The following is a 70,417-nucleotide window of genomic DNA, read 5'->3' on the forward strand; positions in this document are numbered from 1 at the left end:
AGGATACTAAAAGCCATTGAATTGAGCACTTTTAAGTACTGGTTTCTTGGCAGCCCTAGTGGCTTGGTGGTTAAGTGCTTGACTGCTAACTGAAAGATCAGCAGTTCAAACTCACCAGTCGCTCCCAAGGAGAACGATGAGGCTTTCTACTTGCGTCATGATCACAGTCTCAGAAACCCACCGGGCAGTCCTCCTCTGCTCTATAGGGTTGTTATGAGTTGGTTTCATTGTTTCTTTGTTTTAGTGGTCGTATAGGGTAAGCATTGAGCTGCTATGGGCTGGTAATACAGCGAGAGCATTGCAGCCCTGCATTGGGCTACTGTGAGGTCAACAGTTCGAAACCACGAGCTGCTTGCTCTGAGGGAGAAAGAGTGGGCTCTCTAGTCCAGTAAAGAGTCACAGGCTCAGAAACCCACAGGGGCAGGTCTATCCTGCCCTATAGGGTCATCACAACTTGGAATTGACTCAATGACAGTGAATGTTGTGTTTGTTTAGTTTATTGGACTACTATCCCAAGGTTAGGGGTTCAAACCCACCAACTTCTCCGAGGGAGAAAGACGAGGGTATCTGCTCCCATAAAAGATTACAGAACAAACCAGTCTTGGGTCACTGTGAGTCCGAGGCCCCTCAGAGAAAGATGAGGCTCTCTCCTCCCGTAAAGTTTTCTCAAATTCCCTGCCGTCAAGCCAATTCTGGGCCAAAGTGACCCTATCGGACAGGGTAGAACTGCCCCCGTGCGTTTCTGAAGTGGTAAATCTTTACAAGCAGCAAGTCTCATCTTTCTCCCTCGGAGGGGCGGGTGGTTTCAAACTGCTGACCTTGCGGTTAGCAGCCCAATGCATGACCACTAGGCCACCAGGGCTCCTCGCCAGTAAACGTGCGCAGCCTCAGAAAGCCTAGATGGCAGTTCTTCTCTGTCCTATGAAATCTGTATGAGTGGATGGCCGTTGGTTGGTTAAGGTTTCTCAGTGGCCAAAACCCTGTGGAGTAGTTCTCTGTCATGGGCGGGTCACTGGGAGTCAAGAAAAATCAACGTAATGGCCACTAATGACCACAACTAACCCAAAGGCTGCTGGATCTAGCAGGCCACGGAAGCCCCAGTCTGGACAAATGGCACGTGACTCCAGGTTTTCCTTCTGTGCAGGTCTGAGGTGGGAGGGAGGCAGACACTGGTTAATGCACTGGACTGCTGCCAGAGAAGTTCGAAGTTCTCCCAGCGGCGCCTCTGAAGAAAGGCTTGGCGAACTACTTCAGGAAAACCAGCCACTGAAACCTGGCCGGGTGCCGCAGCGCCACCTGACAGCGCCATGACAGCCACTGGGTTTGGGAGGCACGGAGGTGAGCCCTGGGGCAGTGACCAGCCTCTCGGATTCACCGGAAAGAAGGCAAAAACCAACCAGCCTTGGGAGCCCTGAGCTACCAACAAGGAGGAAAGAAAGGTGGGCAGTGACCACAGGGCGCACGCCTTCTCAGCATCTGCTTCTTACCTGCAGGGCCAGGTCAGCTGGGGGCAGAGCCCAGGAGGCCAAGGAAAGCATGTGAGCAGGGTGAATGAAGGGTCTGAGTGGACAGGAGGGGGCCCTTCCTTCCCCAACCCCAGTCCCCCGATCCCTACCCAGGGGAGGGAAGGCTGGTGGAGAAAGGGAAGTGAGACCAACTGTCATCCAAGATGCTGTGTGGCCTTGGGCAGCTCGCTGTCCCTCTCTGAGCTTGTGTCCTTGTCTGCAAAATGGCCATTGTTTTCCAGGGGGTGTTGTCTACTTTAATCGCTGCAAAGCCCACAGCAAGGCTCGGCACCGGTTGTGGCAGCTCCCCACCCCCCTCACTGCCACTCTCTAAGAGTCACAGAGAACTGTAGCAGGGGAGTGACCAGCTTGGCAGTAGCACCTCCAGTGGAAACGAGTTAGCCCGCCTGCTGTCGTGCCCGTGCCAGTGCCCCGGGGAACTGGGCAGGACTAGGTGGAAGGACGCACCTGGCAAATGAAGACATGCAGACTCAGATGATGACACTGGGGAGCGGCCCAGAGGAGGCAGTGCCCAGGCCTCAGGGGGTGGGTGTTGGGGAGACACACCAGCTGAGGGAGAAGAATGTGGGGGGTCTAGATGGCTCACAGGGGAAGGAGAGGGTGCTCAGACAGACAGGGAAATGCACACTTGCCCAGCCAGAACAACACACACACACACACACACACACACACACACACACACACACACACACGAGGAACAGCCAGCCCCAGCGGCCCTCTGTTCCAGTCTGCCTCTCACCCTCCGGGTCAACTCTTGCTCCTCTTGGCTCATCCCTGCCCTTCCCAGGCAGATATGAAGCACACCCAAAGGGGACAGACTCTAGTCCAGGTAGGGGCCCCCAGTGGGGACAAAGCAGGCACCCAGGGGTGGGTATTGTTCAGGGGGTAGATGGTGCACAGGGTAAATATGAAATTTAGTCAACCCAGGTGGCGTAATGGGTGACTTGGGCTGTAAACCTCAAAGTTAGCAGTTCAAAACTACCAGCTGCTGGGTGGAAGAAAGATGAGGCTTTCTGCTCCTGAAATGAGTGACAGTCTCAGAAACGCACAGGGACGGTTCCACCCTGCCTTACAGGGTCACTGTGAGCCAGGGAGGGGAAGGGAGTGGGGAGGGGAGGGCTGGGGTCTTTGCCTAAAGCAGTAGTTCTCAACCATCCTAATGCCACGACCCTGTAATACAGTTCCTCAGGTTAATCCCTCCACCATAAAATTATTTTCATTGCTAATTCATCACTGTCATTTTGCTACTGCTATGAATCATCATGTAAATATCTGAGATGCAGGACATATTTTCTTTGTTACAAATTGAACCTAACCACAGCTGAATATTAAAAGACCGATCAGCATCCAGATTTAAGTTCCCATGGTGCAGATTTCTTTTTTCAGTAGTTGATGATTTTACATTTACCTAGTAATTATAATCCACGAAGTATTGTTTGACTTCCGATACTGCAGCTTTCTACATAGTCGTTGCTCTCTGCACACGTGTGGCTGGTCCGCATCAGTACATTATGGCACCAACCCTGTCACATTCACCTGTATCTGTGTGGGTAGCTGCATGTGGGCAGACCCGCCTGGAGACAGATAGACGAGCGGTGTCTCAATTCCTAAGACCATCAGCAATAATGTGTTTTCCGATGGTCTGAGGTGACCTCTGTGAAAGGGTCGTTCCACCCCCAAAGGGGTTGAGACTCTACTGGCCTAAAGGGTTGAAGGGTTGATGGAGGGAGCTCTGGGGGCCACAGAAAAGAGCCTTCCAGGCAGAGGGAACAGCCAATGCAAAGACCTTTGTCTCCCTTACCTCCATGCACCTTGTCTCCCCCTACGCCTCCCCCTCAGACCTTTCCTACAAGCCCTTCACCCACAGATGAAAACGCGAGGCTCTGAGGCGCTGTGGGAACTATTCAAGGGGGCACGGCATGGACCAAGGCCCGGATCTGTATCGTGCATCGCAGTCATGCCTCAGGAAAGAGGCGACTTTCTACTCCCTTAAAGAGGTGCAGCTTCGTAACTCCACAGGGGTTGCTCTGGGTCAGAATTGACTTGATGGCAATGAGTTTTGATGTTTATTATTATTTTTGTGATTTTGAGGGGGTTGAATTCAAGCAGGTCCTGGGTGGTGAAAACAATTCAAGTAGCTTGCTTAGCTGCTAGCTGAAAAGGCGGAGCTGAAGCCCACCAGAAGCACCGACGGGGAAAGCCTGGCAGCCTGCTTCCGAAATCCACCCTTGCAAGCCCAGCTCTTCTGGGCCGCACGCGGGAGGGCCTGAGGGGGCGGAGTCGATTCGCTGGCACTCGATTGGTCCTCCAGGAGAAGGGCTCGCCTCTCCACCCCCTCTCCCCCTGGCCTTTGAGGGCAGGAATCTGATTTCAAAGCTGGGGAGGCGGGTTTGGGGGCGGGGAGGGGGGGCCATGCTGTCAGCCAACTCTCTGGGAGAGTCAACACCTGTGGGCATGAGAGACCAGGGTTCCCTGCGGGATGGGAAGGAGGCATGACCGACAGACCACTGTCCTGAAACTGGAGACCCCTCCGAGGGGCCAATGCTCCTGAGGAAGGTGTGATGAGGGTGCAGGGTCGGTGGGTGGGACCTGGATGCGCCTCTGGGCACGGATCCAGGAGGGAGGGGACTGGAGGTGTGAGCGGGTCTGTGTGAGTTTCTGTGGCCACCTCGGTGAAGCCGAAGTCCACCGAGGCTGCGTTCCCACTGCAGCCTCCAGCGGGGGATCCGTTCCCGGCCGCTGCCCTTGTAAGGTAACCAGGAGCCGGCCCCGCCTCACAGCAAGCCCACATACCAGGCTGCTCGCTTCCTCCTGATAACACGTCCAAAGTACGTGTGAAGTCTCACTGTGCCTTCCTTCTCAGGCACCTTCCAGCTTCGTCCAAGACAAAGCAGTTGGTTCTTGTGGCCTGTCCTTGAGTATCTTGAAGTCGGCTGCTTGCGAACCAAGCACTGCACAGTCGTGCACGGGTCTCCTAACTGTTCTTTTGATGTTTGAGCCGATTGCTGCCGCCACCGTGTCAGTCCATCTCCTTGAACGCCTTCCTTCCCTCCGCTGCACCTCAACTTTACCAAGCACGATGTCCTTCTCCAGAGACCAGCCTCTCCGGATAACACGTGCGAAGTGCGTGAGATGAAGACTCACCATCCCTCCCAGACAGATGTGTTTGTTCATTTGGCGGTCCTTGGTGCTTTCAATATTCTGCACCAGGACCACACTTCAAATTTGCATTATGGTTCTTTCTGGCAGTCCGTCGTATAGTCGATGTTCTTAGCTCATACCGTAATTCCAAGGCACCAATTCTTTGGTCTCGCTTAATCGTGACTCAGCTTCTAGAAGCCACCGTGTTCCTTGACTCGCGGCCTCCTCCTCCATCTTCGGAGCATATCTCTCAACTCCCATTTCTAATCTTTCTCAGTTTCCTTAGCTGCATGTCTTGCTTTTAACTTGTGATCACCTTTGGCCCATCCACATAAGTCAGCACAGTCTCCTTACCACTAGGTTCTTAAATTCACCGCATCTGCTAAGTCTCTGAGGGTGCTCTGGTGGCTTAGTGGTTAAGTGCCGGGCTACAACCTGTAAGCCTGGCAGTTCAAATCCACCTGGGGATGCAAGGAAGAAAGATGGGACTTTCCTCACAGGGATAGTCTTACAGGATCACGATGAGTCCCCATGGATGAGATGGCAGTGAGTGTGGCTTTTGGAGCTAAGTCTCAGTGACTATGTCAAGTTACATTTTCACAGCCTTCGAGGACTAGGGCGTGAGCATCTTTGGGGCCTGTGAAGTAGTCTCTGGGTGGTGAAAAAAGGCTCCTTGGTTACACGTTGGGCTGCTAAAGGCAGGGCAGCAGCTCCAACACACCCATCGTTCCAAGGAAGAAAGGTGAGGCTCCCTGCTCCCTTCAAGATTTACCGCCTCGGAAGCCCTGCCAAGCTTTACTTGGCCATATATGGTGGGCAATGAGTCAGAATTGACTCTGCGGCAGTGGGTTTTTCATTGGATATGGTAAATAGGTAAGCACTTCCCCAGAAGGGCGGCACTACAAACCCACTCAGAGCTGCCTCCTAAGAAAGGCCTGGTGATCTGCTTCCCAAAGGCTGCCACTTTGGCATCTCTGTGGAGCACTTTACTCTGCATACCCAGGGCAGAATTCACTCGATGGTAAATGCACTTGTATTTGGCAGGGGGGTGGGTGTATGTGTGTGTCTACTTCAGGGCAAAGTGGAAGCAGAGAGTAGCTGGAAGGGAGCAGCTGGGACAAAGGGGTGCAGGACTTCAACAAAGAGCCCTGGTTGGCATCAAGGTTGAGTATTTCACTTAGGGCCCACAAGTCTATGATTCACACACCCCCCAGGGGCTATGTGAGAGAAAGGCCTGACTGTCTGCTCCCATAAAGATTAAAGTCTAGGAAACCCCAAGGGTTTCTAGATGATCAGGGTGTGTGTGTGTGTGTGTGTGTGTGTGTGTGTGTGTGTGTGTGTGTGTGTGTGTGTGTTGAAATCCAAGTGTGCTGCTCTGAGGGTCCCAGGTGGGATTCCAGGGTGTGTGTGTGTGTGTGTGTGTGTGTGTGTGTGTGTGTGTGTTGAAATCCAAGTGTGCTGCTCTGAGGGTCCCAGGTGGGATTCCAGGCAGGGTGTGTGTGTGTGTGTGTGTGTGTGTGTGTGTGTGTGTGTGTGTGTGTGTGTGTTTTGAAATCCAAGTGTGCTGCTCTGAGGGTCCCAGGCAGTGGTGGGATTCCAGTAACTTAACAACTGGTTTGTTGCCCAAAGGACCATTTATATGCATCAAAAGCCGATATATTGAAAGGTAGTTGTGTTTTGGGGTTATTTGATTTTTTAAAAATTTTCAACACGGTATCCAAACCCAGCGGCTGCACAGATGAAAATTGAAAAAGAGTAAGAAATGTGAATTTGGTGATTTCCATATTGGGCCGCTGCCCAACAACCTACCTAAGAGAAAACCCGATTACAAGGGCCAATTTAACAACTGGTTCGCTGCCCTCAACAAATGTGGTAACAGGTTCTGCGGAACAGGTTCGAACTGGTCTTGGGGTGTTTGGGTTGGGTCTGCTGCCCCCCACTACTGACCCTCCTTTAGTGTAGTTCCCACACTCATCCTCTCAGGAAAACTGTCGCCTCCTCCAGGAAGCCTTTCCTATCGCACACCCACTCTCAGGATTTGGGGATGTGGGGGAACCCTGGACTGGCAGCAGCTGTCCCCCCTTTTCTGCCAGCCTCCTTCCCCAGATAGGCAATCTCTCCCTGATCCTGCCCTGGCGGCGCCCATTCCCTGCTGGCTCCCTCCCCCTGTGTGGTGGCTGACGAGTCCATTTTGTCTCAGGACGACCCCGTACGGTCAAAAGCGAAACTGCACCCCATAACCCTTTCCTGTCTTGGCTTCGTGGAAGCAGGTGGTGGCCAGACCTTTTGTCTGCGTTGCTGCGGGTAGGTGTAAAGGAGTCCCAACTCTAGGTTAGCAGGCTAGCACAAAAGCCACCTGGGGCTCTTCTCCCTGTGTTAGTTTATTAATATTATTATTAATAATAACCACTGATTGTCGTGTTGGGCACACCCGGAGGTACACAACGTGATTCGTGATAGGAGGAAAGGTGAGTGGGGGAGGGGCGGCCGCACTGGGGGCGGGGCGCGAACCCTCCCCACCCTCCCCCGCCCTGCGGCGTGAAACACAGGTGGCGGCGCGGGTTTGGAAAGAGAAAGAATGCGTTCAGACCCGGGAAGGGCAAGTGCAAAGGCCAGGAAGCTGGAGTCGCCGTGGGACAGGTTCTTCTACACTTGTGACCCAGGTCATTTGTCTCCCTCCCCCCTGCTCTGGGAGGAAATCAAATCTCTGCGGGTTAGAGCGGTCTGCCGGGGGCCCCACAGCCCGGAAGGCACGGACTTCCCCCGCGGCTCCCTGAGTCAGCTCCGGGGACTGCCTGCCGTTCCGGGAGGGATCTGGTTTACCGCCCCCATTTTACAGAGGCTCATTGTCCAAAGGTGAAGGCGCTGGCTTACGCGGCACCCGTTGCACCGCTGCTATGAAGCTCCCTTCCCTACAACCGATGACTGTCTGGGCAGCGCAGAGACCCCCCCAGGGGTGGCCCTAGGGCGGGGCGGGTCTCCATACACCCCGCCAGGATACCGGCCCGGTGCACTAGCTGCGTTAGCTCGGTCACTTTCTGTACCACAGGGCAGGATTGGGCCCGGCTCCCTCCCCTGCTGCCCTGAGCCACGCGGGCACGCTGGCTGGCCCAGGGACTGCGCCACCACCCACGCCAACCTCTTCCCCCCACCTGCGTCCCCCCGCCTATCACCCGCTCTGCCGCCTGGCCCCGGCAGCCACCAAATCCTCGCCTTGGCCCGCCTCTCCGGGCTCCCGACCCCCAGGTCCGCGGACTAGGGCCCCGGGTGGTCGCCGAGGCCCGAGACGGTCTCCCAGCCTTCTCCGAAGCACCTTGCGGTGCACCCCGCGGCGCGGCCCCCGGGTGCTGGGGCCGACGCGCGGATCCCAGCCGGGTCCGAAAGGGGAAGGCTCGCAGGGACCCGGCCAGGTAGCGGACCGGGGCGACGCTGGGGCACTCGGGCGCGCAGCGGACCCGCCAGCGGTCAAAGGCTAAAGATTAGGCGTGGGCGAGCCCGGGCGGCGGGACGCGCGCCAGGAGGTGGGGCCTCGCGGCGCGGGGCCGGGGTCCGGGAGGCGGCCCCAGCGCGCGCTGCGAGGACCCCACGCCCGCAGGCCCCGCCCCTGCCCCGCCCCCGCCCCGCCCCGCGCCCCCCTCCAGCCTCTTCCCGGCCGGGTGCCGAGGCCGCGCCGGGAGCAGAGTCCGGCTGCCTGGCGCGGACAGCGCGTGTCTGAGCTCCGCCGAGTCCGCCGCCCGCGCCCCCAGGTAAGCGAGCGCCCCGGCGCGCCGCGACCGCAGCCCCGAGCACCACCCGAGTGCCGGGCTCCAGCTCCGCCCATGCGGACATGGCGGTCCCCGGACGCGGTTGGCCCGGGCCCGCATCACACTGCCCGGGGCTGCTTCCGGAGGCCTCCCGTCTGCTCTGGGCCCCCGAATGACTCCCGGAGGAACCTGGCAATCACCACCACCCCCCCCTTGAGGACCCTATTAGGTGTCCTGGGACACGGGACGGAACTGCCCGCGGGGACTAGGGGCGCAGCCGGCCGCGTGACGCTGGAGAGCCCGGCATGCGTGGGAACCGGAGGAGCGCGACAGCAGTGTCACCCCCTCGCTGGCGAACCCGGGCTGGGGCCACTGACATGCCAGGGCTCGGGATGGTCCGGCTGCTGGCCGTCCCAGTAGATGCCTAGTTAGTTGCTGCTTAAACTGAAAGCGGCTCGCTCCGGCTGGTGCGGGGTGGGGGTGGGGGTGGGGGTGGGTGAGCAGTGACATCAGAGAGGTAGGGTAAGCGTGGGAGTGCCGGGGAGAGGTCTGGGAAAGGACCCTTGGCATATAGTTACTGCCATCCCAGCCTGATGCGTACAGCCCGCGAGGGGCCAGTCGGCTCTGGAAACAGCGAGACCTTGGGCGGGGCCCCGCCCGGCGTGTTTGCGGAGAGGAAAAGAGGCCAGCGTGGCTGGAGCGCGCAGAGCGGGGATGAGGTGGGGTCAGCCTGCTGGGCACGGCCTCCAGGTGATGTGGGGGGCTGTTAAGCGAGGGAGGGGCGCGCTCCGATCGTCTTCTGCACTATCAGCAGCCGATGGAGGGCAGAGACCTGATGGAGGCCACAGACCCTGCAGGGGCCTGTGGATTGGGACCCCCAACTGGGAACAGGGTGGGAAAGTGGGCGTGTTGAGGGTTCATTCTGACAGGATGTCTGGGCTCGCGGTCCATTCAGAAAGGGGGCGCCGTGGGAGGGGGGGCATCCCGGCTTCTGATCTGGCTGGCTGGGAGACTGGAATGGGGTCTTTTGCTGTTGGGATACAGACGCAGAGGGCCTGCACAAAGGTCCTGTGAGATGCTGAGGATGAAGAAGGGCCCTCGACTGAACCTGGAGCTGGGCACCGGCTAAGCTGGTGCATCCTGGGACCCCTATGGGGCTGCTCCCTTAGGAAATCCCACATGGGGGCTGTTTTGAAGCTCTCAGAATCCCAGCCTCAGCTGGTGCCCCTTACAGGAGAGGCAGCAGCCTCACCCCACAAGTGGGCCCTATGGGGCCTACCCGCTTGCTCCCACAGGCCCTGTGGAGGGGCTGGTGGGAGCAGGTTGTATCTTGGGGGGCAGGGGAGGAGCTAGGAAGCTTGGTCATCCTCAAACAGGCCTGTGGGCCCTGGCAAAGCTTGCCCCTTGCCCTTCTGGGAATCGGGGTGGGTCGCTTGGGGAGTGATGCTTGGATCCGAGGAAGCGTGGCCCGGAAAGGGCTGGGTGGCTCCCACGTGAACGGGGTGACAGACACTTGGGAGATGGTTTCAGGCCGAGGCAGCTGGTGAGTTTCCATCCCCCCCCCCCGCTCTGAGGAGTGGGTACAATGCAGGCCCAACTCCCTTTAGTGAGCCAGGTGACATGGGAAGCTTTTGGCTGGCACTCCTGCTAGGATGACTGTGTAGTTAGCAGTGGGGAGCTGGGCCAGGTCCTCACCCCCCACTGCCATCCAGCCTGGGGCCACTGCAGGAAGGCTGGTGCCCAGGGAAACGTTCTCCAGAGTTTTCTGGATGCCGCAGGCGGCCCCCTTCCTGTTGGCTGCACCGAGGCTGCCTCCAGTCCTGTTAATCCAGTTTTGGGCTACCCTTGGCTGCAGGCCAGTGACTTCATCTCCTCATGCCTCAGTTTCCTGACATGTAAAAAGGGCACAATGGCAGTCATCACCTCAGAAAGAACCGAGTGCAGCAGGCCTCCTCCTGTAAAGAGCTAGAAGCTTCCTCTGACTGCCTGGGGTGGGTAGGGGTGAGGAGAGGGGCAGGGATGGATTCCTGGAGCAGGCGGTGAGTGGATGGATTGCTAAAGGTGAGTGGGTGTTAACAAGGTATAGAGACTAGTAAAGCATGGGTGCAAAGGGGAGCCCTTGGGGCTGTGGCAATGTCCAGACCAGGTCAGGGAGATTAGAAGGTGTGGATGAGGAAAGTAGGGGGACCCCTCCCAGCTTCCATTGGGGACCCTTGAAGAAGGAGCCGCCTGCAGACCTGCGGAGCAGGTTCAGGCTCTCGTTTGCAATGTTTCGGAAACTGAGACACTGCCAGACTCCCACGTGGAATCCGGGTAGGGATAAGGCTTTGGAGAAATAGATCTGGAGCTTGGGGAGGCGTCTCCACCCTGAGTGTAGTCATGGGAGGGGTGGGGAGTGGGACACATACCAGAGCCAAGAAACTGCAGAAGGAAATCAGAAGGTACCAGTTGAGGCCAGGGGAGCAAGAGATTCCTTGGTACGAAGGGGTCTACCATGCCTGAGTCCCTGCTGGGGCATCTCTGATGGGAGCAGGGCCTTACTTCAGCACCCCCTTCCCCCCCACCCCCAAAGCTCTTCAGAACAGTCTCTTTGGCACTCTTGTTTAAGCTACCTGGACCCAGCCTGACTCCTCAGGTTGTTAATAAAGGAAGCCTCTCTCCTCCTTCAGTCTAGACTCTATACCTTTGTTAATGTGATCCTGTCTCACCAGTTGCCCACAAGGAACCAGCTCTGCCTGTCTTCTCCAGCTCCTGGACTCCCAGTGACATTTTTTGGTCCAGAGTCTCAGGACTCTTTGTTTGAAGGAGGGCTGCAGTCCCCGGAGTCCTGGGCCTAGCCCCACCTTACCTCTCCCCCAGCCTCCCTGTCACTCATTTGTTCCTTCAACACACACCTTGGAGCACCTGCCCGAGGAGGGACTCCGGCACTGAACATAATAGAGGACACACATGCATGGGCACACAGCCGTCCATCGGGCCTCCCCCTCCCCCAGTTGTCAAGGGAGTGGGGTGGGCCCTGAAGGTTGAGAAAGAGCCAAGTGGGGAAGAATGGGGGAAGAATGGTCCAGGCAGAGGGATCAGAAAGTGCAAAGGCCCTGGGGCTGGGACATGGTGGTGTGCTGGGTGTTGGAACAGAAGGAGGCCCAAGTATCTGGAGAGGCTTCACATGAACAAAGCGGTGGGGGGTGGACCAGTGGTACCTGAGGGTCCTTGCTGGGGGGTGCTTGCATTCTTGGTTGTCTCATGTGCTGTGGTGTTTCCGCCTGGAAGTCCTGGGGCTCAACACAAGGAAATGGGGAGTGCCCCTGCCCCTCCCTGCTGACCCGGGAGAGCCTGGAGGGGTCCTGGCTTTGCCCTTGGAGAGGTTAGAGGGCAGGATGCAGGCTAGGGGAGGGACTTGAGTACCCAGGCAGAAGACAGCTAACAGCTAACAGGAAAGGAGCCAGCTGGGCCTCAACTCAACTATAAAAGCGGAAGTAGGTATGTTCTGTGGAAGGCCTGGTGGTCACGCCTCTGCCAGGCAGAGCAGAAAAGACTCACCCCCCCACTCCCACCTCCCCCTGGACATGGGGACGGTGGCATGTCCTCTCTGGACACTTCCACATGGGGAGTTGGGTGGGCCTCGGGTGGCTCCCCCTGGCCCCCCACTTGCTGCGGCAATGGTCCGGACCTGCACAGTGGGGCCACGGTGGGGGCAGGGCATGGGTGTTAGACGGCTGAAAGGAGGGAGCTCGGAACTCAGATAAGGTAGTAGTGGGAGGCAGGGCCAGAACAGTGGGCAGCGGCCTCTGGGACTCTATTTCCATCAGGCAGTGCTGGCTGATTGTCCGTTGTAATAGAATCAGCTCTGACTCACTGCTACACCACAGGCAACAGAATGAAGCGCTGCCTGGTCCCTGCCATGTCACAACCACTGCAGCCAACCCAGGGGCTCAGCTGCCCGCACTATTATCTGTTGTGATGCTAATTTGGGGAGATAGATCACCAGGCCTTTCTCTTAGTCTAGGAGCATGACCCAGCTGGCATTTGAAATAGGGGCATGATTTCCAGCATCAGGGCAACACACCAACTGCTGGCAGCCCCACCAACTGCCAAGACTGTGGCTGGAGGCCCCAGAGAGAGCAGGTCAGGTTGTTCTCCCACTCCCTGCCATTCACACCCACTGTGTTCCAGACACACAGGCCTTCTGTGCCTGGGTCCTCTCAGCATGGTCCAGCCTCAGGCCTTGTGCACCTGGATCCACTCAGCATGGTCCAGCCTCAAGCCTTGTATACTATACCCCAGGGGTATAGTGGTTACGACTTGGGCTGCTATCCACAAGGTCGGCAGTTTGAAACCACCAGCCGTTCCTGGGATGAAAGACGGGGCTTTCTGCTCCCATAAAGAATTACGGTCTTGGAAACCCACAGGGGCAGGTCTACTTCCAGTCGGCATCGACTCGATGGCAGGGAGAGAGTGGCCCCTCGGTCTGGAACGCCTTTTCCCCAGAGGACCTGCACGGTGCACAGGCCCTGCCCCTGTGCATCCCTGTGCTGCAGGTATAACCCACACCGGATTTTCCTCTCCACAGCGGGGTACCACCTCTGTTTCCCTAATCAAGCCAGTCAGAGAACAAGGTGCGCGCCCCATGTAGCAATGCAGTCGGGATGCAAAGACCAGGTCATCGGGCAACAACGGTGGGTGTGATCGCCACCAAAACGTGAGTGCCGCGGCCCCACTGCGTGGATGCATGCCGCCAACCGCCCCAGCAGGCATTGCCTTAACCTCGGCCCCCTTGACGCCCACTGCGCAGGGCGAACGGGCAGGAGAGTCAGGTGGGAGTTTTCACTGTGCTGTAAATGAGAGACGCCTCTAGGCGTCTCGGAAAAGTCCCGAGTGGGGGTGTGGTGTGTGCTGCCCCCTCCTCCGGGTCCCCGGGTCCAGAACGCCAGGCCCCTGAAGGAGGGGACAGCTCTTGTCTCGTTCATCCCACGCTGGGAGCCCCGGAGTCAGTCCAGCTCCTGTGACCCAGTAGGTGCTCAGTAAATGTGGGTGGGGGTGACAGGCGTTGGAAGTCTTTCTTAGGGGAGGGTGGAGGCTCTGGTGATTGCTCAGCTTGGGTTCAAGTCCCAGCTCTCTTACTTCCTCCTCTGGCTGGGCAGCTTGCGCCGGAGTTTCCCCAGCAGCAGAATGAGCACCCTGGAAACACCTGGCTGGAGGCTGGGAGGCATGTTTAGGTCCCTCACCGATGGCTACTGGGGCAGGACTGAACTGGAGTTTTCTAGGACTGTGATGACAGTGTGTGTGGTTAGAGCCTCTGAGATGGCTGAAGGCGGAGCCCAGTGTCCCCTCGATGACATTTCCCAGGGAGGTGACAGGGCAGAACAAGTGGGTGAGATAGTTCTGGAGGCAAGAGGAGGCCCCACAGCCGATCCGGGCATCTGGGAAGCAGCAGCAGGCAAGTGCTTACGCTGGAGGGTGAGCAGGGGTGATGCAGGGAGCAGAAGGGGTGACTGGAGCCAAGGGCACAGCTGGGCACATGTTGGAGCAGGTGCTGCTGCTTGCTCAGACCGTGGGGGCTGCAGTGGGGGAGGGTGGAGACCCTGTGGGTGCTGCAGAGCATTTCTAGCGGCTGCTTTCTCAGATCTCCAGGCCTTTCTTCCAGGGTGCCTCTGAGAGTACCTCCCACTTTTGTGCTCCCAGGGTGTCCTGGCCAGAACCACAGATGGGCCCGCGAATGTCTGGCATGGAGGGTCCTGCAAGCCATGGGGAGATGCTGAGGGTAAAATGGCCAGGCAGGGCCAAGGAGCGAAGAAAGAACATTGGTTCTGGGCCACTACCTGGTCACCTGTCAGCATTGCACCCCACTTTCTGCCATCCTCCCCAATTGGACCTGGACTCCTAGAAGGGGTCGCCTCACCCCACTGGCTCCTGGCCTATCCTGGCATGGGGGTACCAGAACTAGCACTACTGCTTGCCCAGCCCACCCAGCCCATCAGAGGACTCTAGTTCTGGTCTGCCAGCGCCACCCCCGTCCGGCCTGGAAGCTAACCAACCTAAAGGGGTGGCAGCAAGATCAAGGCTCACACAGCCTTGCCCACCCCCTGCCACTCAGACCTTCCATTTGCCCAACCAGGCCCTTCCTGCCCCGCCCACCCCTGTACCCTATACTCCTAAACCCCTCACCGAGCAGGCAGTCCTGAGGTCATGCCTGCCCACCCCTGACAGATTTCCTTCCCCTCGTATCCCAGCACTCCTCCCCCAGGCTCCTGTCTCTGCCACTTTCTCCACCATTAAAGTCCCTCCTTCAGGGGACCCTGGTGGCGCAGCACATTAAGTACTGGGCCACTCATGGGAAGGTGGGCAGTTCAAAGCCCCCAGCTGGTTCCGAGGGAGAAAGGGGAGGCAGTCGGTTTCCATAGAGATCGACAGCCATGGAGCCCATGTGGGAAGCTGTACTCTGTTCTGTGGGACCATCATGAGCTGACATCGCCTCGGTGGCCGTGGGTTTGTCCTTCTGTGCCGGAGCCAGCCCCTCCTCTCTGTCCCTTACAGAGGCCTGCCGGAGCTCTCCCGGGCAGCAATCACAGAAATCCCACAAGGGGGGTATTCAAACAAACAGAAATTTGTTTCCTCACAGTTTCTTGCTGGCAGTGCCTGTGTACAGCAGCACAAAGCACTGCCTCATCCTGTGTCCTCCTCCCAAGGGACCTCATGTTTCAGCCCATTGTTGGGGCCATCTCCTGGAGGGCCTTCCTCTCATTCACTGTCCCCTCAACCACCAAACATGATGTCCTTCTCCAGGGACTGCTCTCCCCCAATGTACTCAACTCTCTGCCATCGAGTCAGGGCTGACTCATAGCGACCCCCCTGGGGGTTTTCCGATACTGTAACTGTTTTTAAAGCCCAGTCTTTCTCCTCTGGAGCCGCTGCTGGTTTCAAACTGCCGACCAGGAGGACCACAGCCCAACACGTCCCCACTCCACCGGCAGGGCTCCTGATAACATGTCTAAAGTATGTAAGACAAAGTGTGCCTGTCCTCAGTTCTACGGATCTGTTTGTTCTTTTGGCAGTCTGTGGCACTTTGAGTCGTCTTCGACGGCCACCATAATTCAGACGCACCATTTCCTCTTCAGCCTTCTTCAGCCCGTGTCCACCTTTCACATGCTTATGTGTCAGGCGCATGGCTTGAGTCAGGCCACCTTGGTCCTCAAAGGGACATCTCTGCTCTTCAACACTTTAAAGAGGTCTTTTGCAGCAGATTTAGCCAATGCGATGCGATCTCTCGACTGCTGCTCCCGTGAACAGCGATTATGGATTCGAGCAAGACGAAATCCTTGCCTACGTCCACCTTTTCTCATGTTACCTGTTGGTCGTGTTGTGAGGGAAGTGGTTCCACTTTGGGCTAACGGCAAGGTCAGCAGTTCGAAACCACCAGCTTGTCCACAAGAGAGAGGAAACTTTCTGTTCCCGTACAGAATTACAGTCTCAGAAGCCCACGGGATGGAGGGGGGCAGTTCTGCTCTGCCTTACGGCGTCACTGTGACTTGGCATGGACGCGGTGGCAGGGAGTTTAGTTTCTGTTGGATACTGAAGATTGGGTTTCCGTGCTTGCTAAAGTGAGGGAGGACACCAAGCACTTGCTGACGAAGAGCAAGGATCGAGCCTTCAAGAAACTAAAACCCTCTCTTAGTTTAAAAGCGTCACTGCACCTCATAGCGACCCTACAGGACTGGGTCGAACTGTTAGATCTCTCTGGAGCTAGATCTATACCTCGGTCCTTGGCTCCGCGCGAGAAAGAATTCACGCCGAAGCCTGGTTTGTGGTCCAAGTGAGTTTTATGAGCGTTAACAGAAGTTTCCGGTTTACACGGCACCCATAGGACTCCTCCCGACCATGCAGCTTAGCTGGAAGCTGCCCGGTGTCACATAAAAAGGTGCCGCTCAACTCTGGGCCTTTTCAAGGATTCCACGGGGAGGCGTGGTGGACGACCCCTGATCGATCCCACTGGCTGAATTGAATTCACCTGGCCTAGGTGGGTCAATCCAGGTTTAGCACCCACCTATGCCTACCGGCGGGAAACCTGAACCTCTGAGCAGTGCAGTGCACCACTCCTTTGTTTCCATAGCTTGGCTCTCTGGGCATGCATTAATGGGCATTCCCCAGCCCTACGCTAGCCTACCTCGCAGAACTGGCCCTCTGGGTTTCCGAGACTGTCGTTCTTCATTGGCGCAGACAGCCTGGTTTTCTCACCAGGAGTGGGGCCCTCCCTGGCTCTAGAGCAGGGGCGCTCACACTTTTCCAGCATGCGAGTTACTTATAAAATGATCGAGTCAAAACGATCTCCCAACGACAAAAATGCAAAACATATTTATTTCTTACATTATTCATAAATGCATTGAGACTTCTTTATATGTACAATGTCGGTTTATGGACCTTGCATATTGCACAACACAATTAACTATGTCCTTTTTTGTCATCACCTGAGTTTACTCCGATGACTTGCACTGAATGGAGTGAGCCAGGGATGCCTAGTCCGGACAGTAGCTGCTGACAGCCAGCTGCAAGCACGCTTCCAAAGGATCATCAGTCTTGGTGGGACGGTACTTGGACTTCAGGATCTTTCTGTGGGAAAAGGCTGGCTCACATGAATTAGTAGAGCCGAATAATGCAGTCAGGGAGGTAGCACATTTTCTCATGTTTGGGGACTTTCCCTCAGCGAGTAAGTTCCAGAACTGTGCATGCGCTCTGGACTTCAGCTGAATGTCGGCTTGTAGGGTCAAAATCTCCCATTTCGTATGAAAGTGCTACGTTTTTGTCTTCTGACTTGGTCTAGCTCCCCCACTCATTTTAATACCCTTTTTTACGTTTAAGAGAGGGGGGAAAAGATCTAAATATGGCGATAACTTAGCTCATCGGTTTTTCTGCACTTAGTGCACTTGTTTGCACATGCGCCTAAGATTGCATCTGATTGGCTGCGCTATCAGTTAAGTGACGGGATTGATGAAAGGCTTACGTCTGTTGCTTTAATGCCATGCGATCTGCCCACACTACATTTGCGATCGACTAGTGGATCATGATCGATGTATTGCGCACCCCTGCTCTAGAGGAAGCTCTCTGTTCTCTCTAGGGAAATCCTTACCTCTGAGAACCTCTGGCCAAATCCCCAAGGTGGCTGATTTTCCCCATTCATCTGGGCTTCTAATCTGTGCGTATCTCAAGCGAGTATATGTAAGACGCACCCAATGCTGATAAACTATGCCCTGTCCCAGCAAGAAAGATAACCATCTCTAGATAACATCACAGCCACAGACAGGAGGTTCTCAAAACTCCTGGCCGCGGAGCAGACTCCTATGCACAGCCACCCGGCAGGACCCTGGAGAACTGCCCCTGTGGGTTTCCCAGATGGAGCCCTGGTGGCTAGGAGTTCCATTGGATTGCGATCTGCATGGTCAGAGTTCAAAACTACCAGGCGCTCCTGGGGAGAGGACGGGGCATTCTACTTCTGTGAACAGTTACACTCTCAGAAACTCACTGCGGTAGTACCGTCCTGTGCTCTCGGAGGGGGTCGCTGCGAGCCGGCTTCAACTCCAAGGCAGTCGACAGGGCTTCTAAGGACCCAGAGAGTCATGTCTTCCTCCTGTGGAGCAGCTGGTGGGCTCGAACCACTAACCTGACTAGCAGCTGAGTAGCTGAGTGCTTAACCGTTACATCACCAAGCTTAGGAATCGTGTGTGTGTGTGTGTGTGTGTGTGTGTGTGTGTGTGTGTGTTAGCGGCACGGTCACAATCACGGTGACCATCAGGCGGCGTTTCATTAGGGACATGGAGAAGGGCAGCAGACAGGGGGAAGGGTGAGAGAGGGGGGATAGGGGAGCGGCATATGCAAAGGCCCAAGGTCCTTTGGGGCAGGCCTTGGGGTAAAGCTGAGGGTCTGGTCACATCTTGGGAGGGTGGTCCAGATGCTGACGTGGCCAAGATGAGAGGTCAGGTGAGGGGTGGGGTAGGTGTGGGAGGGGGTCAGCAGGGGGGAGGACTACAGTCTCCGGCCATGAGGGTACAGGAAGGGTGGGGAGGCGTTTGGGGTGGCTCCCAAGACCTGGGGCGGGGTTGCAGGGGGAGGGCGGGTGTTGGTGAGCTGTATGGGAGAGAGGGGCTGGCCGGCGGGTGGCATCAGCCTGACAGACCTGTCTGGACTGGGGAAGAGCCAGGCGGTGTCGGATAAGCTGGGTTGGCGTCAGGTGGGGCAGGGTCTGGCACATCTCTGCAGGGACACGCTGGCTGAGACCTGGGGGTGTGGAGGAGGGTGCAAGGAGGGCCAGGATGGGTGGTTAGGCCAGAGTAGAGGAACGATGGCAAGAGTGGGAGAGGGGGGGACCCAGGAGGTACATGGAAAGTGCATCGTGGAAAGTGGGTGGTGGACAGGGAGCTGCCTACTGGCATTGTCCCACTGGTATGTCCAGTGAAGCCTGCTGCAGGGGTGGGCAAGGGAAGGTGACGTCAAGGTGGGGTGAAGGTGGGAGGTGCCTCTTCTATGAGCTGGGCAGGGACCTGGGTGAGTGAGGGCTGGGACCAGAGCCCAAGCCCAAGGGTCCGGCCGGCTGTGCCAATCGCCCCAAGCAGTGGCCTCAGCTCTTCAAGATCAGAGACCCTGTCCATCTGTCCATCCCGCTCTGGTTGCTGTGTGACCTCTGGCCCAGGAAAGCAGCCACGCCTTATTTTCTAACCCTTCCTGATCTGGCTGCGGACTCCCCGCGGGTCCCTGCACGATCGTGTCCACCCGCAAGGCCTGTGGCATCGGTCTGCACTCAGATTCTAGCCTGACCACTGCTTAGTCACATCACCCGGGGCGGGTGACCAGCGGGACATTGGCCAGCTAGCCTTGTGACCCCCGAGCTCAGTGTACTCCTCTGTGCAAGGAGGGTGGGAGGAGCATCTGCCTTGGCGCTCGGCTGACCTTCTGGTCCAGCAAGGCGGGGCCGCATGAGGTTCCTGGCATGGGGCCCGCCCCCGAGCTGTTACAAATGCAGCTGACCCCTATGTCCCAGTGTGAGTGTGGGGAAGGCTGGCTTTCCCAGGGAGCAGGCTGACTGGACAGCTCCGGCGCCTGCCCTTGAACTTGCTGCCCAGCAGGCTGTTCCCAGAGGGGAGGAGGTTAGAGCAGACCAGAGACACCAGGGACCCCTTAGCTCTCTCTGTACTGGAAGGACCGGCCTTGGCTGGGAATTGGCTTTGTTCGTGGTGCATGGGAGGTACCCCTAAGATCCTCTCAGACTGGGGAACCCCCAGCGATAAGACCCTGCCTGTCTGCCTGCCACCCTTTTTCTCCTCTACTGTCTAATGTCCTTTGCATTGTTGGTGTTTGGTGTTGCTGAATTTCATTCCAACTCACAGAGACCTGACAGCCAACAGAATGAAATGCCTCCCATCCCTGCACTGTCCCCACAGTTGTTGATGTGCCTGGACTCCTGGTTGCAGCCTCTGTGTCCATCCTTCTTGCCCAGAGCCTTCCTCTTTCTCGCTGCCCCTCCGCTTTACCAAGCATGGTGTCTTTTTTCAGGGCCTGGTCTCACCTGGCAACCTATCCCAAGTAGGTGAGACTTTGTCTCACATTTTTAAAAACATTTTATTAGGGGCTCATACAACTCTTATCACAGTCCATACATATACATACATCAATTGTATAAAGCACATCCATACATTTCCTGCCCCAATCATTCTCAAAGCATTTGCTCTCCACTTAAGCCTTTTGCATCAGGTCCTCTTTTTTTTTCCCCCTCCCTCCTGTCTCACATTTAAAAAAAAACATTTTATTAGGGGCTCATATAACTCTTATCACAATCCACACATATGCATACATCAATTGTATAAAGCGCATCTGTACATTCTTTGCCTTCATCATTTTCAAAACATTTGCTCTCCACTTAAGTCCTTTGCATCAGGTCCTCTTTTTTTCCCCCTCCCTCCCCGCTCCCCCCTCCCTCATGAGCCCTTGATAATTTATAGATTATTATTTTGTCATATCTTGCCCTATCAGGCGTCTCCCTTCACCCCCTTCTCTGTTGTCCATCCCCCAGGGAGGAGGTCACATGTAGATCCTTGTAATTAGTTCCCCCTGTCCAACCCACTCACCCTCTACCCTGCCAGTATCACCCCTCACCCCCTGGTTCTGAAGGTATCATCCACCCTGGCTTCCTTGTGCCTCCAGCTCCTATGTGCACCAGTGTACAACTTCTGCTCTATCCAGACTTCATACAACTCTTATACAATCCATACATCCATCAATTGTGTAAACATTTTCACTTGATCTTAGCCAAAAGGCCGAGAAGCGATAGTAAACATTTTCAAAGGAGCACGCTGGCTGCACTTCTTCCAAGACAGATTGGTTTGCTCTTTGGGCAGTCCCTGGTACTGATAATATTCTTCTCCGGCACCATAATTCAAATGCACCAATTCTTCGTCGGCCTTCCCTATTCAGGGTCCAATTTATGCATGCTTAGGAGGCAATGGAAAACGCCATGGCCTTGCTTGGGTCAGGCGCACCTTAGTCCCTGCTTTTCCACGCTCTCAAGAGGTCTGTGAAAGCTGGCTTACCCCATGCAGGGTGCTGGCTGCTGCTTCCCCGAGCATTGATTGTGGAGCCGAGCAAAATGAAATCCTTGCCCACCTCCACCTTCTCTCCTTGGATCACGGTGTCACCTCCCGGTCCCGTTGTGAGGATTCTGCTTCTCTTGACATGGAGTGGCGGCCCATACCGATGACCGCGGTCCTGGGTCCTCGTCAGCAAGTGCTTCAATCGCCTGTGGACCCTCAGCACTCTGTGAAAGTAAGTGATGTGCAAAAGCAAGTTGGCCAGCCTCGCCGCCCCGCCCAACCTCCCAGCTCAGCAGCTCTGGTGCCTGGATCTGCCTTGCCTTTCCCTGCGTGTTTCCACAAGCACATAGGCAAACGCATGCGTGTGTGCAGCCGTGGAAAACACAGGCCACCCCTGGGTGTTTTCTCTGTGGCTCTCCAAATGCTGCTGTGCCTCGTGCCCGTTAGACCGCTTGATACTGTCACAGAGGTGCCTGAGGCTCTGTCCAGTCATATCCTCTGCCGCCGCCGCGCCTCTTCTCCCCTTCGGATGGTTTTTGTTCCACAAAATCAGGAACTCTTCCGTGCCCGCTCGTCTGCTGTCGAGCCCGGACCGTGAGCCGTGTGCTCCAGGTAGCCTCCCTCTCCCGCTCCAAATGTCTCCTGGGCTCGTTGTGCAGTTTGTCTTTCTCCACTGAGGTTTCTTCATCATCTGTTTAGGCGTGCATCCATCCACTCACAGCATTCTTGACAAAGTAACTGCTTCCAAAGGCCTTATCTGCCCATTCGCCTCCAGGAGCCCCAGTGGCATAGTGGGTTACATGTTGGGCTGCTACCCTCCAGGCCAGCAGTTCGAAACCACCAGGAGCTCCAAGGCAGACAGATGAGACTAGAAATCTGTCTAGTCTCGGAAAGCCACAAGAGTCGTTCTGTCCTGTCCTGCAAGGTTGCTACAAGTGAGGATCTACTGGCTGGCTATAAGTGGTTCTCTGTGTTCGTTTGTTATTTGTTTGTTTGCAGTCACCTCCAGGGCGGTCTCCAGTAATTGTCTTCTTTCTTGAGCGCGGGTTATGTTTCCCCCTGTCTTCATTTCAGATTGAATCCTGGGCATTGTGAAAGGCAGAGACTCAGTTCAACTGGGCTCCTCTGGCGATCTCCCACTTTGTTAAAAAATGATGAGTTTGGTTTTTTTTTTAGTGAATGTTTACATAGCAAATTGAGTTCCTATTCCATAGAGATTGCCCTGTGGGTGAGATAGAGCAGAGCAGGAAGGTGTTTACTTGTGTTTGATGTGGATTATGCCATTCAACTGTGTGGGGGTCCTAACAAACTATGAACAACCTGAGAACGACGGGAATTCCAGAGCGCCTCATCGTGCTCCCGGGGAACTTGTATGTGGACCAAGAGGCAGGTGAGCGGACAGAACAAGGGACTACTGCGTGGTTTCCCATCAGGGAAGGCTTGTGGCCTCTCACCATGTCAGTCAGCCTGTATGCTGAGCAGATCATCAGAGAAGCCGGGTTGTATGAAGAAAGCTTCAGCACCAGGATGGGAGGGAGGTTTACTAACAACCTGTGGTAAGCAGATGACTCAACCTCGCTTGCTGAAAGAGAGAAGGACTTGAAGGACTTGCTGGTGAAGATCGAGCATCGCAGCCTTCGGTCTGGGATGTGATGCAACGTCAAGAAAAGCAGAACCCCCGCACGAACCCATCGGTGACGTCCTGAAGTGGTCACGGATTTTGTTTAGCTTTGGTCCCCAGTCAATGTTCTTGGAAGTAGCCTTCAAGAGATCCGACTTGACATCCCTTTGGGTAAATCCGCTGAACACTTTGGAGTGTTGAAAAGCCAGGACGCTACTTTGAGGACTAAGTCGTGCCCGACTGAAGCCATGATATTTTCCGTTGCCCCCGAGGCGTGTGAGAGACGGATGCTGAATAAGGAAGATCATAGAATAATCGATGCATTCAAATCGTGGTGCTGGAGACGAGTATGGAAAGCCCCATGGATGGCTGAGAGGACAAACATCTGTCTCAGAAGAAGTTGAGCCAGAGTGCTCCTTAGAGGCAAGGACGAAAAGACTTCATCTGACACACTGTGGGCGTGTTGTCAGGAGAGCCCAGTCCCCGGAGAAGGGCATCATGGTGGATAAAGTGGAGGGTGGCCAGAAAGAGGAAGGCCCCTTGGCATGACAGTGGGCGCCGGCAGGAACATTGTGAGGATGGCACAGACTGGACAGTGCTTCCTTGCATTGTGCATAGGGTCACGATGGGGCTGACCCGACTTTCCGTAGCACCTAACCAGCAACATCGATGTTACTCACTAGCATTGGCTACGTAGCACCTAACCAGCAACATCGATGTTACTCACTAGCATTGGTGACAGTCTCCACAATGTATCAACATTCTCATTATTTCCCTTCCGTTCTGGCGATGCCATTTTTTCCTTCATTAATCCACTGCCCTGTCCCTGCCTTGCCCTTTAGGATAAATCTTGGTCATCTGGAGTTATTTTTGTTTTTGTTTCTTTTACTAAAAATGCACTGAACTCATCGGGGGCTGGTTTTCGCGCCTTGCCTGTGCCCATCTGTTACTTAACAAGGAAACCGCCAGGGTTGGGATCAGGTCCAGGTTTAAAGGGTGTCTCAGGGCAGTCGTCTTGGGGGTTCACGTGGTCGCCACAGGTCCAGTTGCTGCTGCTGTTAGGTGCCATCGAGTCGGTTCCGACCCATAGCCACCTTAGGCACAGGCACAAGAAACACCTGGCGCCTGGTCCTGCACCGTCCCCACCCTTGTTCCCATGCTTGAGCCCCTTGTTGCAGCCACCATGTAAACCCATCTCCGCGAGGGCCTTCCTCCTTTCGGCTGCCCCTGCACTTGACCAAGCACGACGTCCTTCTCCAGGGGACTGGTCCCTCCTGACAATATGCCCAAAGTGCATCAGACAGAGTCTCCCCACCCTTTCCTCTGTAGAGGGCATTCTTCCAAGACAGGTTGTTTCGTTCTTTTGGCAGTGCAGGGTACTTTTCAATATTCTTCAGCAACACCATAGTTCAAGTGCACCGATTTTTCTTTTTAAGAAATTGGGGGTGGGGGGGTGGGGGAAGGGAGAGGAGTTGATTCCAAGGACTCAATAGAAAAGAATGATGGCAACATAGGTACAACTATGCTTGATACAATGATGTATGGATTGTTATAAGAGTTATAAGAGCCCCCATAAAAAAGATCTTTTATTTATTTATTTATTTAAATGGGTTTGGGTCCCTGTGTATTCCCCATTCTATCCAGGGCCTTCTGATGCTGGCCAGAGCCTTGAGTCCCGTGATGGTGGTAGCTGGCCACCGTCTAGTTCTTCTGGTCTTGAGATACATACATAAGGCCATGGTCAGAACATTGATTTTTTATTTAATCATTTTATTGGAGGCTCATACAGCTCTTATCACAATCCATGCATACATCCATTGTGTCAAGTACATTTGTATATTTGTTGCTGTCATTTTCAAAGCATTTTCTTTCTACTTGAGCCCTTGGTATCAGCTTCTCACTTTTGCCCCTCCCTCCCTCCTTCCCTCCATCATGAAACCTTGATAATTGATAAAGTATTATTTTTTCATGTCTTACACTGACCAATGTCTTCCATCACCTTCTTTCTGTTGTCTATCCCTCAGGGAGGGGGTTATAGGTAGATCATTGTGTTTTGGGGTTTTTTTTATTTAATCATTTTATTGGGGGGTTATACAACTCTTATCACAATCCATACATACATCAATTGTGTAAAGCACATCTGTACATTCATTGCCCTCATCATTCTCAAAAAATTTGCTCTCCACTTAAGCCCTTGGCATCAGCTCCTCATTTTTCCCCCTCCCTGCCCCCTCCCTCATGAGCCCTTGATAATTTATAAATTATTATTTTGTTATATCTCACACTGTCCGATGTCTCCCTTCATCCACTTTTCTGTTGTCCATCCCTCAGGGAGGGAGTTACAGGTAGATCATTGTGGTGGGGGGTGTTTGTTGTTGTTTCTATTATTTTGTATCAGGCAATTAACCTGGCTGGACTCTGCTTCCAAAGTCTATTTCCGTCGTGGTGGGTGAACGCTGAGCTTCATTATCATTGTCTCTGCTGGGCTGGCTACAGCCTGCCCTGCACATTAGCTGGTTTAGGGGCTAGGGAGAAAATCTGCTTGGTGTTTAGAGAGCACGTGGGGGTCCCCCTCACCAGCTCTCTCCTTCCTATGACATTGTTCTTTCGGATTGTTCAGTATCATCAGCTCTTTGCTCTGTCTTCTGATTCTGCAAGCCAAGGAAGCCAGAAAGCGTTTAGGTTTCTGTTTCGGAATGAGTCACTGTGAAAAATGGGGTCCTCGCCCCTACTGGTCCCTTCCTCTGCGAGTGGACACACACACACACCACACACTTCTGCCTATGTGGGGTCATTCTCCAGAGCAGTTCTGTCCAGTGATCACAATGTTCCATCACACCACCACCACCACCCCCGCCCCCACAGCCACATGTGCAAAGGAACCCAGAACAGGTAAGCACTCCGCTGCTAACAAAAAGGTCAGCAATTCGAGCTCACCAGCCGGCTCTACAGAAGACAGATGTGGCAATCTGCTTGTGTGAAGATGGGCGGCGGCCATCCAGTCTATGCTGATTCATAACAACCTCTCCAGGGCTGGTCCCCTCTGCTCCACAGGGGCTGTTCCCTGAGCTGGCAGGGCAGGGCGGCCGGCCACAGCCAGAATGCTCCTTAGAAGGGGACACCTGCTTCATGTACTTGGGGCATCTTGTCAGGAGAGATTGATCCCTGGAGAAAGACATCCGGCTTGTTAGAGTCAAGGAGCACTGGGAAAGGAGGAAGGCCCTCAACAGGATGGATTGACCCCGTAGCTGCAACCTTGGGTTGAGATACAGCAGTAATGATTGGGAGGACAGCACTGGACCGGCCCAGGTTTCCTTCTGTTACACAAAGGGTCTGCTCACGATCAGCCAGGATCCCGATCCATAGGCCGGCACATAACAAAACAGCAATCTGAATATCTTTGGAGAGACCCGCAGGAAGGGGTCCAGGGAATGAGGGGAGAGGGCTGTCTTTCAGGCAACATTACCATAAGCACAATGGCCTGGAGCAGCTAGCGGGTGGCCTTGGGTCACCCCTGCTGGGGGCCAGGAGAGGGAGGGAGAGGTTTGAGTGGCCCCTGAAACAGGAGGGAAGGTGGGTGGTCAGCTCAGAGTCTCCACAGGATTCCAAAGCTTGGTGGCTTTTTTTCTTTTCTTTTTGTGGTGGGTGTGGTGGGGGCAGGGTGACAGGAGCACTTGTGGAAAGGTGAATGGGGGAAGGCAGAGAAACCTATCCTTCCCCCAGTGTGATCCCTCGGGTTCCCATCCACCAGGCCTTTCCTCCTGGTCTGTCTTAGTCGGAAAGCTCTGCCGGAACCTGTAGAGCCACCTGACCCCAGGAAAGCCCGCACAGGGGACCTTTGGTGGCTGCTCCTGAGGTGCACTGGGGAGGAATTGATCCTGGAGCTCCCACGTGGAGGATCAGAATTCTGAGAATTCTCACCTCCCCTGGGGCTCAAGGGCTCATTCGCTGTAGTTAGTGCCACAGAGCCGACCCCCACTCCTAGTGAGCTTGCCTCATGGGTCACAGAAGGAGCTGCTGGTTCGTCCCCCACCCTCCTCAGGGCCATTGCTGTGTCTGCGTCCAGTGTGGCAGCCATGGGTGCCCATCCAGTTCTCTACAAGGCTTGCAGAGTTGCGGAAACCGGTTGCCAGGCCTGTCCTCCTAGTGCACATTAGCCTGAAACTCTGCTGAAACCTAGTCAGCATCAAAGCAGCACCCAGGACGTGCCCCGGGTGTGGGAGAGTTCTAGCACTGACCCTCCAGGGTCCCTAAACGGATGGTATGAGTAAAGAGGTGGCTTCTTTGGTGCTGGCCTGAGTACTTGGAGGAAGTGATGATGGAGAGAGAGGAAGCTGTGCAAAGGCCCTGAGCCCCCTGCAAGCAGCCACCCTTGTTCAGTGGAGGAAGCCGGCAGAGCACAAGGACGTGCCTTAGTACGAGAGGCTGCACATGAACAGCTCCTAGCGTCCTTGGAAGGCGCCCTAGTGGTGTAGAGGTTCATACACTGAGCTGCTGACCTCAAGGTCAGCAGTTTGAAACTACCAGCCACTCCGCCCGAGAAAGATGAGGCTTTTGTTCCGGTAAAGATGTATCATCTCGGAAGCCCACAGGGGCAGCAGTACCCCACCCTGCAGGGTCTCTCTGAATTGGAATTGGCTCGATGGCCATGAGCTTGGTTTTTGAGTTTTGAGGTCCTTGTGGCACCAGCCAAAGGAGGCTGGCTGGCTCTTCCCAGAAAGATCACAGTCTTGGAACCCCTACTTAGGAGTCTGAGTTGATCCGATGGCAGTGGGTTTGAGGTAGATGGGGGTTCTTGGATAAGGGGCCCTGGGGCCACTGTGGTTAAGGTCTCAGCTGCTCCCAAACCCACGAGCAGCTCCTTGGGAGAAAAGACCTGGTGATATGTTCCCCATAGTGGTTAAAAACAAAAAACCAAACCCTGTAGGACAGAGTAGAACTGCTCCCTAGAGTTTCTGAGGCTGTAAAAGTTTACCAGAGTAGACTGCCTCATTTTGTCCCCAGGAGTAACTGGTTGGTTTGAACTGCTGACCTTGGTTAGCGGTCCTCATAGACTAGAAAACCCTATGGGCAATACCTTGTCCCATAGAGTCCCTGTGTGATATAGTTAAAATTTATTCTGCCAACCCCGGCCCATAAACACATATGGGGTTAATTGAAGGGCAGAGGGATAAATGGCTCGGTGAGCCTCGCCTTTCTAATTCTTGAGTCTCTTGCTTTGTGATGGTCTGACTAGGGTGCAGCTGCCTTAGCCAGTTCCCTGTTTCAGCTGGCAAAGCTCACTTCCTGCAAGACTAAGGTGACCAGACATCCCGCTTTTGTCGGGCCAGTCCCGATTTTTAACAATTTTTCCTGCGTTCCCGCACCGTTTTAAAAAAGTCCCACTTTTGGGAAAGAATGCACGACAAGTTAGGGTATATGGTTTTCGGCTGCCATATGGCTGTTTCACCTGGATATGAGTTTTATCAATGGTGTCCCGCTTTACCAATGTTAAAATCTGGTCACTTTATGACATCCCCAAGGAGAAGTCGCATGGCCCTACCCCAATGCAGTCCTGGGTGCTGGAGCAGCCGTGTAGAGACCCCTGCCAGCACTGAGATGCTTACACATTCACTGATTCGGCTTCCCTCCTGCAGTCGGCGTCATTGCATGTTTAGTGAGATGGAGGAGGATTTGTGGATTGGTGTCGGACATATGGGTTAATTTTGGATTTGTGGGCTTGGGCAGCACTGGGTTGGGATGTTTTCTTGATGTGCACTTAACCTTTATATAAAACTTGCTATGAGTGTCTGTGGATTTGTTTCTCTGAAGTACCCAGACGAATACACTGTGTGTCAGTACAGACTCCACAGCAGTGGATGTTTTACAGAACTCTTTGGGGGCTGCTTCTCTGGTCAGCTGGACCTCCACGGACTCTGCCTAAGCAGAGCGAGCCAGGGCCATCTGGAGAGGGCAGCGGGCCAGCTGTGGTTATCAGACAGCCTCGCTGGGCACATCATGTGTTTACTGCCCAGGAGACCGGTCAGGTGACTGGTGGGGGCGGCAGGCCAGGCTGCATAGGGGCTGAGTTTTGGAGGGGAGAGTGAGTGAGTGAGTGAGTGAGTGAGTGAGCACATCGCTGGGTGGCCCAGACAGCTAAGGGTTGAATTGATTGTCTTTTCCCACAATCTCTCCGTTCCAGATCTAAAACAAAACAAAGCCAACTTGTCTGTACTGTCCTGCTTTTGTTCTACAGAGCGGTGCTCTGGCCTTTGGGGGCCCAGGAGGAGGAATGGGGACAGCCCACTTGCACGAAAGTAATGAGGGCCCGGGTCCTCCGCTCACACCCCTAATTTGGTGTCAGCACCAGGCCCCAATCCCTCTCATTCCACCCAATCCGAGGGTATTTTTAGCTTCTAAGGAAGATTATTTTTTTTTAAAAAGAAGAAGATTATGGGAGGTGGCAGGGAAGGGCTGGGCGTGGGCTAGAGAGGATTAAAGGACAGCAGGCTGGGGGAGGTCTGGGGCCAGGCTGTGGAGGACAAAGGCTCAGGCCGGTCCAGCTTGACCAGCCACCCACACGGTGACTTGGGACTGTGTAAGTGGCTTCGTGGTTGTGCTGGCGCAGTCCCGCTTGAGCACATTAGCTGCAGCTCCTAGGGAGGGCTCCGGGCCTGCGGGGGCGGCCTGGGGAGGGGGAGCGAGAAGAGGCCCAACGGGAAGCCCCCCCACCTGCGCCCTCCCCTCCACGGGCCACTTTCCACGCTCCCTCTCCCCTTATCGACAACGGTGTGGGTGGTGGCTCAGGAGCGGGCAGCGTTTCGTTCTGTTTGTGCGTGGGAGCACACCTCGACGCCCCGGCACCTAACAACAACAACGCAGTAGCGGTGCCGCTGCCCAGTCATCTCCTGCGACCCTTGCCCTCCCCCCCCCCCCCCCCCCGCACAGCCACGTGAGGTGTCACGGGTCCTGCACCATCCAAAGGACGGGGTGCAGAAAACAACGCGCGCTCCTAGCTGGCAGAGGCGACGCCATCACCTACGCGCGCGTGTGCACCGGAGCGCGAGTCCATTTTCATTTCCTTGCGGGTTTTTCCCACGGCCCCGTGTTGGGTGCCAGGAACCACATCCTGGTGAATTTCCGGAAGTGAACTCCGGCCTCGCTCAGCTCTTCTGGATGGGCGGAAAGTGCTACTGCATGGATGATCGCCGTGTTTGTGTGAGAGCAGAAGAGGTCATTGGAAATAACCAACAGCACCTGCGCGCTTTTTCGTGGCCCGGCCAAGGGCTGTGCATGGGGGGCCCTCAGCAAGCTGTGCACCAAGAGGATACGGGTTTTGGGTACATGCTACCCTAGCCTAGAGCCTCAGGGTCCCTGCCGGCCAGTCAGACCAAGTGAGGGGCTTGTGGCCCTTACGCCAAGCAGGGTGGGGGGTCCGTGGACATCCCTAGAGTCATCTACGTGGAAGGGGCTGGCGCTGCGCCCATTTTAAAGGCAAGCAAGTGGAGGCACAGAAAGGTCAGCTGGTGTTCCCAGGACCACACAGCGGAAAAAACAAGCGTGTCCATCTGAAGTGCTTGGCCTGCTCAGGCCCATCTCATGAGACCCCTACACACACACACACACACACACACACACACACACACACACACACACACAGCAGCTCAGTAATACTGGAAAGACAGGCTGCACCCAGTTTGCAGATGGGCAGATGAGGCCCAGCGAGCCGCAGAGTGTGAACAGCTCAAAATGGAGGAAAGTCAGGGTACCCCAGGGCTCGGTCCCTCAGGAAGAGAGTGTGCCATCCAGGCTGGACCAAAACTTGGCTCTTAGTGCCTGAGAATGTCCAGGTACAGCTGGGCCTGAGACCACCTGTGTACCAGGCTCTACCTAGATGTCCCACGTGCAGGTCCCTGGGCTGCACCTTCCCTGGAGGGAAAGGGAGTGTGGCCTCCAGCCACCCCCTGGGTCCCAGACCTGAGCCTGTTTCTGCCCGAAGGTGGTGTATCTGCTGTAAAACCGTGGTGGGTGGGAGGACAGAAGCAGGTGGAGAGGGGGAAGGATTTCCAGGACCGTGACCTCTGGGGCCAGGGCTTATCCCTCGTGTGTGATCTGGGTACTTGAGAGAAACAAATCCACAGAAACTCATGTATAAGAGAAGAGTTTTATATAAAGGTTAAGTGCACATCAAGAAAACATCCCAACCCAGTGCTGCCCAAGCCCACAAGTCCATTAGCCCATATGTCCTACACCAATCTACAAAGTCCTCCTCCATCTCACAAAACAGACACAATGATGCCGACTGCAGGAGGAAAGCCAAGTCAGTGAGCGTGTCAGCATCTTAGCGCTGGCAGGGGTCTCCACACGGCTGCTCCAGCACCCAGGGCTGCATTGGGGTATGTCCATGTGGCTTCTTCTCAGGGATGTCTTGCAGGAAGTGAGCCTTATCAGTTGAAGCAGGGAACTGGCTAAGGCAGCTGCACCCTGGTGCGACCATCACAAAGCAAGAGACCTGAGAACTAGAAAGGCGAGGCTCACTGAGCCATTTATCCCTCGCCCTTCAATTAACCCCACCTGTGTTTATCGGCCAGGTTGGCACAATAAACTACCTCACCTCGGAAGACCCCTGGTTTGGAAAATGTACTTCCAGTCTCCCAAGGAGGAACTGTGCCTCCAATAGCCGGGCCACAGCTGATCTTGTCTTGCCTCTGTCTCCCCACTCCACAAAACACTGACTGGAACAGCTCCTGACACCCCACTGAGCAACGAACGCAGGGTTGGGGGAAGGAAGGATCCTTTAAGTGGGTCAGAAGCAGAGGCAAGCCAGGGTTTTTAAGGATGTATAGGAGCTTGCCAGAACCCTGGTATTAAGGTTTCACATTGAGCTGCTAATCCCAACATATGCTGTTCAAGACCACCTGCTGCTCTGTGGAAGAAAGATGAGCCTTTCCTAGACTATAAAGGGTTACAGTATCAGAAAGAAAGCCATAGGGCAGTCATCCCACACTGTCCTATAGTGCTTTATGAATCGGAATTGACTTGATGGCAGTGGGCTTGGTTTTTTGTCTCTTTGTTTTGGGGGGTGGGGTGGAGGACAGTTCTCTATTGCTCTGGGGCGAGGGGTGCTCAGGAGCTCTTGGTGAGGTGAGGCCCCTTCTTCTTCACCAGCGCTGGCTTCGGACTGCATAGGATGGTGCTGCCTCTGTGGATGGCGGCCCTGCACAGGTTGGGGTGGTGCTTGCTCTTGCAGATCATGTGCCAGATTCTTGTTAGTGGCTCAAGGCTGAGCCTGGCCCAGCCATTCATGTTAATGACTCAACGCCCACAGTCTTGCGATGAATCAGCCCATTGTAGCGGAAGGAAGTGCAGGCTTTTAGGTCATTGGGCTCGGTGCTGTATGTCTGCATGTTCCTCTTGATCAGGAAACGAGCAATTCTGCATGTCCATCCATTGCAGATGCACAGATATGACCGCCGGCCGGAGACAGAAAGGAGCTTGGTTTTCTGAGAAGGAGTTTGCCAGGCAGACAGGAAGAGACTTTGCCTATCTCCTCAGCACCCAGCACCACACAGAAACATCAAAGGAACACTTTCCCACATATCACACAATTCAGTAGTTCAATCGTATCTCCAATGAGCTGGTCAGAAAGGGCTGAGTTTGCCCAGGCAGACAGTGTCTAGCTGAGGACCATGTGTGACTGCAGACTGTGAGCTGAGAGCAGATGGCGGTTAGGCTCGGGCCCACACGGGCCTGAGTGACAGAAGGCCACTGCTCTGTGCTTCCTCCCAACGCTCTTTGGGGCCTGCGTAAGCCAGAGCTGTGGTGGACCCCTGATCTGTGGAGTCTCCACTCCAGCTCTGGCTGGCTGGGGACTTTTCAGGGATGCTGCGGTCCATACCCGGGGAGCCTTACCTGTTAAAGACAAGTCTGTTTTTCTAGAGAGTTCCACCACCTGGGTCAGCTTCCCCATTTCTACCCACTCATCCCACCTCTCACTTTATGGGCTCCGGAACCTGTTTCAGTCCAGGCCAGCCACCATCGCCCAGCTGCCCTCTAATGTCCCGCCCCCCTCTGGTGTGACCAATGACTAGCCACTCCTCCATACCTCACTGAGTGCAAGACCCGCCCCCTCTCCCCACTCACACAGCATGATGTGGGGGGAGGGTGTACTATACCCTCCTCCCAGGGCAATCTGTCCATTTCAGGATTTACATCCTAGCTACCTGACTGACAAGAGAAGCTTGGTGGCATAGTGGTTACACATCCCACTGCAATCAAGAGCAAAACCACGAGCACCCCTCCCCCTGCCTGGGGAAAACATTGGGGCTTCCTACTTCCATAAAGAGTTGCAGCCACGGAAACCCACAGGGTCAGTTCTACCCTGCCCTATAAGGTCACTGAGTGGGCATCCGCTAGATGGCAGTGAGTTGGCATTCAGGTTTACCTGCTGAGAAGCCCTGCTCAGCCCCAGCCCCAGCCCCACTCCTCCCAGGTGTCCGTGGGACTCTGAGCCAAACTTCTGCCCCCCAAACCAGATCATTCTTCCTGATCTACCTAGCTATTCACTCCAGAACTTTGGGAATGGGCATTTTTCTTTTTAGGTATTTGGCTTCTCACACACACACACACACACACACACACACACCCTCAGGCAAATTTAACTATAAGGCTCCCACAGCCCCTCTGGTCCCTCCCTGCCCCAGGGGCAGTCACTGTCCCAATATCTAGCCTTTTATAGGCCAAGGGGCTTGTTGCTCTATGAACCCCCCCCACCCCTACCCCGCCCCAGCCCAGCAGCTCTGCTGGAGGAAGGTTGGGCACTCTGCTCCTGTAAAGATGACCTAAACCCACTGCCACGGACTTGATTCGGGTTTTCAAGATTCCGTCTGTGCAGGAGCTGACAGACTCATCTCTCTCCCCCCGGGGTGGCTGGGTGGTTTGAACCAACAACCTTCGGGTCATCAGCCCAATGCTTAGTCCACAGCTCCTCCAAGGCTAGGAGACCCGGTGAGAGGGTTCTAGTCTGTGATATGGGGGGGGAGGGGGGCCTCTAGTCACTATGAATTGGAATCGACTTGACAGCACACAGAACCATCACAAAGATGTCTGAGGCTTAGTCCCCAGGATGCTCTGCAAAGGGAATTCGGGTGCAGGTGGGAGTAAGGTTGTTAAAAGTTGACCTTGAAGTGAAGAAAGCTGATGGTGCCCCGCTATCAAAAGATGTAGTGTCTGGGGTCTTAGGCTATCAAAAGATACAGTGTCTGGGGTCTTAAAGGCTTGAAGGTAAACAAGCGGCCATCGAGCTCAGAAGCAACAAAGCCCACATGGAAGAAACACACCAGCCTGTGTGATCACGAGCTGTCGAAGGTATCAGGCATATCAAAGAACAAAAAATTAAATCACTGTAAATGAAGGGGAGTGCAGATTGGGGACCCAAGACCCATCTGTAGGCAACTGGACATCCCCTTACAGAAGGGTCGCGGGGAGGAGATGAGCCAGTCAGGGTGCAGTGTAGCAACGATGAAACATACAACTTTCCTCTAGTTCCTAAATGCTTCCTATCCCCCACTATCATGATCCTAATTCTACTTTACAAATCTGCTAGACTAGAGGATGTACACTGGTACAGATGGGAACTGGAAACACAGGGAATTCAGGATAGATGATCCCTTTAGGACCAGTGCTGAGAGGGTGATACTGGGCAGGTGGTGGGAGGGTGGGGTGGAAAGGGGGAACCAATTAAAAGGATCTACATATAACCTGCTCCCTGGGACATAGACAACAGAAAAGTGGGGGTAGGGAGAAGTCGGACAGTGTAAGATATGACAAAATAATAATTTATAAATTATCAAGGGCTCATGAATGAGGGGGGAGCAGGGAGGAGGAGAAAAAATGAGGAGCTGATACCAAGGGCTCAAGAAGAAAGCAAATGTTTTGAGAATGATGATGGCAACAAATGTACAAATGTGCTTGACACAATGGATGGATGGATGTATTGTGATGAGCCCCCAATAGAATGATTTTTAAAAATAATTATAGCTCTCATTCAGGCACTATAGAAGGTCAAAGCCAGTCAATATCGAGGTCTAGTTTTGTATGTATATGGATATATATAAGCTGGGCTTACAGAAAAGTTTTTGTTATAAGTCTGTCTAAAAAATATTAAATTGCTGAACAGTGGGAAAATAAACCTGACCTTGAGGCAGCAGGTTCACCTGGTTGGTCAAATGGGAGACGGAGGCAAATGAATGAGAAAAAAATCAGTGAGGAAACCGGAGAAGGAAGGCCTCTGATGGACCCTGCAGGCTTTGAAGGGGGAGGGGGCCCAAGTGGAGGTATTCCCACCGGGGTGGTGGTGGTGGTCAGGTCTTGTCTATTCAGTTCTGACTCGGGGACCCCTGTACAACAGAACCAAGCCATCCTCACCGTGGTTCTTCCGTTGGCGCCCACTGTTGCAGCCACTGTCCATCCTCTCACGGAGGGCCTTCCTCATTTTCTCCTTTACCAGCCACGATGTCCTTCTCCAGGGACTGGGCTCTCCCGACACGTCCAAAGTATGAGACAGTCTTGTCATCCTGCCTTCTAAGGGGCGTTCTTTCTGGCTGTACTTCTTCCAAGACAGACAGACTTGGTTCTTCTGGAAGTCCGTGGTACTTTGAATGGTCTTTCCCAGTCTCGTTGTTCAAATGCATCAATTCTCCTCCAGTCTCATTCCTCAATGTCCAACCTTCTCGTGTGTATGAAGCAACTGAAGCTATTGCTTGGGGCAGGTGCACCTTAGTCCTGCAAGTAACCTCCTGGCTTTTCAACACTTTCAAGAGGTCATTTTAATAATCATTTTAAAATTTTAGTAAGTTATAAATCATTTTTAATTTTGATAAATTTAATTTGATTTTAATAAACCATTTTTAATTTTAATAAATCATTTTATTGGGGGGTCTTACAGCTCTTACAACAAACCATCCATCCATTGTATCAAGCACATCTGTACATACATTGCCATCATCATTTCCAAAACATTTTCTTTCTACTTGAGCCCTTGGTAGCAACTCCTCTTTCCCCCCTCCCCACCCTCCCGTTTCATGAACTTGTGATAATTTATAGATCATTTTAATTTTCATATTTTACACCATCTGCTGTCTCTTCACCCAAGCTTCTGTTGCTCGCTCCCCTGGGGAGTGGGGTACTGTATGTAGTTCATTGCGGTTGGGCCTCCTTTTCTCCCCCTTCTCCCCTTCACCTTCCCCCTACCCTCATGGTATCACCACTCTCATTATTGGTCATAAGACCAATTTATGTGTCCTGGCTTCCATGTGTTCAGAGCTCTTACCTGTACCAGTGGACATGCTCTGGTCTAGCCATATTTGTAAGCTAGAACTGGGGTCATAATCAGGGGGGAGTCATTAAACTGGAGGAATGTTGTGTGTTTCTTCAGTGCTATATTGCACCCTGACTGGCTCATACCTTCCTTGTGACCCTTCCTTGAGGAAATTTCCAACTGTCCACAGATGGGCTTTGGGGCCCCACTCTGATCCCCCTCGTTTGCATGGAGATGGTTGTTTGTTTGGGTCTTCTGGTGCCTGACACCCGATCCCATCAACCCCATGTGAGATCCCATGAGTTGGTGTGCTTCTTCCATTTGGGCTTTGTTACTTCCCTGCTAGATGGCCCCTTGTTTAACTTCAAGCCTTTAAGACCCAGACTCTATATCTTGTACTAGCCGGGCACCATCAGCTTTCTGCACCACGTAAGCTTATGCACCCAGTTTGTCTTCAGCGATTGTCGGTGAGGGGAGCATCCCAGAGTGCCGGTTATTAGAACAAAGTGGTCTTGGGTTAAGGGAGGCCTGTGCAGCAAGTTACCCAGCGCAGCGTGTCGTTGGAGCTCCTCACTGCTGCTCTCATGAGCACTGACTGTCAATCCAAGCGAGACAGAGTCTCTGACAACTTCCATCTTTTCTCTGTCTCGAAGCTACAGAGAATGTTCTCCCCTGGGAGCTCACAGAAGGCCCGCAGGCCTGCCTGAAGCTCAGTGAGACCCATGACAGTGGAGCCTTGGTGGCCTAGTGGTTAAGCGTTGGGCTGCTAACCTCAGGGCTGGTAGTTTGAACCCACCAGCTACTCTGCAGAAGATGAGGCTTTCTACTCCCATAAAGAGGTACAATCTCGGAAGCCTACGGGTGTCAGCTCTACCCTGGCGTGTAGGGTAGCTGTGAGTCAGAACCGATTCAATGACATTGAGGTTGGCTTTTGGTGGAGATCTGTGACTGAGTTCTGGACTCAGAAGAGGAGCTTATACGTGTGTAAAAATATGTTAGGAGTCCAAGTGGTGCAGTGTTTACACATTGGGCTGCTAATTGCAAGGTCAGTGGTTCAAAACCACCAGCCTCTCTGCAGGAGAAAGATGAGGCTTTCTACTCTGTGAAGAGTTAGTCTCAGGAAACCCACGGGGGCCATTCAACCCGGTCCCGTAGGGTCGCCACGAGTTGGAATGGACTGGAATGCACTGAGCCTGGTTTATGAATATGTAATGGATTTCACAGGAGCGGTCATGAATATGCATTAGGGTGGTGTGCCAAGTCTTGACAGGCTATGACTCATTCAGAGCCCTGGATTCCAAACACCTTCCCAGTCGGTTTGGTGACCTCTGTCCTGTGACTTTGACTTCCTTGACCAAAGTCCTTTTGCTCCAGGGTGACCTGAAGGTTGTGACGGTTAGGAGCCCAGCCTGAGGTCTATTCCAACACCGGGGGCAACATCCCCCAGCCTATGGGCAGCATCCTGGGGCAAGTGGTGGGATTTCCCACTCGAGTAGGACTCTGCGGTCCGGCAGCAGACTTAGCCTACTCTTGAACTTGATGTGGACAGACCCAAACCAAATGTCCTCCTTGTTGCCGCCCTTCTCTCAGGGGTGGGGGTGGGGGTTTGATTCCCTGTCTCAGTCCATCAGCAAGCCTGGGTGGCCCCGGCCCCACAGCATCCAGGGTCCCTCTCCTGTCTCTCCACCCTGTCCCCTCCAGCCTCTCCCTAGGCGGCCACAGCTGCCCATCCCCCCACCAATAAACCTAAAGGGAGTGGGTGGAACCTGGGGCAGGGGGCAGTGGCTTTTTGGCTCCCACCCCTCCCCACTCCGTGTCAGGGTAGAATTGGGCTCTTGCGGGCTTTTGAGGCTGGGTTTTCAGAAGCAGAATCAGCACAGGTCGCTGGGCCTTTTTGTCCCACGGTGACTCCGTGCGGATTCAAACCTCCTACCTTCCGGCCAGCGGCTGAGCAGGGTCACCGTTTGTGCACCCTTGCCGTTTGACCCCGAGTTCTCCCCCAGGAGGACCAACAGCTTTGGCCCACACAAGATCTTTGTGTCCAAGCACACGGGGTTGTAAGCAGCTTTGTTGAAAATTCCCCACCACTGGCTGGCCACTCGTGAATTTGTGAGCCCTGAGCCAGTCATGGCCATGTCAGGACAGCCCCCAACAGTGTAGTCAGAGCAAGCGAGGCAGTTCCTGAGCAGCCGGCCCGCAGCCGCGTCGGCGAACATGTGGCGTGAAAGACGCCAAATGCGAAGATACTGCGTGAAGCCGCACAGGGGCCCCGATGGTGAGATGACCGGCCAAGCAACTGGTTGAAAGCTTGAGCCCACCCCAGGCGCCTCAGAAGAAAGGCCCTGGCGATCTCCTTCTGAAAGACTTGCCATAGAAAACCCTCTGGGATGCACAGTGGTGCAGCAGGGATCTGGAAACAAGGGGAATCTAGGACGGATGAACCCCTCAGGGCCAGCGGTGAGAGTGGCGACACCAGGAGGGAAGTGGGTGTAGAAAGGAGGAACTGATCTTGATCTCGGAGATCTACATGTAACCTCTTCTCTGGGGGATGGGCAACAGGAAAGTGGGTAAGGGGAGATGCCAGGCAGTGTAAGATAAGATAAACTAATAATTTATAAATTATTAAGGGTTCCTGAGGGAGGGGAAAGCGGGGGAGGGGAAAAAGGAAAATGAGCTGATTCCAGGAACCCAAGTGGAAGGCGAATTTTGAGAATGACGAGGGCAACGAATGTATAAGGGTGCTTTACTCAATTGATGTAGACTGTTTCTGTGAAGGAGAGTCCAGGGAGGTCAAGCCCACTGGAGGGTAACCAAGGTTAGGCTGCCATACTGAGTCTAGGGTCCACCCATCTTGTCACATGTGTGCCCCTAGTCCCTCCCCTTCCTATTATGTGTACACCCCTAGCTCCTCCCCTTCCTGTTACAGTTATGCCTCTTGTACATCCCTTTCCTGTGACGTGTGTCTTTACCTATAATTAGGGGACATGCGTGCCCCCAAAGATATATAAGCCCTGGTCAGTAATAAATCTCGCTCACTGGCTCTTGCCCTTCGTCCCCCCACCTCCATATGTACCACCAAGAGGAGGTGAGGTGCACATGCTACCATGAAGTGTGTCTGACTTCTTTATGTTACTCTCTCTCCATCTCTCCTTATTCTCTGTGACTTTACTATCATCTTTGTATATTTTAACCGTGCAATTGCACTTACTGAACCCGTGATAGTGTGAGGGGCTGGCTTCCCCCACAAGAATACCCCAAACAAACAAAGGTATCCATTCAAATGATGGGTATCAGGTTGGAGACCCAAAGCCCATCTGTAGACAATTGGACATTCCCTCACAGAAGGGTCACAGGGAAAGAGCGAGACAGCCAGGGTGCAGCACAGCACCGACAGAACACACAACATCCCTCTGGTTCTTTAACGCTTCCTCCTCCCCACCATCATGACCCCAGTTCTACCTTACAAATCTGGCTAGACCAAAGCATGTACATGGGTACAGATAAGAGCTCTGGACACATGGAATCCAGGGCAGATAAACCCCTCAGGAACAGCAATGGGAGCAGGGATACCATGAGGGTAGGGGAAAGGGGAAGGGGGTGGAGAAGAGGGAGAAACAGGGGACTGACTACAATGACACATAAACACCCCCCCACACACACCCAGAGCTTTGGCCACAGCGAGTTTAGAAGCAGGGTCCCTGGTGGCGTCATGGTTGCAGTTGGGCCACAGGGTGAGCAGTTCGAAACCACCAGCTGCTCCAAGGGAGAAAGAGGAGGCTCTTTACCCCCGTCAAGAGCGACAGTCTTGGAAAGCCCCAGAGCCCGCCATCCAACCCTTTCCTACAGAGATGCTGAGTCAGAACAGACGTGATGGCAGGGAGTGTGGTCGCTAGGCGGCATCGAGTCGGTTCTTGTGAGAGGTTGAGCCGGAGCCAGAGACAGGGTTCCGACACAAACGAGAAGCTCTGGAAAAGAACTTTATTGAGGGGCAAGGACTCCCCAACGGATTCCGCAGCCCAACATGTGTAGGTCAGGGAAGTCATGCCTGGTACTAGGCGGCGGGACATATGTAGGGTATGGGCTTAAAGGCATATGGGCCGGTGAGGGGGAGGGAGGTTCTTTGTGCTGCAGTTGCAAGTTTTGGGTCAGGAGATGACCTGCCAGTAAATCATCTTGTTCCCAGCAGACCTGCTTCCTGGAATGCCAGGAGGCTGTGTTCTGCCTGGGAGGTAAACTTTGGGAAATGCTGGGGGCCCGTGCTTTGAAGTTCAGCAGGTCATTTGTCTTCTTGTGAGGCTGGTACAAAGGACTGCCTGGTCCGGGCCCGGCCCAAACATCGTGGTCTGCTAAACTCACTGCCATCAGGTCGATGCGGACTCAGCGACCCCATAGGACAGGTTAGAACTGCCCATGTGGCTTTGGGAGACTCTAACTCTTCCAGGAGCGGTGGCCGTTAGGTGCTGTCCAGTTGATTTCAACTCACAGGGACCTTGCATGCAGCTGAACGCACGCCACCCAGCCCTGCACATCCTCACAGCCCTCCTTGTGTCTGGGGCTGTCGATGGAGCCACGTGTCCATCCACCACATCGAGGCCCTTCCTCTTGCTTGCTGCCCCTCTGCTTGACCAAGCACGATGGCCTTCTCCAGGGACTGGTCTCTCCTGACACCACATCCCAAGTACGTGAGATGAGCTTTCGCTCTCCCGGCCTCTGAGGAGCATCCGGCTGCACATGTACTTCTTCCAAGACAGACAGTTTGTTCTTTTGGTGGTCCGTCCACTTTGGGCCGTCTGTCACAGTACTGTGAATACTCTCCACCTGCTCCATGATTTCAATGCATCCGCTCTCCTCTGCTCTTCCCTATGGAGAGCCTCCTCTTTGTCCTGTGGAGTGGCTAGTGGTTTCAAACTTCCGACCTTATGGTTTGCAGCCCAGTGAGTAACCAGTCGGCCACTAGGACTACCTGGCTTGGTTTCTCATTCACTGCCATCCAATCAGATCTGACCCTATAGGGTAGGTTTCCGAGACTGTAACTCTTTACTGGAATAGGAAGCCTCTTTCTCCTGAGGAGCAGTTGTTGTTTTTGAACTGCCAACCTCAAGGTTAACCCAGCGTGTTACACATGCTAACCTCAAGGTTACACAGCCCAGCATGTAACCACGATGCCACCAGGACTCCCACTTTGGTTTATTTTATTTTTTCTTAACCCTCAGTTTGGTTTCAAAGAGGTCAAACTATCCATGATGAGGAAAAAAGTACGTGAAAAAGCGGCTGTAATTTTACCTTTGGATGGATGGAGGCAGGGCTGCATCTGGAAGGGGCCTGAAGAACCTTTGTATGCGTCGGGGAGGAAATTTGGTTACACAGGTGTATGTATTTGTCAAAACTCAACCAATGTATACTTGAGATGTGTGTATTGCAAAAAGAGTAAGGGAAAAACCACCACCCACAAGCAAATATTGACCCCTAGTTAATGATCAGCATGCTGAAATGTTTAGGGTTGTGTGTCTTTGATGTCTGCCAGTGACTTTGAAATGCGTCCAGGAAAAATCAAACAGGAAAGAGGGCTGGTCGGAAAGCCACCAGACAGGGGACTGTTATGGGAGAGAAGCAGCGACATGCCCATCTCAGGGCTGCGGGCCCCAATCTCACTGCCATCGAGTGGACGCCGACCCATAGCCACCCTCTAGGGCACGGTGGAACTGGCCCTGTGGGTTTCCAAACCTGTAACTCTACGGAGCAGAAACCCTCGTCTTTTTCCTGCTGAGCGGCTGGTGGTCTCGAACATCGGACCTTGTCGTTAGCAGCCCATCGCATCCCCAGGGCTCTTGGAGTTCTGACCCAGCCACCCTTCTTTCAGCACCACACCCTGTTTCTCCAAGGGGTCAGGCCATTGGCTGACGTGGCCACTCAGAACTCACGGCCCATGCTCAGTTCAGTGGTTTACGGAGGAAGTACCGGCGTCTAGTGGGATTAGAGGATTTACAGGCTGTGGGGCCAGGAAGGACGCAGGCCGTCCCCTACTTCAGTTCAGAACTGTTCTCTCAACAACTTCAGGCCCCCTCAAGGTCAGAAGTTCAAAACCACCACCACTCCAAGGGAGAAAGACAGGCTTTCTACTTCTGTAAAGAGTTACAGTCTCTGAAGCCCACAGGGCTGCCATGCTGCCCTGTCCTGTGGGCTCACTAGGAGTCTGCATCAACTCAATGGCAGTGAGTTTGGTTTCCTTTTTTTTCTGGTTGGGCCCCCAATCACCCACCCTTGTGGCCCCCCTGGCCTCTTGGATCTTCAGTTATAGCCTCAGGGGAGCTGGCCCACCTGCCTCGCTCTGGTGCCTCCTATTGCTTTTCTACTTACTGCCTAGAGACACACAAACACCTACACCCTCATCCCCACCCTACTCCACACCTACATACCCATCCATACACACAACACACACATCCCCACACCACCAACACAAACGCATTCATCACGATCCCCCTCTACACACACACGCCGCACAGACACACACACAACCACAACACACACATTCATCACAATCCCCCTCTACACACAGACACATCACACACATCACCCCCACACACCCATTCCCCCCACACACCACACACACACCCCCATGCCACCAGCACACACACACACACACACACACGTACTCATCACAATTCCACCCCCCCACAATACACTAACACCACACACACGCGCGCGTGCACACACACACACACACAATCTCTCTACCTCCTTGCCAATTTCAAGGGATGCCCTGTCCCCCAGCAGGGAGCCCCACAGATTGACTAATCCCCTTTCTGTAATCCACAAATACTTCATTTGCACAATGGGTTCAGTTGGGCTGTAACTCACTTCATTTGCATTATTTTACTAACTAATCCCTTGCAAGGTGCATAGTAATCACTGGGCAGGCTGTGATCTAGCCTGGCAGGAAGAATCGAACCAATGTCCCCAGCAAACTGATGGAATGCCCCTGAAATGCTTCAGCAAGCTCACTCACTCACACTCGCGCGTTGATGCCAGGAAGTCTGGAAGACAGTTGCCTGGCCACCTGACTGGAAGAGATCCACATGTGTACCCATTCCAAAGAAAGGTGACCGCGCAGCGTGCGCAGACTGTGGAAGGATGCCATTGACATTGCTCACACGTAAGGTTTTGCTCAAGATCATCCAGTACATTGACAGAGAACTGCCAGTTCGGGTCGGATTCAGGATTCGGATTCAGGATGTGGAACGAAGGACATCATTGCTGATGTCAGATCTTGGCAGAGGATACCAGAAAGGTGCTTGCCTCCACAATCAATCTTCATGGAAGCAGCAGTCGAAACCTCAAAAGATGTGCTGCAGTCGGTAAATCCGCTGCACGAGGCCTCTGTAGAGTATTGACGAGCCAGGGGTGTTACTTTGAGGACTAAGGTGTGCCTGACCACATTTGAAGTGTGGAGCTGGAGAAGAACATTGACAGGACCACGGACTGCTAAAAGAACAAACATCTGTCTTGGAAGAAGGAAGGCCAGAGTGCTCCTTAGCGGCAAGGATGGCGAGACGTCATCTTCCATACATTGGACATATGACCTATTGGGAGAGACCAGTTCCTGGAGGAGGCCATCATATCTGGCAAAGGGACAGCGAAGAAGAGGGAGACCTTGATGAGATGGATGGACACAGTGGCCGAACCAACAGGCTTAGACATAGGAACCATGGGGAGGCTGGGCAGGACGGTACTGTGCTTCATTCTGTTTCACGTACGGTTGCTATGGTTTGAATCTTACTCAATGGCACCTAATAACAACACCCAGCAAATGCCCATCAACTGGGATAAAAGTCCCAACCCACTGGGTCTTAGAAAGCTAGGGCAGTGGTCCTGTCCCAGGGCGTTCCTCAAAGAGCCAAGACACAAGTCTGTCTCTCTCTCTTTCTCTCTCTCTCTCTCCCTCTCTCCCTCTCCTTTCACCCCAGTGAGGTAAAGCAAAGAGAAAACTGAGTACTTGGGGATCCATCCAGGGGTGATGGGTGCAGGTCGTCCCCACCTGTCCTGTCCCATTGACTGAGTCAAATAAATACCTTTTTTAAAAAAAGTTTTCATCATGATTGCCTTTTAGTATCTGAATACTTATCGATCCCATCTTCATCCTTGGGGTTGGACACATCACGTGTGAATACATAAGATGCCACCAGCAGATGCCCCGTTGCGGCAGCGTATGTCGTACACATGATGATGAGCAGTAAGGAGGAGGCAAAGGGTGTGTGTGTGTGTGTGTGTGTGTGTGTGCAGGACGTCCTAAGGCGGGGATTACATTACCTCGCACATAGGTGTGTGCACTGTGAAATTCTTGTTAACTTTTCTGTGCATCCGACACGTCGCATAAGAAGTTAAAATACCTCCCACCTCGCTCCCCACTCCTTCTTCCACCCCTGCTCGGTCTCTAACCCACCTGCAGGATCCTCACACAGCCCATTGTTCCACCCCCACCTCCCCATCCTTGAGACCCTCCTCTTCCTTCAGGTCCCCACTCAGCTGGTCTCTCCTGCTAGAGCCTTGAGAGACCACACCCCGTCAGCTTCCTGCCAGGCCCCTACCTAGGGCACCTCATTTCCTTATCAATCTGTGTCCTCCTCCCTGGGCTGGACTGGGAGTTCTAGGATCAGGAATGGGTATCCTTTGTTCTCTGCTGGGTCCCCAGTGCCTTACTCCAACCTGGTGTGTGCTTGTCAACCAGGGAACATCGGTGTCTGGACAACGGACGGGTGGTTGGGTGGACAGACAGATGGATAGGCGGATAGATGGATGGGTGGGTGGGAGTGAGTGGATGGATGGATCGGTGGATGGATAGATGAATTGCTTGGCTAATGGATAGGTGGATGGGTGAGTGGATGGGTGTAGGTATCCCAAAATTCAATGCCATCTGATCAATGCCAACTTATCATGGTCCTCTCGGATAGGTTAGAACTTCCAAGACTGTAAATCTTTACGGGAGAAGAAAGCCTTTTTTGTGCAGAGCTAGCACCGAGTGGTTTCCAACCGCTGACCTTATGGTTAACAGCCCAGCTCAGAACCACTACCCCACCGGGCTTCTTAGGTAGGTGGATGGTTATTGTTAGGGGCCATGGAGTTAGCTCCTACCCTGGTGCCCCTAGGACAACAGAATGGACCACTGCGCAGTCCTGCACCATCCTCACCATTACCTCTGTGCCTGAGCCCGCTGATGCAGCCAGTGTGGCCACTGAGGGCCTTCCTCTTTGGCACTGCCCACTCCAGGGACTGGTCCCTCCGGACAGCATGTCCAAAATGCCTAAGACGAAGTCTGGCCCTCCTTGAAGTCACTCTGACCTGACTTCTCCCAAGACAGTTGGTCCCTTTATTCTTCTCCAGCACCACGATTCAAATGCATCGATTCTTCTTCAGTCTTCTTTATGCAGCATCCAACATGGACGTGCATAAGAGAGAACATCCTGGCTTGGGCCAGGTGCACCTTGGCCTTCAAAGTAACACCTGGCTCTTCAGTACTCTAAAGAGGGCTTGTGCAGCAGACTGACCTAATGCCACACCTCTTTGACCCTGTGACTGCTGTTTCCAAATCCGTGACAACTTCAACTTTTCCTCCATTTATCATGCCGTTGCCGGTTGGTCCAGTTGTGAGGATTCGGGTCTTGACATTGAGTTGCCATCCACACTGAAGGCTGCAATCCTTGATCTGCAACAAGTGCCTCAAGTCCTCCTCACTTTCAGCAGGCAAGGTTGTGTTCTCAATAGGCCTTCCTCCAATCCTGATAGCCACTCTTCATGTACTCCAGCTTCTCGGATGATTTGCTGGGCATATGGATTGAACACATGGTGAAAGGAAGCTACCCTGACACGCCTTTCCTGATTCCCTTGTTCTGTTCAGACAACTGCCTCTGGATCCATGTGCAAGTTCTGCATGAGCACAATGACGGGTTCTGGAATTCCCGTTCTCAAGGTGATCCACAGTTTATTATGGGCCACATAGTCGAATGCCTTTGCATAGTCAATGAACCATAAGGCAACACCTTTCTGGTATTCTCTGCTTTGAGCCCAGATCCGTGTGACACCAGCAATGAGATCCTTTGTTTTACATCCGCTTCTGAATCCCGCCTGAACTTCGGCAGCTCCCTGTCAAGGTGCTGTTGTAACTGTTGTTGGAGGATCTTCAGCCACATTGCACTTGCGTGCAGTCAGTGGTCTTGTTCTATAGTTTGAGCATTCTGTTGGGTCATATTTCGTTGGACTGGGTACAAATATGGAGCTCTTCCAGTCAGATCTCTGCCGGACAGGAGGCTAGGAGGGCATACAGGCATATGAATGAGTGAGTGAATAAGTAGGTGCCTAGGAGTGGGTGGGTGAGGGGATAGATAGATGATGGATGGATTGATAGATGAAAGTGGATTGGTGGATGAGTGGGTGGATGGGTTGTTAGATAGGTGTGGATGGATGGATGGATGCATTGGTGGATGGGTTGATAGATAGGTGTGGATGGATGGGTGGGTAGATGAGTGGGTGAGTGGATAAATGGATGGATTGGTAGGTGGGTTGATGGATCAGAGTCACGGGATTGGTAGATGGGTGGGTGGGTGGATGAGTGGATTGATAATGGATGGGTGAACGTACCATGCCAAAGGGGACTAGTGCTGGGGTTTAGGTACTTGATCCCAGGTTGCAGAAGAGGGAGAAACTCTTGGGACTCCTCACCCAGGCCGGGCTGTTGGGGGACACGGACTGCCCCGATGCCTCTTGATACCCTTCCTGTGCCTGTCGTGCCCCGCCCTGAGCCAGGCTCTCTTACCCCCCTGCCTTCCCAGAGGGGAAGTCCAGGACAGCCAGGGAGGGTGGGGTGGCTGGTCTTAAACCCTTCTTGTTTGCATGATGGGGTGGCGTTCTGCAGCGGAAGGAACCTTCCTGTCCCACCAGGGACCTCAGTCACACCTTGACTTCCGTTGCTGCTGTAGTTAGGTGCGATCGCGTCGGTTCCGACCCATAGCGACCCTGTGCATTAGCATGAAACACTGCCTGGTCCTCACTTGACTTCCTGTTATTCTGGCTGAGGGTCCGTCAGCACCAGGTAATGAATGAGACGCTCCCCACGTGCCTTAGCCGGGTGGACTGCAGGCGTGTGGTGGTTGTCGGCAAACTAGCCCCAGGTCACAGTGCCCCATGCACAACAGAACCAAACTCTGCCCTAATCGATTTCTGCAGATACCGGTGAGGCATAGGATTCCTGGTGGCTGGTTTTCAGTAGATCACCAGGCCTTTCCTCCTACTTCATCTTAGTCTAAAAGCTCGGCTGGAAGCTGCCTAGAGTCCTAGCAACACGCCCGCCTCTTCCGACAGACGGGTGGCATTGCCCCTGTTTGTCAGATGAGCTTGAGGTCCGGGGAGGCCAGGTGTTTATCTGGGGTCACACAGTCTCCTCTGCCCAGAATTCTTACCTGTTAGGGCACCTGTGTGAGCGTCCCCACTCCCCGGCACCCAGCATGGGGACCGAATGTGGGCAGGGTGGCAGCCGAGGCCAGAGCAGGGTGAAGATGGGCTGGGGAGCTACCTGTTCACCCAGGGACCGGCCAGAGCCCCAAGGCTGCTTTCCAGCGTCCGCTCCGGGAGCCGATGGGTGGGTGTGGAGGGGTGGGAGCGGCCATCCAGCGCCTGCTCAGTCCCCCTGCACGCACAACCTTGCTCCTCACCTGAACTGGCGCTTGTGTCCACAGGATGTTGTCCGCCCTGAATGAGTGGCTATGGCAGGACAAGTTCTGGCTGCCGCCCAACAGCTCATGGGCAGACCTGGAGGACCGAGATGGCCAGATCTACCCCCACCCCCAGGACCTGCTGGCAGCCCTGCCCTTGGCGCTGCTCCTGGTGGTCTTGCGTCTGGCCTTCGAAAGGTAAGTGTCTACCTGTTGGAGACAGGGCCCTTCACTCCACGCTTTCTGCAGAGGCTGGCTCTGAGCCAAGGGACCATGGGTGAAGGCTGACTGAGTTTTACTGTCTTTTATAAACGGGGTTGTAGTGTGCTTTATAAACTGGGTGGGGGCCCTGGAGGGCCGAAGCCTGCCAGGTACCTGAGCTCATAAAGTCACAAACCCCAGGTGGGAGCCCCACCCTCACCTCCTTCCCGGCTCCTCCCAACATCTTGCCTCCCACCCTCTAACCAAAGGAAGGAGCGTCTGCATGTCTACCTCCTCCCCTCCCTCCTGGCTTCCTGCAGCCCCTGTGTGCCCCACTAAGTACATACCCCTGCCAAACCCCCCAAACCCCCCCACCAAATAAAGCATCCATGGCATTGACTCTGACTGATAGCCACCCCATGTGTGCAGAGTAGACTGGCTTCATGGGGTTTCCAAGGCTCCTTTTGGAAACAGACTGCCAGGCCCTTATTCTGAGGCGCTTCTAGGCCCACTGGGCCCGTTGGTGAGTCGTTGCAGCAGGATGCCAGGTGCCCAGCAGCCAAGGCTCGTGCAGGGGCTGGCCCTGGGTCTCCTCTCTCCCAGGTAGTCCCTTCCACCGCTGTCAGTTCACCGTTGGCCTTCCGGTCCTGGCGTCTCTGTCTGGTGCCACTGATTCATCGGCTCCGCAGAGGTTCTTGGGAGACAGGCCTGACACTCTGCTCCTGAAAAGGCAGCTATGGAACATCCCCTCCCCCCACGGAGCATGGTTCTACCTGGCCCATGTGGGGTCACTGAGCTGAGCTGGCAGCCCCTCTTGGGCCCTGCCCTCGGCCCCAGGTGGCCATGCCCTGGCCACGATGACCAGCACTGGGTCCCGAATGCAGTGCCCTCAGAAGGCCCCTGCCCTTCTCCTTCCCCCACCTGCCCTCGCCCCTCTGCCTGCAATTCCTTCAAAGCTGGGGTCCAGTGCTGCCTCTTCCAGGAAGCCTGCCTTGAAGCAGAGCCCCGACTGCCTACCGGGCACCGCCCCCACAGGCTGGACACAGGGCAGCCAGGGAGCGTCCGTGAGGCTGTGTGCTCTCTGACGGCACAGAGGAAATGGTCTGCAGCATGTATGCTGCTTCGCCCTTTGTGGCCCCTGGCACTCAAACCCCAAACCAAGCCCCTGCCCATTGCCTCTATCCCGACGCACCGTGACCTGCTAGGACAGGGTAGAGCTGCCCCCCCCCCCCCGTGAGTTTCCGTCAGTCTCCCCTGAAGCAGGGGTGATTTTGAAGTGCTGACTTCTATTTTCCTGGCTTCTATTTTCCGCCTGGGGGTTCAGTAAAAAGCTATCTCACTGTCTGCGTGTGCTGCCCTCTGGTGGGAACCCATATAAACTGCATGAATCTAAAGAGAAATGTCTCGTGCCACCGACTTCTGGCAAGAAGAGGCGTTCCAAAAAAGCTTGGGGGGGGGGGAATGGAATTTAAAAATGAGATTCCCCCACACCTCACGAAATTATGGAATCCACCTCATACGTATCATCATCCATGTCACCTCAACAAAAATCTCAAAGCAGAAAACCACTGGGTCTTGGGTTAAATCACCTAGCCTGTTATCATGCCCATTTCACATAAGCCAGACCTTTCAGAGGTACAGAGGGCACTGGCCTGCCCCCCCTCTCTCCGCCACACCGCTGATAGGAGACCCAGGTCTGAGGGTTTGCTAGGGGACTGCTACCCAAAAACTCTGAGTCACTGCTGACTCATAACAGCCCTGTAGGACAGGGTAGAGCTGCCCCTGGGGGCTTCCGAGACTGTCACTGTTTATGGGTGTAAAAATCCCCGTCTTTCTCCCACAGAGTAGCTGGTGGTTTCAAACCGCTGACCTTACGGTTAGCAGCCCAACGCTTAACCACCCCGCCAACGGAATCTAATTCGATTTCAATCCCCAGATGGCCACACCTCTAAAAGCTAAACCCACTGCCATGGAGTCGATGGCAACTCCCAGTGCCCCTATAGGACAGAGTAGAACTGCCCTGGGGCGGGGGGTGGGGAGGTGGGGGGGCGGGGGGGAAGTTTCTGAGATGGGAGCTCATTGCAGAAGTGGAAAGCCGTGTTTTGCTCCCGCTGCGCGGGCTGAGTGCTTCCAAACTGCCGACCTTGCAGTTAGCAGCCCAACGAGTAAACACCACGGCACCTCTGCCTGCACCTCCAGCGGCCACCCGATTAGGCACAAACGCAGATGCTGGACAGTGACTGCAGATGCTCCCTAGCGCTCCGCAGTCCATGTCGGCCTCACCTGGAATGATAGAGCGCCGCTGCTGGGCCCGCCCGCCCGGCGCCTCCGCTAAAGCGCCCCCTGGTGGCGAGTTCCGGGAGCGCCCAGAGCGCCCCACCCTCACCTCCCAGTGAGGCCCTGCTAGCGGGGTTCCTGGGGGGTCAGCCCCCAGCCAGCGGAGGACAGGCAGCGAGAAGGCTCTCGCCCATGGTTTGGGCATCTCGGAGGGTGCCCGGGTACCCCAGGAGCTGGCACTCGCAGCCCTGTGAAGCTGTGCCAGGGAGGTGATGACGGCCCTTCCGCTGCTGCGTCCATTCCGGCTCAGAGCGCCCTCTAGAGGACAGGAGGCTTCCCAGGGGGGCAGGCTGAGGAAGTCTCCTAGGCTGTCATGCCCGCCCCTGCCCCGCTTATGGAACATGTATTTTTTAAATTTTTACAGTTCTGTTGACATAATTCACATGTCATACCGTTCGAGTTTTTAACATAAAAAAAGATGGGTGCAATCATTACCACAATCCATCTTAGAACATCTTTCTGTACTCATTAGCTCCCCATTTACCTCCAACCTCCCCTGCCGTAACTCTAAAGAGCGATTAATCCAGTTTCTGCCGCTATAGATGCGCCTGTCCAACCAGAAATAAAACAATCTTTTTTTTCTAATGAGAGCAAATTGAAAATGGGTCAAAAGGGAGAACAAAGGAGAAGGTGTTAAATGTTAGCTGTGTCCGTGTTGGTCCACTTTCCAAGGCCCTCAATCATATCCCTGGTCAGTGGTCAAAGAGGAGTCACAGGAGGCTTACTCTATCTGGGGACCCTACCAATGGATTTGGGGTTCTCACTGCCATCCATGGCTTTCTGCAAGCTGGATACTCGGAAGTAAAGCTCTGATACCGTTCCCTGGTACTCGGAAGTAAAGCTCTGATACCGTTCCCTGGTACTCGGAAGTAAAGCTCTGATACCATTCCCTGGTACTCAGAAGTAAAGCTCTGATACCGTTCCCTGGTACTCGGAAGTAAAGCTGCGCGAGTTCCTTCATCTGGCCCTGGGTTTTATTCAAGGCTGTAATCTTTGTAGAAGCTGCCTGCTCATCTTTCTCTCAGGAAGCAGCTGGGAGAGCCAACCTTTGGGTTAATGGCCATGTGCTCTCCCCACTGAGTCACGAGGGCTCTTTGGCACTCGTTCAGTCCGTGTCTACTGTCTAGTGTCTACTGCGTTCTTTCTCGTGTGGCCCAGACTCTTCAGGCCAGGGTTCTCTCTTTGGGCGTCCCTTCCTGTCCCTCCCGAGCCCCTGCATGGGTACACAATGTGACAGTGCACAGCTGTTAACCAAAGGCCAGAGGCTGAATAGTCCACCCTTAGTAGGCACCTTGCAAGAAAGGCCTGACTGTCTTCTGAGAAGCTGACCATTGACAACCCCTGCAAGCACGGCTATACTCTGATCCCCCCTAACGCCTCCCCCCTCCCATGCCCCCAATGCCTCACGCCCTCTGTGCGTGTGGTCTGGTCCAGCCTCAGGCTTCAGGATCCCAGGGCGCATGATGGGATCGACCAGGGGAAGTTTGCCCCTTGGACCTTCTCACTCCTTACTTGGATGGAGAAGTCAAGTCCCAGACCTTCCACACTGCCAGGGCCCCTCTGAGTCTCAGTTTCCCAACTGGTAGCATGTCCCCTACCCCATGCCCACAGGCCTGGGATGACAGCTGGCTCCTCTCCCACCCAGGTTTGTTTGCTTGCCCCTGGGCCGGTGGCTGGGCCTGCAAGATCGAATCCAGAGGCTGGTGACACCCAATCCCGTACTGGAGAAGTACTACCTCACAAAGGAGAAGAAACCAAAGGAGGCAAGGAGGGCCCTGTCCTGGGGACCCAGCACCCCACCCTCGGGTCAGGCCAGAGCCCTGTCCTGGGGACCCAGCACCCCACCCTCGGGTCAGGCCAGAGCCCTGTCCTGGAGACCCAGCACCCCATCCTCGGGTCAGGCCAGAGCCCTATCCTGGGAACCCAGCACCCCACCCTCGGGTCAGGCCAGAGCCCTGTCCTGGAGACCCAGCACCCCACCCTCAGGTCAGGCCAGAGCCCTGTCCTGGGGACCCAGCACCCCACCCTCGGATCCACCCAGAGCCTTGTCCTGGGGCTCCTAGTGCCCCACCCTCCAGCCTACCCGAACCCCATCAGTGGTGGCTGCCCTCCTGTACTGGGAGCAGTGGGTGGGTAGACTTTGCTTCCACTGACACCCATGTGTGGGTCCTGGCAGAAGGCTGAGTGCTGGGTAGGGGCCGAGGGAGCATCTTTTGGTTCCTCCCACAGGGGGAAGGGGAAAAGATTTGGGGGGGATGGGGAGGTGGAACCTGACTTTTCTGAAAGCTGCAAGAATTCTCCTCCCCCCAGGTCATCCCCACCCCCAGCCCCGTCATGCAATCCCTCCGCACCCCGCTGCCTGGGAGAGGGGAGGGTGTGCTATAGCGATCCACCTTCACCACCACCCCGTATAGGGGCTGGGACCAGCAGCCACCATGGGTTCCTGTGACCCAGGTGACCCCTCCTGCCCTCCCCAGCCTCAGCTGGCCCTGCTGGCCGCCCAGTGTGGCCTCACCCTGCGGGCGACACAGCGCTGGTTCCGGCTGCGCTGGAACCAGGACCAGCCCCATCTCAGCAAGAAGTTCTCTGAAGCCAGGTGAGCAGGACGCGGGCCAGCTGGGGACTGCCGGCTAGGGACTGTTGGCTGTGGGCTGAGGGGCTGTGGGGAGGGTGGCTGCGGGTGCTGGGCGGTGGTTTGCCCTTCTGACAACTTCTAAACTGCCTCTCCCCCCCCCCAAGCTGGAGGTTCTTGTTCTATCTCTGCTCCTCTGTGGGTGGCTTCTCCATCCTGTACCACGTGAGTGTGCCCAGCCCGCTCCACCCACCGCCTGAGCACCTACTTGTGTGACTTGCCTGGGGCTGGGGCGGACATGGGGGATGGGGGGGACAGGCTGTGGGCAGCCTTAAACGGGGGGACGGGGCTCACAGTGGAGGATACTGCAGCGAACGAGTGGCCCCCTCCCCCCCCCCAGGCCCGAGTAGGGCCAGATATGTAGCCAGCCAGGCGGTTCCGAAGGGCCAGACCCCTGTGGGGTGCTGGGCGCTGAGCTGCGTCCTGGGGTTGTTTCCACAGGAGTCGTGGCTGTGGGTGACGGTTATGTGCTGGGAAAATTACCCCAAGCAGGTGAGCAGTAGGGGGTGCACAGAGGCTGCTGGGAGGGCTGAGGTGGGCGCCAAGCCTAGCATCACACCAACCCTGTCCTCCCTCCTCCTCCACATACACCCCCACACACACACCCGCCCTGAAGTCAAATGGGTCCAGGAGCCTGGAAATTGGAGCAGGGCTGCCACAAAAACCACTGCTTTTGATTACCTCTAGGCATGGGATGCTCACTCCTTACTCAGCTCGGGGTGTCCAGGGTTTGGGGGGGGTAGGGCGGAGGACGGTGCTGAGCCCCTCTGCCCAGCTACCCTTGCCCCACGCAGCCCTTGAAGCTCACCATATATTGGTGGTACCTCCTGGAGCTGAGCTTCTACGTGTCCCTGCTGATGACGCTGTCCTTTGACACCAAGCGCAAGGTGAGGTACAGAGACCGGGAGCTGAGCTGGGGCGGGGAGTGAGCCCCACTACCCTCCCTCGGGAGGTCCAGAGGCTCCTCCCCAGCCACAGAGCCCTGGCCTGACCCCCCACCGGTCCCCCTACAGGACTTCAAGGAGCAGGTGGCCCACCACCTCGTGACCATCTTTCTAGTCACCTTCTCCTACAGCGCCAACCTGCTGCGTATTGGCTCCCTGGTGCTTCTGCTGCACGACACCGTGGACCCCCTGCTGGAGGTGGGCCCCCACGGCCATGCCCATGACCACGCCCCTCGGTTCACCCCCATCCCTCCAGCTCCTTGCTTTCTCCCATGGCCTTTTCTGAGCCCCAGAGACAAGTTCTTCCCCTCCCCTAACCCCCACCCCAAAACCTTTTCCCCTGAAATGAGGCCCTAACTCTTATAGCAACTCTTGAGAAATACCCCTGTCTGCCCCCCACTGCCCCCCTCGACCGGGCCTGAGCCTGCCCCTCCCTGGGCCCTCCTAGGCCTGCAAGATATTCAACTACTTGAGCTGGAGGCGCCTATGTGACATGCTCTTTCTCATCTTCACCGCCTCCTTCCTCTACACCAGACTCCTGCTCTTTCCCACCAAGTGAGTGCTCTCACAGGCAGGGAGCATGGAGGGTGAGACCCCCGGGGCCCATCCCTCTGCCTGGGTGCAGGCTTTTAGGAGACGCCTGGAAGGGTGTTCCTAGCACAGGGCAAGGCATATGCAAAGGCCCAGAGGCAGAGAGGGAGCATGCTCGGTCACTGCTCTGAGGGCCTGGAATGTGGGAAAGGTGGGCGCCCTGGGGTGGAGGGCCTGAGAGCAAAAGAATGGGCCCTACCGCCCGTGCTCACAGGCACCCTCTGGTGGTCAGAGACTGGCAGCTGCGCTGCTCCTGAGGAGCAGTGGCCAAGGTTGAGCGGACTCATTTGGGTTCCCGAGATGAGGTGGATGGAGGAGCCCTAGGTGCGCTGCCAGTCCCCCTGGGGGCCTGGTGTGGTCTGTGAGGCCCGCCCCAGCAGAGTATCATGGAGGAAGGGTGGGGGTCTCGTCCCAAGGAAGAGCCTACAGGTATGAGACTGGAAGGAAAGAGCAGAGTTGGTGAAAGAGGCTTGGGGTGAGGGGCAAGGGTGAAGTATGGCTGTGGTGTCCGGAAGGGAGCCAGGATCATGCCAGAATCTAGAAGGAGTAACCGAAGCCTGTTAGCTCAGCAGTGTGGCCATATGGGGAAGGACAAATGTGAATGGGGGCGGGGGGAGCTGGATAGGCCCAGGTCATTCGCATGGACCTCAGGGAAGTGACACAGGTGGGGGGGGAGGGCAGGCTGGCTAAGGGGGGCGCTCAAGGCTCTGCAGGGAGCTAGCCAGGTGACCCAGATGGTTGGTCTGGAGGTTGGGGGAGGAGGCTATATTGAGGCCCGGCGGAGGGTAGCCAGAGGGACTGGTAGGATATTGACAGAGCACTTTGGTTTGGGTGTTATTTCTTAAGAATGAGGGAAGGTCAATGTTGGGGTGCACAGTGGGGGTGGGAATGGGAGGAAGCTGACTGAGGCGGGGGGGTGGCGTGCAGCAGGCGAGAAAGCAGGCATCCTAGCAGGGAGCCCTGATCCCTGGCACCCTTTGGGGCCCGTGGGCATGGGTCAGCCCTTTGCCGACTGACACAGCCCACCCCTATCTCGTAACCTAAAAGATAAACTCCCTGCCATTGAGTGCATACCTACGCCCAGGGACCCTTTAGGACAGGGTAGAACTGCCCCCCTGTGGGTTTCCAAGACGGCAGCTCTTTACAGGGGTAGAAAGCCTCCACTTTCTCCCAAAGAGCGGCTGGTGGTTTCGAACTGCAGACCTTGTGGCCAGCAGCCCAACACACAGCCACTGGGCCGCCAGGGCTCCTTCACGGAAAGGATGGCCATTTGAGAAAGCTTCCCAGAGGCACTGAGGAAGAAAGGCCTGGTGATCTACTTCCGTGACGGCCATAACGCAGAAAAGCCCCTAGAGCAGTTCCGTTTTGCCACGTGGGCCACCTTGACTCGACAGCACGCGTGTGGCTCTGTGGGCTGAAGTGCAGAGGTGTCCAGGGCGTGGGGGATGGGAGGAGGAGAAGCAGAAGCAGAGAGCCCTCCGTGGTTCCAGAGCAGAAGAGGCTTTTCCTAGGTTGGAGGTAGGGTGGGAGCCGGCAGGGCCTCAATAACTGGTGGGGACACTCCCTCTGGCCCCAGGATCCTCTACTCCACTTACTATGAGTCCATCAAACCGGAGGACATTTTCTTTGGCTTCTACTTCTTCAACGGTCTCCTGATAATGCTGCAGCTGCTACACATCTTCTGGTCCACCCTCATCCTGCGCATGGTCGTGAACTTCATGGCCAAGGGCCAGGTACAGTTAGTCCCTAGAGCTCCCGTCCCACCAGCTGCACCCTATCTCCTCTGTCCCCAGCTCCCCAAGGCTGCACCCTGTCATCTGTCCCTGGAGCACACAGCCATGTCCCTCCCCTCGAGCTTCACACTGTCCTCTGACCCTGTCCCCCAGATGGAGAAGGACATTCGCAGCGACTCGGAAGACTCAGATTTGAATGAGGAAGATGTTGCCCAGGAGCATCCACAGCTACAGAACGGGTCGACCCCTACCAATGGCCCCCGGAGCCGGGTGACCAGGAAGCTGGCCAACGGACACACGGCAGCCATATGAACCGCAAGGGCCTCCCTTGGCACCTAAGGCTTGGATCTGGACCTCGCTGGACTGGCGGCCCTTGGGCCAGCTCTACAGAGACAGGGAGGGCCCCATGCCCAAGGGGGACTAATGATCTGTCTCCATTCCCTTCCCCTGCCCTCACCCTCTCATCCTCCAGCTGGACAAGTGGACACAGTGGGGACCAATAGTGGGCAGCCCAGGCGGAAGCCTGAGGACTCTGGGGAGCTAGAAAGAACCTAATAAAACTTGAACGGATCTGGGTTCACCATCTGAGACATGTTTCCCGTCCTGGTGCCATGTCTCTGTCCGGTGACATCCTGAATGTGACAGGACTCTACTGTTGAAACAAAAATAGCATTAAACTGGTGACAGGAATCCATTACAGTTTATTTAATAGGCAATTTTCAAATCATGGCAAAATCAAACTTGTTCCAAAGCAGGAACACTTTTCGTGGATTCTTATATTGCACGTTAGTTATGACTACTAAGTCTGCATTGCCATGGAAACAGAGCCAGAAATCGTGTTTGCATACTACGTAGCCAGGCGGCAGCAGTTCCTTGCAGAATGATTCAGGTAAAATTGCCCTGTGTAGAAATCGGTCGCACACAGGTAGTTGTGGTCTTGCCAGGGCAGGGGGAGGAGGGAACCGCGATACGATTTTTAATGTTTTCCTATGATCCACTGCGCTTGTTTCCTGCTCTTCGTTGTGCATTAGGTGGGAGTTGGCAGCCGATCATCATGTTTGCCTTCCCCAACTTCAAACAGTTGATCAACCCTCTCTGTGGCTTGCCCTGCATCATCTTCTGCATCCCCCCGCCCCCCACTTCTTTTCCCTACCTCCTTCTCACAGGATACCCTCTCCCCCTTCAGCCAAGTTAACACCTGTCTGTGTGCCCACCGGCCTGTGGATTTCCCTTCCTCCCCCCCCACCCCGGGGAGCATCAAAGCCTGCTCTGTACATGACTCACTTCCCTCGACCTCCAAACCCGTCCAGGTCATGAAGTGTTTCCCTGGTTTCATCAATGCGGGGCATTCCGTCGTGCGTAGGGACCAGGGATTTAGTCACTGGTTCTTCCACGGGTGGCGTTTCGGTTGTTTCCCTCTTCTTGTCATGATGAGTAGTTCTGTCATAAACACTGGTGTGTACATACATGTCTGTGTGCGCTGTGGTCTTCTTTCTGTAGAGCGTGCACCCAGGTAGCACTATTGCTAAGTCTTGTTGTTGGGTGCTGGTGTCCAGTTGGTTACGACCCCTGTCGACTCCTACACACGATGGAACAAAGTGCTACTACACATGGTCCTGCCACATCCTCGCTGTTGGTCCTAGGCCATAGCCCACTGGGTCATCACCGGGTCAGTCCATGTCCTGAAGGGCCTTCCTCCTTTTCGCTGTCTCTCCACTGACCGAGCATGAAGCCCTTCCTCAGGGACTGCTCCCTCCCGACAAGATGTCTAAAGCATGGAAGACACAGGTCTTGTCATCCTTGCCTCTGGAAACACTCTATTGGCCGGACTTCTTCCACTACAGATCAGTCTGTCCTTGTAGCATTCCATGGTACTCTCGATGTTCTTCTCCAGCCCCACGATTGAAATTGTGATAGACTTTTTCTCTCCATTCCGGGGTCAGGTGGTAGCTCATCATTTTGGAAGGCAGGAGCCCTGGTGGCACTGTGGGTACGTGTTGGCTACCAGCCATGAGCTGGACACCACAGCTTTAAGAGACTCACTTCTCCACTTAATATCTTTTGGCCCTTGGTCGAAAAATCAGTTGTCTGTAGGTGAATGGACTAGTTTCTGGGGTCTCTAGTCTGTGTATCTCTTGTTGCACCGGTACCAGGCTATGTTGACCCCCATGGCAAGTGTTGAGATCAGGAAGTGAGGTGCCTCCTGCTTTATTCTTTATTTTAATAAATCAGCTTCCTGGGGGGTTCTTACAGCTTTTTTCTTTTTCAGTCATTTTATTGGGGGTTCGTACAACTCTTATCACAATCCATACATCCATCCAGTGTGTCAAGCACATTTGTACAGCCCTTGGTATCAGTGCCTCATTTTTTACCCTTCCCTCCCTGCTCCCCCCCCCTCATGAACCCTTGATAATTTATCATGTATTATTATTTTGTCATATCTTACACTGTCCGACGTCTCCCTTTACCCACTTTTCTGTTGCTCATCCCCAGGGAGTAGGTTATGTGTAGATCCTTGTAATCGGTTGCCCCTTTCCAGTATCGCCACTCCCATCACTGGTCCTGAAGGGATCATCTGTCCTGGATTCCCTGTGTGTCCAGTTCCTATCTGTACCAGTGTACATCCTCTGGTCTAGCTGGATTTCTAAGGTAGAATTGGGATCATGATAGTGGGGGGGGGAAGGAAGCATTTAGGAACTAGAGGAAAGTTGTATGTTTCAGCCTTGCTACCCTGCACCCTGACTGGCTCATCTCCCCACGACGATCCTTCTGTAAGGGGATGTCCTATTACCTACAGATGGGTCTTGGGTCCCCACTCTTCACTCCCCCTCTTTCACAATGATTTTATTTTTTGTTCTTGGATGCCTGATCCCTGATCCCTTCGACACCTTGTGGTCACACAGGCTGGTGTGCTTCTTCCATGTGGGCTTTGTTGCTTCTGAGCCTTACAACTCTTGTAACAATTCATACATCAATTGTATGGAGCACATTTGTGTACGTGTTACCATCAGCCTTTACTTTATTCTTTAGTGGTGCTTTGCTTAGCCTGAGTCTCTTATTTCCGTATAAAGTTGGTGATTCGTTTTTCCATCTCTATAAAGAATGCTGCCGGGATCTAGAGCAGAGTTGCATTGTATTAATAAATCACTTTGGGTGATAGAGGAGCCCAGGTGATACAGTGGTTTTGTGTTGGGCTGACATCCGCGAGGTCCTAAGTTTGAAGCCATCGGCTGCTTGGTGGGAGAAAAGTGAGACTTTCTCTTCCCACAAATAGTTCATCTCAAACCCTCACAAGGGCCGTTTGAGCCTGCCCTACAGGGTCACCATGAGTCAGCATTGACTCCAGGGCAATGAGTGGATCCTTGGTGGCTTAGTGGTTTCCGCTGGGCTGCTAACTGCAAAGTTGGCAGTTCAAAACCACCAGCCGCTCCACAAGAGAAAGACAGGGTTTTCTACTCCTGTAAAGAGTTAGTCTTGGAAACTCACAAGGGCAGTTCTATGCTGTCCTATAAGGTTGCTGAGTTAGCATTGACTAGATGGCAGTGCGTTTAGATTTTTGGAGTTTGGGTAGGGTTGACATTTTCCCAATGTTAAATCTTCTTATCCAGGAACATAATATATTCTTCCATTTATGTACATCTCTTGGTTTCTTGTAGTAGTGTTTTGTAATTTATTTGTTGTTGGTTTTTTGTCTGTTGCTCACATCTTTCATGTCTCTGGTTATATTTAGTGCTAAATATTTGGAGAAGCTATTATAAATGGTATTGTTTTCTGGATTTCCTTTTTGGTACCCTCTTTAGCAGTCCTTTGTTTGTAGACAGGAATCCAATGGGTTTTTCTGTATTCATATTTTATTTACCCCGGCACATGGCTGAATCTTTCTGTTAGTTCCAACAATGTTGCTGTGGCATCTGTGGGGTTTTTCCGTCTATAGAATTATATCCTCTAGAACGAGGGAGAGTTTTGCTTCTTGGTCCGTCGGAATGTCTTTGATCTATTTTTGTTTCATAGATCTGGCTGTGGTTTCCAGCATGATCTTGAAGGGGCGTGGAGATCCAGGGCATCCTTGCAGGAGGCATGCTTGCTCTTGCTCATTTAGTGAGATGGTCCGTGTATATGCCCTTGATTATATTGAGGAATTTCCCTCACGTTTCTATTTTATCGACATCAAGAATGAGAGCCGGGTTTTGTCACATACCTTTTCTGCATCAACTGACAGGATCTGTGGCTTTTTCCTTTATTATTTACCTCATGGGCTACATCATTTTTATAATGTTGAACTCTCCTTACATGCCTCAGATGAACCCCACTTGGTCATAATGTATTGTTTCTTCATAGTTTGTTAAGTTCTAGTGGCTACGATTTTGTTGGGAATTTCTCCACTGATGCTGATAAAGGATACTGGTCTGTAACTTTCTGCTACGGTGATATTGTTGCCTGATTTTGATATCATGGTTATTCGCACTTCATAAAATGAATCTGGGAGTTTGTTTTTATGTTTCTTGGAATAGCTTGAATAGAATTTGGTATCCGCTTGTCTCTGAAGGAAGTTAGACTTTCCCAGTAAAACACCTGGCCCTGGACTTTATTTAAATCAATTTATTTGTTTAATTATATTGAGTTTTTAATGACCAGATCGATTTCTTTCCTTTTTTTAAAAAATCTGTTCAGTTATTTTTGCATCCGTCCATCTAGCTTTTGTGTGTAAGTCTGTTTTTAGAAATCGGTCCGTGTCTTTTAGGTTTCCAGATTTGTTGGAGTACAGTGCTTTGTAGTATTGTGTTAATATCTTTTTTTCTTTCGGTTTATGCTGCGATGTCAGCCGTTTCATTTCTTACTCATGATATCTGCATCTACTCCCCCTTCTTTGTTAGGTTTCCAGTGGAATACCAAGTTTGTTAATTCTTTCAATAAACCAGCGTCATCTCTTGTTGATTCTATTGTTTTTCCGACTCATTTATTTCTACTCTGATCTTTATTATTTCTTCTGGTGGTTGAAAATTTATTGTTCATGTTCTAGTTGTTGGAGATGTTGGACTAATGTGTTGAATTTGATTCTTCTTTTTTTGATGTGTGTTTTTATTGCTATAAATTGCCCTCTGACTACTGCTTTAGCTGTGTCCCAAAGGTTTTGGTATATTGTATCTGTCTTGTTTGTTTCAAGGAATTTTAAAGTTTAATTCTATGTTTCTTCAATTACTGGTAGTTTTTAAGCAGGATGTTCAATGTTCATGTATCTTATTTTTTCCCGTGATCTACTAGTTGATTATAAGATTGTAATCTAAGAAAGGTATGAATCGTCCAATGTTTAAACTTTTATTAAGTCTTGTTTTGTGACCTAATATATGATCAACTTTGAAGAATGTTCTGTGTGTGCTGTAAAAGAATGTAAATAGTGTTTGGTATCTGTCTAAGAGCTGATTAATTGTGTTATTTAGTTCTGTGGTTTTGTTACGTTTCTTTCTTATTGTTCTGTTTTCTTGAGGGTGGTCTATCGAAGTCTCCCACTATTATTGTGGTGCTGTCTATTTCTCTCCTCACATCTATAAGCATTCAATTAATGTATGTTGAAGGTCTTGACTAGGATGCATAGATATTTATGATGTCTACTTCATGTATTCCTTTGATCACTATGTAGTGCCCTGCTGTCATAAATTTTGCCTGGAAGCCTATTTTATCTGGTATTGATATTGCCACGTTTGCTTTTTTTGCCACTAAGTTGATTTTTTTTACCCCCATTCTTTGATCTGTAGCCAGTTTTTGTCTTTGTGTTTAGGGTCTGTTTCTTGTAAGTAGCATATTGATGGGTTTTGTTTTCTTTCTCATTCTGCTACTTTTTTGCCTGGACTGGTACATTTGATGAATGTCATTATTGCTAAGAATGAATTTACTGTTGTCATTTTGCTGTGGGCTGTTGGTTTCTGGGTTCCTTTTAATTGTCTATGAGTTTCCTTGTCTTTTTTTTTTCTTTGCTGCTGTTTTACAGTATACTAAGTCTTTGTGGGTTTCCTCTTTTTTATTTTGATGAAGGTTATTCATTTTCTTTGAAGTTCATGTTATTACTTTCTTCCCAAGTTTGAAACCATCTGCTCTCTCTTGAAATCTACTTGGCTTCCTCTCTGTTGGAATATTTTATAGCTGTATTACTCTCTCTGCTTACTTTTTAATTATCTTCATTGCAGACTGATGTCTCTGGTTCCCTGTTTCAGTCGTTTGTTTTCATTTGATTACTACAGTGGTTGAATTGGTGGTGGTATCCTGGAGGTTGATTTCAGGTTGATGTACCTTGTCGCTTCTGATTCACTGTCTAAAGAACTGCCCTAAGTATTTTACACGAGGTTGGTCTTTTTACAGATTCCTTTAGTTTTTCTTCATCTGGCAATGCCATTATCTCTCCCTCGTATCTGAGGGACAGTTTTGCTGGGTATGAGATTCTCAGTTGACAATTATTTTTCTCTTTGAGGGTTTTATATATATCATCCCATTTCTTTCTTGCTTTCATAATTTCTGCCGAAAAGTTTTAGTCTTATTGGTTCTTCATCTTTAAGTAACTTTTTGTCTTTGCCACGCTGCTCCCAGGATCCTTTCTTTGTCTTTGATTTTGAAAAGCTTGATAATAACATGTCATGGTGATTTCCTTTTGTGCTTGATCCTGTTTGGGGTTCTTTCTGTTTGAATGGTTATTTTCTCTATCGCCGTGTTAAGGTAGTTTCTTTCCAACAGCCTTTGGATGATTTTCTCTGAGCCTTTTTTGTTGTCGTTCCCTTCCTGTTCTGGAATCCCTATCACACGTATGTTATGCTTCTTGCTAATGTCACCACATGATTGCTAAACTCTCTACTGATTTGTTTGTTGTTCTCCTTTTTAAAATCATCTTATTGGGGGCTCGTACAACTCTTATCACAATCCATCCATCCATTGTGTCAAGCACATTTGTACATGTGTTGCCATCATCGTTCTCAAATCATTTGCCTTCTACTTGAGCCCATTGTTTATTCTTCTTACAGGACCATCCTTCGTGTAGTGTGGTATTAAGAGAATTGCCTCCCGGCTCACTAATTCAACTCTCCATTGCTACAATTCTGCTATACTTTTAAAGTATATTTTCTATTTCTAGTATATTCGTATTCATGTTCTGGATTTCTGTTTACTGCTTCATATGGTTTCTAATTTTTTTCTTTTCTTTTTTGTCAGATTGCACTTACAGTATTTCCCTGAGTTTTAAAACCTGTGCATGTGTTTGTTTTTCATAGTTCTCTCAATCTTTTTTTCCACCTGTTGAAAGTCTCTATGAATCATTCTTCTGAATTCCTTTTCTGGTACTTCCAATGCCTTATTTTCCCCAGGAAGGCCTTTGACTCCGTATCTTGGGCACTTACTTACGGCACGCTATCTTGTTTCTTCAAGTGATCTGCAATTGCCTGTTGTCCCCGACACATTGTAATGTTGTTGTTGTTGTTGTTGTTGTTGTTTTTGTGTGTGTGTGCTTATATGGTGACCAGGTGGCTCTGGAGTGGGTGGTAGTCCTTGTCCACCAAATGTAGCTGTTGGAGCTGCAGAGGTGCCTGACGACTCTTGTGGGGACAGTTGTTTCCATCAGGTGGAGGGATAGAGGAATGTCTTGGGTGGGGGGGGGGCATTTTAAAAATCTACAACGGCAAAGAACAAGCAGAGGCTCCAACAAGAAAATGCATTAAAAAATTAATAACATTTTTAAAGGAAACCCTAGCCTGGGAACCAGCAGCTGCGTTCTCTTTTTCAGTCAACAGCGTGTGCATATCAATCAGGTTCCACTCTGGTGCCCAGCATAGAGGTAGAGCCATGATGTGTGAGAGTGGAGGGTGGAGATGTTTCTATACACAGGGAGTTACAGAGAATTCGGGATGATTCCACGGCTGTTGTATGCTGTGCTTCTCTGTTGGTGGTTTATCAAACTAAGAAAACCCGCAAAAAGAGAAAGTTGGTGGGGTGTGTGTGTGGGGAAAAAAAAATCTCATACCAGCACCAGTAATCCCAGTGTACCAACAGCTACTCTGGGTACTGAGTTAGGGGGTTGCTACAGCTGCTGCCTTGGGGCTCACAAATGTGTGAAGACTACCCCTCTAGTGCTTGTCACGAGCTGGCATGGACAGGCCTAGGGCCACAGACCCTATGAACGTATGGGACCTGCTGCTCTGCCAGCCTCTGCCAGCCCTATCAGCTTTGCCTGCACTGGGTCTGGATTTATAGCTGAATTCTTTAGATGAGTCACTTCCTGCCATTCTCAGCAAGGTGTGAAGGGAGCTGCTCTGGAGATGAGAAAGTGCTACACTCACAGCAGCCATAACTTTGTCCGAGGTTACTCAAAACGCCAGACCAAGCATAGGAAGAAGAAATGGGTCTGGATAGGTTGACCCCATCCATAATTCAAAGGCATGACTTCTTTGGTGGTCTTGATTCATTGTCCAGCTTTCACGGGCAGAGGAGGTCATGAGATTAACATGGATGTTGGTGAGCGTCCCCGAGTCCTCACAGTGACCCCCCTCAACACTTTAAAGAGGTCTCATGCAGCAGATTTGCCAAACACAATGCATTCTTTGATTGTCCGTGGGCATTGATGGTAGATCCAAGTAAAGTAAAATCCTTAGCAACTTCAGTCTTCTCCGTTGATCACGCTGTCTGTGGGTCCAGTTGTGGGGAACCTTGTTTTCTTGACACCGAGCTGCTGTCCATACCAGAGGCGGTGGTCTCCGATCTTCACGACTGAATGCTGCTCTCTGTTTCTCTTCCCTGTCAGCCAGCAAGGTTGTGTCATCAACAAACCAGGTTGTGCCATGTACCTGTCACAGGTGGTTCATGGGCCTTCCTCTGATCCTGGTGCCATATTCTTCCCATAGTCCTGCCTCTTGGATTATTTGCTGAGCATACAGATGGAATGAGTATAGCGAAAGGATGGCATCCTGGTGCACATCTCTCCTGGTTTTAAACCACTCAGTCTTGTCGTGTTCGAAGGACTCCCTCTTAGTCTATGTACAATTCTGCACGAACTCAGTAAGGTGTTTTAGAAATCTTCTTCACCATGTGTCCCATAGTTTATGACCCATCCAGTCAAATGCCTTTATATAGTCATAAGACATGAGTAAGCATTTTTCTGGTATTCTGTGCTTTCCGCCGAGATCCATCTGACATTGGCAGTGGTATCTGGTGGGTGCAGAGTTGTGTGGATCCAATGGGGGTGGCCCCATCACAGGGCTCACACGTGTCTGAGCGTGGCTCCTCACCAGGGAGGTGAAGGCAGAGATAGAGTAGGGAGGTTCCCAGGACCTTCCTTATGAGGAGGTCATGTGCACAAGGAGGCTGTGACCTGATTGGCAGGCTAGACTCCACCCCTACACTTTTATATCCTCCAGTAGAAATGAAATTATGTAACTACCACCACACTTCATAACAAGGGCCCACATTGCTGGGAAGAAACAAAACTAAAAAATATACCTGTTGTTGAGTGGACTCTGACTCCTGGCAACCCTGTGTATATCCAAGTCAAACTGGGCTCTCGGGATTTGCGGGGCTGGTTTTCTTGGGGTGAAGGGTGCTGATTTAATGGTCTTTAATTTATCCCTAGGTTCTAATATCCGTTGTAATGGTCACACAACTTCTAGACAAGATTTTTCCCCCCACAAGATTCATGATTAAAGGGTTTATTAAAAATAAATAAAAAATAAAGGGTTTATTAAGCAGGTTAACAAGTTGTAATGCCAGTAGGAAACACTTGGGGGTGAGTTGTTATGAGGACGTGATACAAAGTTCTGCCAAGTCTGCTGAGAAATGCCCTGTTTGCACACTGCTCTGCTATAAGCATCAACCTGAAAGCATTCAGCTCAAGCTCAGTGGTCAGTAAACCAGCCCCCTAAATGAAGTGCCCCCAGGCATCCCACTCCGGTAAGCCTCAGCCCAAAGGCATTCATCTCCAGGGATCAGCAAGCCTAACTTCCCCTGCTTAATTGTCCAGAGACACTCCATTCTGCAAGCCAGGATCCTGCATAAAAGCACTCAGCTATCCTTGCCCCATGGGTTGGTAAGTCCATCACTCTGGTCCATGCCCTGGTTCCTGGTTCTGCTGCTATCCTCGGGTGGTATTGCAGTCATCTGGATCCAGCTCACTGCACAGGCATCTCGGGTCCAGAAGATGCTCCCACTCTTGCTGGTAATGAGATCCCTCCCCCTGCTTCTCAGAGGGCTCAGTTTCTACCCTGCAGGCTGGCACTTCAGGGAAGCTTGGTAGCAATTACAGCTGTAGTTTATCAGTATTTCTACCCACCCCCTATCTTCTTAGACCCATGCAGGGAAAGATCATCTGGTTGGAGCTGAGACTTTGACTGGAGGAGCCACACTAAGTAATTCACTGCCCACGCAGGGAGGGGAATCAATCATCAGGCCTTTCTTCCTAGCTGCCTCTAGGTGTACTTGAACTTCCAACCATCTCGTGAGCAGCCAGGCATGCTCACCATGTGCACCACTCAGCGACTCCAGCAGAGTTTAGAAGACATGTTACAGTCCTCTAAGTGTAAATAAATAGGGTGTTTAAACACACACACCCTTCTGAGATACAATTTTAGGTCTCTACTCATCTGTTGGAAAAGACCCAGGAAGGAAGCCAACAATGCAAAGAAGAAACCCGTCCAGAGGACTAACAATCTGCATACTCCTGGCATCATCGACTCTGAGACCAGAAGAACTAGATCGTGCCTGACTGCCCCTATCCCATCGTTCTAATCAGGGCCTCAGAAGGGGGATCCTGAGAAAACGGGAGAAACATGTGGAACCGAACCTCATATTCCTAACACAGCAACAAAACACGTTCTCTGAACCTGCTCTGGCTGAAGGATTTTTTGAGAGCTACCACCCGGAAAGGCTCTAAATCTCTGCCCGCCCCCCCTCCTTTTTTTAAACAAGTGCACAATTTTATTTATTTATTTTTCTATAACTTTAAATCCTTGACAGGCACAACACCACATGGATTCTGTGTCCAATAGCCTTCGCAGTCAGGTTGCTCTGGAATTTGCCCTGAACCCTGCCACCGTTTCCATGGGCACGAGTTACCTTTCCCCAGATGAGTCTGGTTTTGTTAGGCGTGCCGCCAGGAGTCACCATGTTGTTCTTGCTTTGTGCACATGAGCACATCTCTTGCCTAAATAAAGTTCTGTTTCATTTCGGGCGTAAACACCTTCAATTTTAAGAAGAGCCGTGTGCTCCCTGTGGTTCCGGAGACCCCGTTTATAGCCTTGCACCACAGCCTTGCGGACATACTTGCTGTTTAGAAGTCCTGTCCCCAGCAGGCCTCCACGGGCTCCAATATGGTGGAAAAGGAGGCTCTAAAACTTGAAACCAAACATTTCCGTCCAGATAAATAGCAGATTCCTTCAGCAGCCCAAGTCACCCGTGTGCAGTGTGGTGCTTTAGACCACACACACATACACACCTGTATGAAACCAGGCGTCGGTAATGACTTTGAAACAAAGTTGAGCAGGCCAGAGGGCAGGGAAACAAGCTGCAGAGAGATGGAACCGGCAGAACAGAAAGGGTGCCAACGGTGACATGTGGTGACAAGTGAACCATTTGCTTAGAAGGGGTTGAATGAGAACCTGGCATGATGTGTAAGCCTTTTTGGAAAATGAGAAAATGGGATGAAAATACAGAGGTACAGGAGACTTGATGGCAGAGCAGGAGAAGGATTGAGGTGGCCAGCGTTACCTAGACCAGGAGTGGGGAACGTTTTTGTCTGCCAAGGGCCATTTGGATGTCTATCTCATCATGAGGGGTCCATGCTGTCAAACATTTCATGAACTCACTGTGAAGGTGATGGCAGGAGAAAGATGGGGCTCTATTTCCATAATGAGTTCCAGGCTCCAAACCCACAGGGACAGCTCTGCCTTGTCCTATAGGGCCGGGGTGTGGGGGCCCCAACTCCACAGCAGTACGTTTAGTTTTGTGGGTTTGTTTTTTTTTTAACAATTTATTGGGGCTCATACAATGGGTTTTTTTTTTTTAATCATTTTATTGGGAGCTCATACAACTCTCATCACAATCCATCCATCCATCCATCCATTGTGTCAAGCACAGTTGTACATTTGTTGCCACCATCATTCTCAAAACATTTGCTCTCTACTTGAGCCCTTGGTATCAGCTCCTAATTTCTCCCCGTCTACACACACCCATGAACCCTTGATAATTTATAAATTATTATTGTCATGTCTTACACTGTTCATTGTCTCCCTTCACCCACTTTTCTGTTGTCTGTCCCTAGGGAGGGGTTATATGTAGATTCTTGTAATCGGTCCCCCTTTTCTACCCCACCTTCCCTCCACCCTCCTAGTATTGCCCCTCTCACCACTGGTCCTGCAAGGATCATCTGTCCTGGATTCCCTGTGTTTCCAGTTCCTGTCTGTACCAGTGTGCATCCTCTTGTCTAGCCAGATTTGTAAGGTAGAATTGGGATCATGATAGTGGGGGAGGGGGACATTAAAGAACTAGAGGACAGTTGTATGTTTCATCATTGCTGCACTGCACCCTCCCTCCATCCTTCTGTAAGGCGATGTCCAGTTGCCTACTGATGGGTTTTGGGTCCTCACTCCGCACTGCCCCTCATTCACAATGATATGATTTTTTGTTCTTTGATGCCTGATACCTGATCCACCAATACCTCGTGATCACACAGGCTGGTGTGCTTCTTCCATGTGGGCTTTGTTGCTTTTCAGCTAGATGGCCGCTTGTTTATCTTCAAGCCTTTAAGACCCCAGACGCTCTATCTTTTGATAGCCGGGCACCATCAGCTTTCTTTACCACATTTGCTTATGCACCTGCTTTCTCTTCAGCGATCCTGTCTGGAAGGTGAGCATCAAGGAATGCCAGTTTAATAAAACAAAGTGTTCTTGCATTGAGGGAGTACTTGAGTGGAGGCCCAATGTCCCATCTGCTACCTTAATACTAAACCTATAAATATATGCACATAGATATGCTTCCCCATCATCATATATAAATGTATTTACATATGTACATGCCTGTATTTAGACCTCTATAAATGCCCTATGCCTTTTAATTCTTTCCCCTATTTCCTTTTACTTTCCTCTTGTCCCACTATCATGCTCAGCCTTCATTTGGGTTCAAGTAATTCCTCTCAGTTATATTGCCCTTGATCAAGCCCTACCAGGCCTCTTACACCCTCCTTGCCACTGATTTTGGATGACTTGTTTTTCCCTTGTTCCTGTGTTTGTTAACACCACTTCCTTTCCCCCACATTTCCCTCTCTCTTGTGCCCCCACAACCGTCTGTCCCTTTTTCTCCTCCAGATTGTTTATCCCACCTATCTTATCTAGATACACCTGCAGAGATAATACGCACAAAAACAAGACAGAGAACAACAACAACAACAAAATCCAATGATAAAAAGAAAAGCCTGTAAATAGTTTGAGGTCTGTTTGTTGTTATTTAAGAATGTTTTCCGGTTGAGTCTGATGGGGTACCATACCCTGGCCCCAAAGTCTGTTTTTGGCATTCCTGGTGGAGTTCGTTGCTCTGTTCCCCTTGCTGTTCTGTTGCACACCCTTAGTGTTTAGCCTCGGTGTGGTGGGAGCAGATTGGGCGGAATTCCCACACTGTGTCTCCAGTGTTGTCCCCTGTAGGGCTATGGGTCAGTGAGGGATGTTGTGGGGCTGGCCATATGGTCCTCTCTGTGCATTGGCTGCTCTGAGCAGGGATATCATCCTCAGGGCTTGGTGGGCCAGGATGTGCTCCACTCTTTGTTCCTCCCCCTTCATTTGCTCCCATGTGCTCTGATCAGATGTGTCCCTCTCCCTGGGCTGTAGCTTCAGTACTGTCCTCTGAAGTGAATTCTTCTGGAGGGAGGGGTAGCTGTCTACGCCATGTAGTTGGGATTGGAGCCGGCCAGGTTGTATGGTTTTTTTAATGGGATGACTGGAACTTCTCTTTGGTGAGGCCTGTGACATTTACTGGGATTGATGATGTAGCCAGATGGGGCCCAAGGGCCCGATATTTCCCACGCCTGACCTGAGACCCCGGCTCATCGTATCCCTTCAGGTGTGCAACTGAAGCCACCTGCACGGCTCAATTTTCAACCAAAGAATAAAGGGGTGACAATAACCCTAGGGAGGTACTTGCTCCTTCAAACAATCACTCATCAGAGGTCTCAGGGGCTGCTGTCCATTCAAGGACAAGGCTCAGAGGGTTAGGAGAGAGGAAGGAATGGGGACAGCAAGTGGGGCAAGTGACGCTGCTGTGCAGGGACTGCAATCAAGGTCACCAAAATGTAATCAGCTATTGAATGGAAAGCTGATTTGCCCTGAAGCCGCCACCCAATTTACAATAAAAGCTTTAAACAAAC

General features: G+C 52.9%; 1 protein-coding gene and 1 pseudogene across 2 annotated transcripts; one reads left to right on the forward strand and one right to left on the reverse strand.

The window, feature by feature from the left end:
• Positions 1 to 8,282: 8,282 nt before the first annotated feature.
• CERS4 (ceramide synthase 4) lies at positions 8,283 to 56,730 on the forward strand. Of its 2 annotated transcripts, none has more exons than XM_075546181.1 (11): positions 8,283 to 8,413; positions 47,627 to 47,800; positions 51,786 to 51,903; positions 52,618 to 52,736; positions 52,880 to 52,937; positions 53,214 to 53,264; positions 53,567 to 53,659; positions 53,786 to 53,914; positions 54,165 to 54,271; positions 55,884 to 56,040; positions 56,194 to 56,730. In XM_075546181.1, the coding sequence occupies exons 2-11, from the start codon at positions 47,628 to 47,630 to the stop codon at positions 56,350 to 56,352; spliced, it is 1,164 nt and encodes a 387-aa protein (XP_075402296.1). In that variant the 5' UTR covers positions 8,283 to 8,413; position 47,627; the 3' UTR covers positions 56,353 to 56,730. The 2 variants fall into 2 exon arrangements, with proteins under 2 accessions (XP_075402296.1, XP_075402306.1); XM_075546191.1 differs by lacking the exon at positions 8,283 to 8,413 and adding an exon at positions 9,139 to 9,160.
• Positions 31,709 to 38,116, reverse strand: LOC142439710 (uncharacterized; annotated as a pseudogene).
• Positions 56,731 to 70,417: the final 13,687 nt, after the last annotated feature.

The sequence above is a fragment of the Tenrec ecaudatus genome, chromosome 1 (assembly GCF_050624435.1).
Source record: "Tenrec ecaudatus isolate mTenEca1 chromosome 1, mTenEca1.hap1, whole genome shotgun sequence".
Taxonomy (NCBI): domain Eukaryota; kingdom Metazoa; phylum Chordata; class Mammalia; order Afrosoricida; family Tenrecidae; genus Tenrec; species Tenrec ecaudatus.

Coding starts and splice junctions, on each gene's coding strand:
- CERS4 (XM_075546181.1), top strand. CDS start 47,628: ATGTTGTCCGCCCTGAATGAGTGGCTATGGCAGGACAAGTTCTGGCTG. Junction 47,801..51,785: donor TTGCGTCTGGCCTTCGAAAG/GTAAGTGTCTAC, acceptor TCTCCCACCCAG/GTTTGTTTGCTTGCCCCTGG. Junction 54,272..55,883: donor CTCCTGCTCTTTCCCACCAA/GTGAGTGCTCTC, acceptor CTCTGGCCCCAG/GATCCTCTACTCCACTTACT.